General features: G+C 48.1%; 1 pseudogene; it reads right to left on the bottom strand.

Moving 5' to 3' along the window:
• Nucleotides 1-33,496: 33,496 nt before the first annotated feature.
• Nucleotides 33,497-55,782, bottom strand: LOC139604246 (serine/threonine-protein kinase PAK 3-like; annotated as a pseudogene).
• Between the last annotated feature and the right edge of the window lie 16,307 nt (nucleotides 55,783-72,089).

The raw sequence follows: 72,089 nt of genomic DNA, 5'->3' as shown, positions 1-72,089 counted from the left end.
ACCTAGTCTTAAGTGAAAACTGTGTGTAAGGTTTCTTTGTGATGCAAATGGAAATAGAAAAAGGGGTGGAAAACGTTGAAGATTGCAATGCAAGATGTTTTCAATTACCATCTGTATGGCAGATTATCTTTTGTCAAGTGGGCAGTTTGCTTTATCTCTCTCTTTGAGTGACCACATTCACACCTCCCTCGGGAGAGGACATCTGCTGATAACAGACATTCTTTGTCTGCTACTGGGGATGTGAGCTGCTGGCATCTTCCCATTGTCATAACCATGTAATGAGACTTGTAATATATGTTAGAAATAATTCATGCTACCAAAGAATGTATTTTATAAAGATTGTGAAATCCAAACGTGTCTCTGACCACACACGGCCTGAGGGACGGATGTCCATTCAAACTCTAAGATTTCCAGAGACGGCTAGATAAAGTTCGACACTTTAGCGTAAGAATGGACGCTCCCAGCAGGATGATCACCGGTATCTCGAGTCATCAGAAACCGCCTAAGAGCGATCACCGTCCTGCGGATAACATCGATCAAATAGCCAGGGACGCCAGGAACATACATGTGAATACATGGCTTCCCCGGCCTCAATCAACGCTGGCCATCAACCAGGAGACGGCCTTTGTCCAGCTCTGCACAGTGAAAGAACCAACTATGAATGTGAGGAGTTACAAAAGAAATTGGGACTCCTCTGCCTCGGGCACAATAAACTGTACAAAACCTCGTGCTAGAAGCGGCTCTCATGAACGGGGGAGGATTTGATGCGATAGAGGCTGGATCCAGGTTCACCCAGTGCCGATCCCGGGCTCAGCGCTGTCTCTTTGGCTGTGGTGGTTTTGAGGACCATATTTTGGCTGTGCAAAAAGATAAATCTTTTCGCATTTTTGATAATTTGGCTTTCGATTATCATTTATAACAGACTGATGCTGGAAAACAAACAGCTCGAGGCACGTTCCTCAGCAGTCCCGTCCCGTTCATGGCTTGTACATAGACCCCCAGCCAGCAATATCTTGGATAACTTTCTTGTGCACAAAATCAATGTTAATTTAAGACAAAAAAAAATGGTTTTGAAGTTATCCTCACTTGGGAATCCTAAAAGAAATCATTGTAAGTTTGCACATATATATCAATATTATATTTAATTTGACTTTAAGCCCACATTTCATCTGAAGCATATTTTAAAGGCATTGTGTCAATAAAGATAGACTTAAATATATGCTTAAATTCTTTCCTGAAATAGGATTTATGCCACAAATTATGCCTTAGACTATTACATTGCAACAAGTCTCTACTTCTAATGTATTACCAGTTCTGTTGTCTATTATCCTGCTCCCTTTAATCAGTCTGGAGAGAAAGCTTCTGTGGTAATTTCATCTTTTTTTGTAGATGGATGGAAATTAGAACAGAGGCCATAAGCAGCTGTACAGTGGGGAAATCAGGATTCAGATCCAGGAGCATTTCCTCTGGGTTTTTCAGATTTTTTTCACCTCTTGTAATATCTGGTTCCAGCAATTACATAATCATCAAATCATACTGGTCACTTCTGGATGCCCTCATCCTCGTTCCCTTGTTTTTGGATCAACACTGCAACCCTTATATAATGGTGTTTTCCTCTTTTCCTTAATGATGTTTCTGCCCATAGATCTTTACCATAATACCATTGGAGCCTTCCTTGTACTTTGGTTTTAACCAGCCAAGTTATTTACACTGAACTCTTAATGCAAAAAAACAAAAGGAAATTCCACTGCGTGGATGACAACCTTGAAATTAAGGACTGGGAGTAAACAAAGCCTTCAATTGAAAACCTTAGCCATTTCTCCTTAATGCACAATGAATTAAGGGCGCTGGGGAAATGCCATCAATCTAATTAGGAGGCATTAAGTGATCTTCTTCATTAATCAGCTCCTTAGTGATTTTCTATGAAATTAGTATTGAATTTTGTATAAAAGCAGTCTTGTTCTTCCAATTTTTCCCACCTGCCTTCACAGTGAGCAAGATGAACCATTTGCTCACATGCCTGTACATCCAAACATATGTACATGGCTACTTTTTCACTGAGTAAATCAAAACAGAGAGGCAAAAGGAGATGGATCCTGTGGCTGACCCACGTCACAGAAACCATGGCATGAAACAGAGCACATGTCCTTTGCCAAACATAGCCATTGGATTCACAATCTGGAATGGCCTCCAAAGGAAAACAAGTTGGGTTGGAGCAACGCCTTCCCGCAGCTCACCGAGTCAGAGGAGCAGAGGGGGTGAGCTGTGATTATCTGAGAGATTCGTCTGGGTCTGGATTTGGTCTAGGATGGCTCCCCGTGCTGAACCACAGAAAGCATTAGGCACTGGTGAGGCACAAACAAATATGCTCCTATAATTTTAGAAAAAAGAAAATTCTCTATTCATTTCTGAGTAAGGCTTTCACTAGTTCTCCTCTGCTGTTGTCAAGTTTTTAAAGCTTACTTCATTATCTATGTCCACGGAATCTTCTTTCCAAATTGTGCATTCCAAGTCAAGCCAGATCCTTTAGGCAAATGAATGCTGTCACAGATCACTGCAGTTCATGTGCTTATGCACATGGCTAAATACCCCAATAAATCAGATATCAGGATTTGTCAATTCCTTTTTTTAATCTCTCCCTCAAAGTTTCCATAAATTGTCTGTAAAAAGCTACTTCATTTCAGCCAGATCTAGAAACCACAGGATAGAGCTAATCAAAGATTCTGACTAAAGGGCAAAATGCAGTTTCACCAACTTCTTGTATCAGATGATTGTTATTTACCTCTGAATCTTAAAAAAATCTTGTCAGAAAAATATTCAAATTTTTTTTTCTTAATTTGACTCATTGCTTTATGTCATCCACCAATGACATTTTAATAGGAAAACAATAAACCAGGATTTAGCGCTACATGATATATAAAAGTAAAAAACAGATTTCATTATTTAATAAATAAATAAATATGATATATCACATTACGTGATTTAACCCTAGGTTATTTTTTCCCTATACTGCATAGGAATAATCAGTATTCATCCTTTTCTTATCTACATAGGCCTGTGTAGGTTTGCACCAAACTGCAGTTTAATTACATTTAGGCAAATTGCTGTATTTGGACTGGCAGAGAAATTCTGCCATTTGAACATTGGTTTCCATCTAGATTGCAATGAGAGTTTAAAAGAGAGAAAGAAAATTCAGAGAAATATTTTATAGAGATGTCAATGCAATTTTTTAATGCTGAGAAGTTCCAGGATGGAACAGCCATTTGCTAGAGGATTTTAGAAAAAATGGCTTTCCTACTTTGGGAAGGAAGAAAGGAACTGACACCAATTCCCATATACTTGATCGTGTGTTTGTTACAGATTAGATTTTGCAGCATCTGCAAAATGGATTAACTGCCTGAATCCAATTATCTTTCTCAGCAGAAGGAATTGGGGCAATAACATTACAGAAGGGCCCTCCAGCCCAACAGTCCTCACACGATGCATTTTACATAGGAAAAGGTCCACACTGGCTGTCCTTGCGCAGCTGGAAGGAGCAGTCAGCACAACTGCAAATGTGTGAAATCCACAAATGCTGAATGAAAATATTCAACGGGGGCAATCAGCTGGTCAAACCCTGAGATGGAAAACACAGCTCTCAGAACAAAACCAAATTGGTGTTTGGAACAGGCAGGGACTGTGCAGCACATCCCGGGGAGCAGAATGTGTGCCTGAGAGTTGCCTGTTCCTGGGTGTTTCCAGGACCAACACACCAATGTGCACTAACAGCAACACAGTGGAGAGCGCCAGCCCCAGGGCAGCAGAATGGAGCTGGCCCTGAATGCACGGGTGTGCAGTCACCTGTGTGTCTGGGGAGAGGCTGCCCGGCTGCCGCAGCAGGAGCTGCTCCCGCTGCCCGGGGCTGCTCCGGCCCCGCAGGAGCTCTCGGAGCCCCGAGCGGAGCACACGGCATCGAGCCCGAGCTGCTGAGCTCCCATACCTGCTCCTGACGCTCCGGGACGGGCTCGGATCCGCGGGCCGGAAAGAGCTGAGCAGGTGAGACGCCGCTTGGATCCGCGCTTGGGGCACTCGGGACCGCAGGAAAAGTGTCACCGGCAGCTGTCATTTGTTTGGCCATTTGTGTGGTGAGGAACGCATCTGTGTCTGAGCTCAGCCTTATTTGCCTGTGCCATATCTGGGAGCACAAAAACTATTTTTCATGAAGGTAAGAAAATGGTTTGATCGTTACCTTATGTGCACATGATGCTAAATGTAAACACTCCCTATTTTACATACCAGAGGCCTGCCTTAAAGAACCTATGACTTTGCAGATATTATTTCCATAATTTTATATCTTTCAGAGGAAGCAGCACAGTTCATCTGAACTAAGTCCTTCCTTACACTTCAGAGAAAAAACAGGTTGTGTGAGAGCTCTGCTAGCTGGGAATGCATGAATGGAAGAATTTTAGGACACTGCTATGGAAAGTGCAGATGTTTAACCACGATTTAGGGAAAAGAGCTAGTAGGTATGCTCATTTATGAAGGTAAGTACCAAAATCTGAATTTTTCCTGTATTATATTGAGCCCCCAGTATGTTTTGTAATTGCACTTTTCTCTGTATTTTTTCATGCAGATGTCACTGGCAGTGACATGCTCTGTGCTAAGTGCTGGATTGGATGGTTGGCTGGGGAGATGCCTTTAGTTTTATGGCATACAGGGGTCTAGGGAGGGTGTGCGGGTGTCCCTGTGCCCTGGCACCAGCTGAAGTGCAGGAGCACTTCCAGGGCTGCCTCCAGGCACGATGAGCTGGAGTTAAAGCTGTGCCTTCTGCTGAGCAGCTGATACCACCTCTGACCATGAACAGCTGGGCCTGATATCATAAATAGAGCTTTCTTCCTTTCTTACTAAGAGCCAGAGTCTGATGAAATGGGTTCTTCATCCTGCTGTCATCAGTGAAGACAGGGTTCATTTCCAGAAATTTCCCACTTTCTCTGCTTTGTACCTGCCAGCTACATCAGCCATAATGTCCTGCTGCTCAGCTTCCTTGAGAGAAGCTGGCATTTCTTTGGAAAAGGGCTCTTCACTAACAGCTGGACTCACAAGTGGCTCATTGATGTCCCTCTAATTCCCAAGTTGTTTTCCATCTACAGTTGCCTTTTAGGGATAGACCCTGATGCTCCTCTGATTTCTGTGGGATCCTCTTTGCCTACCACTTTCAGGAATGAGCTAGAAGAGGCAAGTCAAGGTTCAAGGGAAGGACTTGTGTTTCCTACTTCATCCTGGGTCATTTAATTTGAAAAGTTTTAGACTTGGATTTTCAACAGTGAATTGTCATTGGCCCAGACTTCAAATTCTCTCAGCACATTCATGTTTTCAACATGAAAATTTTTACGCTCCAAAATAGTATCTTTCACAGAATTTTAGTAAAAAAAGAAATGGGTGAAGAGCCCTCCACTTAATGCTTTTGCTTCATGAAAATTCCATATTGATCCAGAATAAAGTGGATTTATCTGGATACTCCTGGAAACTCCATGCCTTCTTTCTCCCCTTCTGTAGGAGCACTGGCGGGTGGGACGGTCGGGACGGACGGAGACGAGAGATCTCTGCAGCCAGGCCGTGGAACCTGCGGCTCATTGCAAAGGGCCTGGGTGCAGGGCCCTGCTTGGAGCTGCCAGGCACTGCTCGGAGCAGGCCCGAGAGAAGAGAGGGGCAGAGAGGATGAGAGGGGGAGAGAGTAAGAGGGGAAGAGCGTAAGAGAGCGAGGTTCCCGCTACAATACAATAAATCTTCTTCTGTGTTGAATATTCTAATTCTCACTAACCAATCTAGTCCAAGATACAAATCCTATAGCATTTACATCCAGCCTGTAAGAATCATTACATTACCATACTGTGTTACATTTTCAACCCTAAAAACTCCTCTTTGGACCCCTCTGCTGAGCTAGTAGGGTCTGCTCTGAACCTTGGACCTGCCTGCAAGCAGAGGGAATTGTTTCCTCAAAAGGGGATTACCTTCAGTTGGGCCACACCATTGTTTTCCAGTTGTTCACTAACTAAGGTATCTCAAAGCTTGCTTTCATTTCAATCTTGCTTATAGTTTCTATATTCTCAAAATCTTTTGCCAGACAATCATATTTATAAGGCTTTCCTGTTTCATCTTCCCCAATACCCTTCCTTTCCTCAATACAAGGAATACCAACGTGTTTGTTTGAAGATCATGCATTTAGTAATGCAAGTTAGTTAAAATCATCTGATCTGGAATCCCTTCCCCACTTCAAAACCCACACACTTCATTTTTGACTCCAGCTGCAGCAGACCTAGACATCTCTTTCACCTGCTTTCTCTCTTGTAATTGACCAGTCCTTTCTCTCTTTGACTACTGATTTGGTCAAATAAAACTAAAATGCAATGATCCCTTGAAACATGGTGCTCTAGTCAGCATAGTTCCTATTTTCCCATTTATTAGGCAACAAGACTTCATTCTGACAGGTAATAAATACAGACCTTCAGCTTTAAGAGGCAGAGCACATGAATTCCATTCAAATGGGCTCCTTGATATTTACTTTCTCTTCAGAATGACTCATGAACCGTTTCAAGTTTGGATAAGCAATTAATGCATCAGTGACTAACACACAAGGAAGAGATGATTGTGAGCAAGCAAATAATGGCTTGCTTAGCCACACAGCAGGCTCTGCACTTTTGAAAGAGAATTTCATTACATTTTGTGAGTTTTAAAGAAGCAAACGGAGAACAAGAGTCTCTATATGTTTGGAAGTATCATATATAATTCTGCAAGTGTTAATGTGAGAATCTACAGAGTATCCTGCTTAATGATACATGTAGTTGTGCAGTTTTTATATTTGTTCGTGGGTATGTTTGTGTAAATAACCACATGGAAAGGAATTTTTCTTACATCTTGCAGGAATATTTAAATAGGATGAATATTCATGCTCTAAGCTCTGTGGGCTGTGGCAAGAACACTAATGCCTATATAGCAAGGTTTCCTTTTACAAAACTCTTTTTTCCTACTCCTTTCCAACTTGTTCCCTGCTCTCCTTGGGTCAGCAGAGCAGAGCCACTCTGCCTCCACCTGGAATTTGTCTGTCCCTTTCTTCTTCCTGTTCCAAAATCACCCTTAATCCCTGCCTCCCACAGCTCTGCTCACTGACAAATAAGTGCAGCACCAACCAGTTCATGGTCTCCACACCTGTGCATTATTTGCTGCCATTCTGCAGAACCCAGTGGAGATGTGTGGGCTTTGCTACCACTGGTGGATTTCTGTATTTTCACATCTCCACAATTGTCATGGATTTAATGCTGCTTCTGCTCCTGAAGTCTCTCTATGTCCATTTATCTGCTGCTATTGCTCAGGGTCCCCAGTGCTTTTCAGCTGGAGCAGAATTGTTTTAGCAAACACCTGTGTGAATGCTCGTGCAGATACAGTGTAATAGGGGCTTAAGAGAGCTGCATCATACAAAACAACATCAGTGGGCATTTTTAGGAGAATCTGAAGAAGAGGGGATGTAGCTCTTACACACTGGACAACAGCTCCAAGTGCCTGTTGTCACAGAGCAGATCATCCTGTGCTCCTTTGTGCTCGGCCTGAGGTGCCCGTGCTGCTCTCTGGGCTTGTGCAGAGCCAAGGAGATCCCCGTGGAGGCCACTCTACAGCCTCATGCATGCACAAGAACTTTAGGACACATTTAAGCCTCACACACATGCAAAAAACCCAAACCAAACTGAAACACCACAACAAACTCTGAAAAACACCAATCACTTGTTTTTAAAATTTTAAAAGTTTAATAGTAATAAAATGGTTATAAAAATAGTCATACAATTAGAGAAGTAATAATTTGGAAATTTGAATTAGGACAATATGAGACAACAAATACAAAGAGTTACGGACGTCTGGGTACCTTTTTCTGGGCAGCAAAAGCCCAAAAAAGGACACCCGTTAACACAGGATTAACCCTTAAAAGCAACAGCCTGTTGCATATTCATACACTTCATACATGATGCATAAATTCCATTCAAACACAGGATTCTGTCTGGTCATTGTCAACTTCTTCCTCCGAATCCTAACAGCGCCTTCGAGGCAGGAAGAAGTTCGTTTCTTCTGATAAGAGGGCCATAAATTCTTTTTCTCTGAAAGATTCAGGTGTCCTGTGGCTGCTATCTCGCTGCGAGCCCTTCCTTTAAAAAAATTATCCTGCATAGCATCGTTTCTATTTTAACAATTTTTATAACCTAAAACTATATTTAACACAGTACCTAAGAGAATTAATACAGCATTACTTTCTAACACAAGACATATAATATTCATTTTAATATTTGCGAAAAGCCAATCATAAAATACATGCATTTTTCACAAAACCCAAAAACCCATGGAAATTTGTTTACAAGTTATAATCGATTGTCTCGTGTCACCTCCATTCTGTTTTCCAAAGCAGTGTCAGTGTTCAGACAGAAGGACAAAGAGAGGTTTTAGCAGGACTGACCAAGTTTTGGAGGGATGGAGCTGCTCTCCCCCATCAGAGCCTGCTGGCTCTGCCTTTCTGTCGGGATGGGCGGCACAGCCGCGGCCATGGCAGAGCAGCCTCCTGTGCCCCCGCAGTGGGGCTCAGCAGCACTTTAAGCCACTCTCACCCTGCACTGCCCAAGGGCTGCTCTGGCAGCGTCCTCAGCTCTCTCTTGCCCCTTTCCCTCCGTGCTGCCCTGGCAGCTGAAAGCCCGGCTGGCCCAGGGGGCTCTGGGCTCTCAGCCACAGTTGGGTTCTGCTGCTCCAAGCCTGGAGCTGCCACGCTGGGGAAGCCACAGCTGAGAGCTTCCCTGGAGTGCAGCAAACAGAGGGCCTGACACGAGGGGAAAGGGCCCTGAGGTCAGGCCAGAGATGAAGGAAAAGGGAAATGGCAAAGGAGAGAAGAGAAAATTCACAGGGCTTGAGAGCTCAATCTTCCCTGCAAACTTTGCATACAAGTCTGGATTCCCAAAAGATCACTGGTGTCTGAGTTTATTATGAAATTATATGAAATAAAAGAGATTAAAAAGAATATTGATTAGTTGCTTATCGGCTATTCTGAGCACTGATGATTTTGGGATCGGAAGGAAAATGGAGTATGTGACCATGCTATCAAAAAAAGATACATATGCATATAAAAATGTAGCAATCAGAAACACAACATAAAAAACCAAAGAACTAACTAATTCTGGCATTTCCTCATTTTGAAAGTAAGGAATCTGAGCTACAGGTTTCTAAAATCCTTGCAGGTACTTTTATATGTAATACAAGCATACAAGACTTCAGAATGGCATTTTCAAAAGCACTGTGTCTTCACCATGTTCTAACAGTTTTCCAAACAGTTGGAGACAAGAAAATATCAAAGTTCTGGAACCTCTCAAGTCCTTTCATCTCAGTCTAATCCTAAAAGGAAAATCTAAGTTATTGTCTTCTGAATAATAGGTATATTATATTCTATTAGGGAGACATTTGCCTTGTTGGTTATTTTTTTTAATCAGCTGTCCAGTACTGGAAAGAAAACAAGATCTTTCTGGAGGTCTAGAATGGTAGCAGAAAGAAGAATTTAAGAGACTCCATTTAGAGCTTCATTTTTCTTACTGGTTATTTTTTCTGGAATTGCCTAGCTAAAACCAGCCAGAATTGCTCTAATAGACTGGTTTCTTCCAAGAGAGTAAGAAGGAGAGGAAAATACAGGTCAGTCAGCCTTGCCTCCATCCCCTGACAGGTGATGGAGTAACTAATCCTGGAAACCGATCCAAACAAACGGAGAAGAAGTTGATTGGGAGTGATGGTTAAGCTACCTGATGCCCGTGACAGGACAGCCAAACGGATGGATATGGGTGGAGCAATGGATGATGTCTACCCCAGCTTTCCCCAAGCCTTTGAGACAGTCTCCTACAGCATCCTTAAACACAAACTGCCAGAATGCCCAGCGAGGAAGGCTGAAAAATGGATGAGGACTGTCATCAGTGGCACAAAGTAGAGCTGGAGGCAAGTCACGGGTGCTCTGAGCCCCAGGGGCTGATGCTGGGGCAGATGCTCTTTAATGTCTTCATTCATGGCCGGGCTGGAGGAGCAGCTCACCCTCAGCAAGTCTGCAGACAAAACAAAGCTGGCAGGAGCAGCTGAGAGCCCAAATGATTGCGCCATTCAGAGGGACCTCGGCAGGCTAAAGAACCGGCCTGAGGGGAATCTGATGGAGTTCAAGGATGGGAAATGAGAAGTCTGGGACCTGGGCAGGAATAAGCGCAGGCATCAAGAGCTGCAGGAGGCTGACTGTGAGAGAAGCGGCTGTTTTCTCTTCCTTGTCTTGCTGGTTGGGGGTTGTAGCGCAAGGCCAAGGCAGAAGGATGCCTGCAGGCAGAGAAAGAGGGGGTTGGCAGCTGGCCCTGCCGAGCCGAGCGCGGCCAGCCCCGGAGCCGCCCCGCCCGCGCTGTGCCCGCAGCCCCGGCTCTGCCGCGCTCGTCCCCGCCAAGTCCGGCCCGCGCCGGGGCCGCGCTGGGCGCGCGCGGGCCCGAGCGCAGCGCCCCCCTCAGGCCGCGCGCCGCCGGCGCAGCCGCGGCCGTTGCGCTGCGGGCGTTGTGGCCACAGTCGGCGATGGACGCCATGGCGGAGCTGCCGCTGCCCGCCGGGCTCAGCGCCGGCACCTTCCCCGCCAAGCTTTGGCGCCTGGTGAACAGCCCCCGCGTCCGCTCCGTGCGCTGGGACAGCCGCGCCCAGGGGCTGCTCATCGACCGCTGCCTCTTGGAGCGAGAGCTGCTCAGCTCGGGCCACGCCCACAGGGGCCGTGGCCATGGGCCGGCCCCGGTGCCGCACACCTTCAGGGCCACGCAGTTCCGCAGCTTCGTGCGGCAGCTCTACCGCTACGGCTTCCGCAAAGTGCCGGGCTGGGTGGGCTCGGCTGCGCCGGGCGATGCCGGGGCCTGGCTCCATTACTGCAACCCCTGCTTTCGCCGCGACCGCCCCGACCTCCTGCTCCGCATCAAGCGCCGGAGCGCGGCCAACAGGCAGCGGCCGGCGGCGGGCCGGGAGGGCCGCAGGCGCCCGCCCTGCGGCTCCCGGCAGCTCCCCGGGCCGCGGCCGCTGCCGGACGGGCGGCGCGGGCGCGGTCGCTTCCAGCCGCTGCCCAGGGAGCGGCCGCCGCTGCCGGCCGGGCGCCCGCCCAGCGGCTTCCTCCTGCTGCACAGGGAGCGGACGCTGCCGGACGGGCGGGAGCTGCGCAGCCCCCGGCCCGGCCGCCTCCAGCAGCCCCCCGGCGAGCGGCCGCTGCTCGCCCGGCGCCCGCCCTGCGGCTTCCACCTGCTGCACAGGGAGCGGCCGCTGCCGGCCCGGCGGGAGGGGCCGAGCCGCTTCCAGGAGCTCTACGGGGAGCGGCCGCCGCCCGCCGAGCGGGAGGTGCTCGGCATCCCGCCCTGCCACTTCCTCGGGCTCCACGGGGAGCGGCCGCTGCCGCTCGGGCGGGAGGGGCCCCGCAGCCGCTCGCAGGAGCTCTACGGGGAGCAGCTGCCTCCGGCCGAGCGGGAGGTGCTCGGGCTCCAGCCCTGCAGCTTCCAGCAGCTCCACAGGGAGCAGCAGCCCCCAGCCTACGACGCAGGAGGTAGGAAAAGAGCTGTAGCCTTGTTTTTCCGAAAGGTCGTGAAAAGTGACCGTTTCAAGTCGTTTTCCACAAGGCTCTGTCATTCTCGGCCTGAGGCTGTCAAGCCTACTTGCAAGGGGCACCTAGGAGGCCAAAAGATTCTCTGCCTGCTTTGCCTGTGTGCTTCCCGTGATGTTTGATCCACAGCAGCACTAGAGCTCTGTGTCCCACAGCCACGTTGTGGAGCCTGACCAATGTGTTTGGATTCTTGCAGCCAGCCCGGGCACTTCAGGGCCCAGCGCTCCCGCTGGCAGTGCAGCTTGTGCAGCATGGACGGCCTCCAGCTCAGCACAGAACGCGCCTGGGGAGGAGGAATGGCCACCAGCAGATCTAGGCCTTGCTGTAGAGAAAATGATTCGGGAGATCAGGAGGTCCCTGTCTGAAAGATCTCCCTCTGCTCAGGTAATTCCATTGGATGGGGATCAAAGGGGCTGGACTGAGAGCTTTTGAACCTTGTGACACGGCTGAGAAGCAAAGGCTTCTTTAATTGAACTTATTTCGTTATTATTTAGTTATTGAATTATTCTCGGTTAAGAAAGACTTCTAAAAGAGGGGATGAAGAAGAAATGAAGAAGAGGTTTTACTCGCTGGGAAAGAGGAGAAGAGTGTTTGGAGAATTGGCACTGAAGGCCAAGTGTCCCGTGCAGGGAGGGGCATGCCAGAGGTGCCTCTGTCCCAGCTGCAGCAGATGTGGGCTGTGCCTCTTTTGGGTGGGAAGGCCAAGGCAAAGCAAGGGCTGGGCTGCAGCTGCTGCTGCTGTTGTTAGCGTTCAAAAACACACAATCACATAAGCGATTATATGCGGTGCTTTTTATTTAAGAGCTCTGGGAATCGGCGTAGTTTCCACCCAAATCTGATTCCGACCATACATTCGAGGCGAACATGTTTTATACTCTATCGTTATATAACTTTCATGTTAATTATTAAACTTATATTGTTCTATTGTAGGCACAGATTTCAGCTAAACATAGCTTCTCATGGTTCCCCCTTAAATTTCTAACATAGTTTCTCATGATTCTTCTTATGATTATACAATAATTATATTTAGTTACTAAACAATCATCACATCTAACAATTATATCATTTATCATACTGCTTACGCAGGTGCAGTGATCTGAGAAAACACAAAGCCCAACATTTTCAAAGTCTATCTTTAACATTTTCCAGGGCTCCACTATCACTGTGTGAGCCCTGCCGTGCGTGTAGGCGCTCCCAGAGCCGTGGCTGGGGCTGGGCTGCAGCTGCAGCTCTCTGTCCTTTTGCAGATTATGACACGTGTTGGCCAAAGAATGTCTCTCTTTCTGTTGATGTGCTGACCCATTGCCTGCAGTACATTTGTGATTATGACTCAAGGGGGGGAGTGGGATTTTTTGGATTTACCAATACCTTATTCTCAAGCGGCATGACTTTTGTCTTCTGTAAAGTCACACATAGCAGTTTAGAGAAGCATTTTATTCCATAAGAAAAGGAAACATTGCAGGCTCTGAACCATCTTTAGAATCTTTAGTGTTCTGATGGATGAGCTATGGCAGAAGAGATGAATATTCTGAAACTGGTCATAGTGAGAATATCTTTGTGTCCAAAGGTAATTTGCTTCATTGTGGACACTTACTTCCTCAGTGGAATAGAAACACTACTTGGTTGTCTGGCTTTTCCTGTCTTTTGGGTTGTTTTTTTTCCCTACCCTAACGACGTACAGATTTTTGCCACTGATCACCAATGTGATCCTGGCAATACCCAGGGTGCATAAATGTTTGCCTGGATGACACCCGTGGGGCAGCAGCAGAGGGCTCCGAGAAGCAGCACCTTGTGATGGGTTGTGTGAGCGGTTGGCTGCGGGTGCTGAGACTCCCAGGCAGAAATGTGTGCTTTGCCTGTGGGTTTGCAGCACACAGCCCTGGGCAGGGCTGGGAGCGAGCTCTGCCCTTGCTGGCAGCCGTGCTGGCAGCAAGGAGAGCCCCTGGCTTTGTGCTGGCTGATTTCTCACAGCTCTGGGATAAGACAGGCTCAGAGCGTGGGGGCACGTCCCCTCACTTGGTGTCTTCTGGTTTTCTGTGTTCGTGTTTTGTCTCAAAGGTCATTTTGGAAGAGCTTCAGTTTCACCTTGGCCCCCTGAATCCTGAGTTTAAAAGGCTTGTCATGTGAACCGTGGGGGCAGTGTTCCCTCCTCTGTGCTCCATGTCCTTTGGGAGTGGAGAAGGAGAGTTATTGTATCCCTGATATGATTCCAGCAAAATAGCGAATGATCTTTGGGTTCCTTTCTTTCTGTTTTTCTGCTCAGGACAATGTTGGTGCTGCCCCTGATTCTTCAGGAGGGGAGCCTGTGAACAGAGCTGCAGCAGAGGAGGCTTCATCTGGCACCGAGAGCTGCAGGAACAGTTCCCAGGAGCCCCAGGAGCCTGGTAAGGACAGAGCCCACACTGATTTAGAGAGCTGTGAGATGGCTGCCCTGAGCAGGGTTGGTGCTTCCTGGTGCCTTGAGTTCAAATCCTGCACTGGCACAACCTCCCTGAGCCCTGCCCTCCACGCTTCCCCAGAGGCTCTGACACTGAGTCCTCTGCTGTGGCAAGAGAGCAGGGAATAAACCTGACCTTGTGGGAGTTGTGTCACCAAGCCGGGTGTCCCAGTTTTGTGCTGAAGTGGGTGGATAAATTTGCTGCAGGGTGCCAGGGGAGGCCAGGCTGAGCGACTCTTGAAGGAACAGGGGGAAAAAAGAGCAAAAAGTCAGGGTAGAAGTCCAAATCACTGACTAAATGTAATACCAGTCTGCTGGTATTGGTCCTGACCCACAAGAAAAACAAGGAGCACAACATCAAAGGCCAACCAATTGAAAAATCACAGTAACTCCAGTATCAGAAGGAAAAGCTGGAATGCCCCCTGATTAGGGAGGCCTAAGAGGAGAGAGGGAGCACTGTGGATCCATTCCTTAGCCAAGCTGGTGCAGCCTGCAGGCCTCGTAGGGAGCTCTGTCCCTCCCAGCCCTTCCTGCCAGAGCTGATGGTCGAGTTGGAGCAGCTGCTGCTGACTGCAGAGGGCAGTTTGTAGATGCCAGGTAATGGAGCTGGTTCATGACTCAGCTCCCAGCACCTTCAGCTTCAGCCATTTCAGTGAGGGCTGGGGTCTCTCTGTCAGCACAGAGAAAGAACAAGGCTGGGCTTCCTTGTGGCAGCTGGGACTGTCTGTGTTTCAAGCTCTCCTGGGTGCCCATTGCACTGCGGGGGCTGAGACTTTATCAAGATACTTCAGTGTTTTGAAACACACTTTTGAACACTTGGAATGGTCCCTGTTCTTTTAAGGTAGATTGCTTCAAATTGCCAAGTGAGAGTCTGCCTTTCAGGCCAGCTTTGACAGCCCCTGGTCGAAGGACAATTGCTGCCCAAGGGAAAGGTGCAGAAGGGCCAATATTGACTGAGCGTTGCCTTTGCTTCCCAGATGCCATCTGACCAACATCTCCAGGAGGGCTGCCCTGCATAGCAGGAAGAGACAGGGGAGAGCCTGTGACCATCGGGCAGGTAGAATTCCTCTGTTTGTAGATATGTTTATAGATTTCTATGGTTCTATTTATTAGTGGTTATAGTTCAATTTATAGATGATAGTGTTCTATTTATATGAACATATATTGATAGATCTGTATAGTTAAATGTGGATATGTATATAGTTATATAGATATATATATAAATATATAGATAAGTTATATAGATATATATATAAATATAGATATAATTATATAAATTATATATATATATATTTTATTATATATTTACATGTATAGATTTTCAGAGTTAGATTTTTGTATGTGCAGAGTAAAATATTTATATATATATATATATACATATGCATGCAGTTACATTTATGAATGTGTATAGTTATCTAGTAAGAAGAATAGGAATGTAGGAATGTTTAGGTGGAGAGATTGATGGATAGATTGCTGTTTGTGTAGGCCTAGGCTGCATTTTTAGCTCTTTCCCCCCTCGGCTGCCTTTTTCACCTCTTGCTTTTGCCCCGGTGCCCCCTGTGTCCCCTGTCCCTGTGCTGGGTCCGAGCTGGCGGCCGGGCCGGGCGGAGCAGCACTTCCAGCCCCGGCTGTCCCTGGAGCGGTGGGAGCTGCCGCTGGCCCCAGGCACTGTCCCCTGAGGAGCTGCTGAAGGACGGTGAGACAGAGGGGGCTCAGGGGGCGCTGAAGGGACGGTGACCCTGAGCTGCTGCTGGGGCTGAGGGCTGTGGGGCAGCCGAGGGCCATGGTGGCACTGAGGTGACAGGCAAGTGGCACAGGCTGGCAGGGTGGTGGGTCTGAGGGGACGGGATGGGTCAGAAGGGACTGAGGGGGGTGAGAGGACTGGGAGGGGCTGAAGAAACTGAAGGGGGCTGGGGCTTCACCGAGAGCATGGCGGGGCTGAGGGGATGGAGGGGGCCAGCAGGGAGCACAGAGGGCTCCGGGACTGCAGCTCTGCCAGGCCTTGGAAGAAATTCCAGAGCCTCCACTTTTGCCACAGCTGCCATGAAGACCTTGAGGACAGCCGGAGACTGACGGGAGCCAGCAGGGAGGAGCTGAAGGCCAGCAGCAAGAGCAGTGAACGGGGACCTGCTGCTGCCAGCCTGGAGAGAGCCCGGGTGAGGCCACAGGCCCGGGGAGGCAGGTGGGGCTGAGGGTGCCGTGGGCTGTGGCCGTGGGCACTGCCCGGCGGGGCAGGAGCGGGCCCTGCCCGTGCTGGGGCTGCTCAGCGCAGCTGCCCCGGCCGGCACAGGGGCTGTCCTTGGGCAAGGCAGCTGTGCCGGCAGGGCCGGGAGCTGTGCCGGCTCTGCCGGGCTGCCGGGGCTGCGGGACAGTCCCGCCGCGGCTGCGCTCACCACAGCCTGGCCCGCTCGGCTGCTTTCTCTTTCTGACCCCCCTGGGAGGCTCTGACATTTCCTCTTCCCTGATGGAAGTGCAGCTGCTGCCAAGGGAAACGTCCCCATACTCACTCCGTGTTCCCTTTGCTTGCCACGTGTTCCATCTGTTGTCGCTGTCCAGGAGAGCTGCTCTGCACGGGAGGAGGAGACCGAGCAAGAGGCTTTGAAGATGGGGCAGCTGGGGTCCCTCTGCTTCGAGTGCTGTTTAAAGATACACGGACTTGAACGTAGCCACAGTTAATTATATGTGTATTTCCATATGTGTGTTGCTATTTGTATGTGTTTATTTCCATGTGTATATTCTTATATTTATGTATATTTATTTTGTTATCAATGTATGCTATGTGTATATAAATATATTTTTGAAATTACATATATGTGTATAAAGTTTGTTTCCTTCAAGGTTTGAATAGAGGAAAATGAAAATTGTGGTTTTTAGAGTGAAATTTGGGGGTTGGTGCGGCTGGGTTTGCTCCACTATTTGCTGAGGAAAGTAGGGTAAAAGCTTTAAATTCCCAGCAGAAGCTGACTACCAGCCCACACAGAGCTGAATGAAGCCCAGGTGGGCTTGCTGCATGCTGGGCCAAGGGAAAAGCTGGAACAAAGTCCCCTTTTATTGCAGATGGAGTGTGTACTGGTGTCTCCAGGGCTGTCTGTGGTAAGACACGGCAATCCAGCCAGAAACTGTGGATAGGAGAGTTCCAACAGCAACCTGCTTCTCAGGGTGAGGGACGAGGCCAGCCCAAAAGCCTGGAAGGTGCTCTGGGCACTGGAGAAGGCCAGGCTGTCCTTGTGCAGGGATGGCCTTCAAAGGGCACCTCACACCTTGTGCTGCTGACCAAGGGCAGCTGGTGGCCTTCCACAAAATGCTTCTTTTGTCCAGCTCTTGGAAAAGTTCCAGCCAGCAACAATTCCTGCTGCTCACACCAGCCCTTTCCAAGCAGGAGGAATTCCAGCAGCAGCCTGACAGCTTAGTGGCAGGAGAATAAAATAACTGAGCGTTATCAACTCTCTGTCAGAAGCCACATCCTCAGCCCCTCATCTCCTCCAGTTGTCTCAGACGTGGAGGAAGCAGCAGGAAATCTCTGATCCTGGAAGGGAAAGCAGAAGGAGGAGAGGCAGTGGCTGGTCCCTGGGGCCTTGGGAGCAGTGAGAGCCATCCAAAACAGGATCTCTGCCGGGCTGTGGAGATAAGAGTGACCAACCAGCAATGCTCTGTGCGAGACTGGAGCCAGATTACCAGAAGCAGTTACACTGATTATTGACCTCCACAATTAGAAATGCACAACAACCACTTAGGTGACTTCATCTGGCCATGAGCTTTAGCGGCAATGCCAAAATCTCATCAAATATGTTGCTATCCTTTAAACAAGGAAGGAGAGCACAAATACCAACAATTCTCATCAGCCTTCTGGCTTGGAAAGACCATTTAATTTATGCTCCCTTAGCTGTCAGCCTAAACTCTGCTGTGCAAACCTTAGGTCTATGTTGGACCTCATAAACTTCTTGAGCATCAACTTAGGTGCAAACCTGCTACAAAACCCTTCAGGCACCACACTGATTTAGAGTGGCAGGACTTCACTGTTCCAGCAGAGAATTTTATTCACTTGCTCCTGCAAGTCATTTCCAGAGTGGAAGTGAAATCAGTGCCTTGCTATCTGGATGTGATAGGATTTTCCTCCTGTCCCAAGAGACAACAGGGGAAAAGATTTGTTCCTATTATACCATTACATCGAAATCTTTGGTTTGAGAGCAAAAGGAAAACGTTCCTTTAAGAAGTAAGTTCTGCCTGGGCTTTTTGGCATGAGGACAAACTGGGGTGTGCTGGCAGGAGCAGCACTGTCCCTGTGGGTGCAAACCCCCTGAAGGATGAACAGGCTGCTGTCACAGGGGCCACACCTGCAGCATGAAAAGCCACCGTGCCATTAACTCGATGCAAACTAAACACAAGTGACACAGCTCTGCATCCTCAGCAAGGACTTGCCTCTGCAGAGATGTTACTGACAGACTCAGCTCTTGTGTGCAAGTGCTGTTAAATTGTCACACAAATCAACCACCCCTCCCTCTCTTGTCCTTCTTGGCGTCCGGCTGCTGAGCTGCTAGTGAGAAAGAAGAGGCAGAGTCCTTCAGGCAAACGGGGACTTTGCAATGGGCAGAAACTTCCTCCTTTCTTTTGTTTTCAGTGACAACAGAGGGGTTTGTCTTCAGTGCCTGTGTCAGCAGGGAAACTGTGCCTGCCCGTCACACCTAGGATCTGAACAACCTGGATTTTTATTGGTGTAAAACCCACAGTGACCTGGCCTTCTGCAGGAATATGGAGAGAAGAGTCAAAAGGGATTCCTGGAATGTTGCAATAAGCAGATAGTGGTCTTAAACATATATAGATAAAAAGGCATAAAAGCTCATAAAAGCGTATGGAACTGATGTAAACCTAATAAAAAGAAGCATTTTATTGTAGTAAAGAGTGAGGGTTGCAGACCACAGTGTGAGAAATAGCTACTCACTTTTCATAGTTTAGGAAGGTTTATTAAACCTTATCAAAAATACAACAGAAGACTGAATAAAGAAAAAAGGTTACAGCACCGGCAGCAAAAAATTTTCCTTGCCATGTGCTCAGTCCCCTCGCGCTGGAGGCTTTCCCTTTTGAACCCTTTAAGCCCTCCCAAATTCTGTCCATCAACCCCTTCTTCGCTGTCCAGTGGTGGAGATCTCTTCCTCAAATTCTGATTGGGGCTCAGGTGTCGCCATAGTGACAAGCCAGCCCTCCCAGATGTCCCAACCCCAGTTTTCCCTTGATAACCAGGGCATGGGGTGCAGCATAACTATAAATCTATAAAACTTTCCTTAAGTTATATACATGATATTTGTCTATTAATTGTGAGAGTCAATCATCACATTACTCAGATATCTATCACAACAGGAAAGGAAGTTTCTGGTGGGAGGAACACTGGTTTTCAAGGTAGCACCAGCTGTTGAGGTTTGATTTGTTCCCTCTTTCAGATTACAAGGAAGTCATGGTGTTCCAGAGTAGAAGCTGGTGCCAAAAGTTTGAGAACAGGGTGTGATAAGATCACCAGAGTATTTTATCTGTATCCAGGAAGAAGCCCTGCAGAGCTTCTCTTTGGCTTGGACTGAAAGTAGAAGTCCTGTTTTTACCAAGAATTTTGATCTCTTGGTGTTTTGGAGAAAGAAAAAGAAAGCCCCAAACCACCTGAAGTCTGCATTGAGGTGAGGTGTATCACAGAGGGCTGAGGGCTCAGCAAGGCAAGAGACCCTCCTGTAATTTAAACTGTTCGTTCAATAATAACAATAATTTCTCAGGACATGTTGATTTCAGCAGGCACCAGATTCCCTCTTCTTGTTCTGGCCTTTCACATATCACTAAGGAAAGGTGAGGCTGTGTCATTCCCATTTGGATTTTTAATTCTTCAGAAGTCAAAACTGAATTCAAGTCAGGTTCATTAACACTGTAATTTAGATACTTCTAAAATCTTGTAGCCTTTTATATTTGCCTGGAGATTTCAGCTTGTTCCTTGACAAGAAGAAAAGACTACATATGGTACTAATCCTTTTTTGATATGAAACAGTTTTCAACAGAAAACAGGGAAAAATGGCATTGAACACATCATGACTTGGAAGAAAGGTGGCTGCTGCAGCAAATACTTACCAGGACAAAAAGGCCTGAGCTGTCATTCTTTATGTTATTGTGTGTGCATGAAATACTGTTACTAAGCCTCTGTTTTCAAGAGTATAAAACACACAGTGCAATGAGAATCTCTGTTTAATCTCCTCACCAGTACAACTTGTGCTGGATACTGAGCCCTGTTTAATTACTTTAATGCTTTGATCGTTCCTGTCAATGTTCAAAAGCCATTAACCATAGCATTCAGTCTCTGGCAGATATTTGGTCTTGAAGGAAAACTTTTGACTAATTCTTTTCCTCTCTCTTTTAAAACTCACTGGGCTCAGTTAATATCAAGAGCTAGAAAGCCAAAGCCTTTGGGAAAGCACTATTTATTGTAGCAAACATCTGTGTTGTCAGAAAATGTCCTTTAGATCAAATCAGAATTTCCAAGGACTCTATCCTCTCCCTCTCTCCCTTTCTCTTTCCTTTTCCTCTTTTTTGACCTTTCCCTTCCCCTTTCTCATTCCCTCCTCACTCCTATTGTCTCTTCTTTTCACAGAGAGAGGTTTTTATGACCCGTCCCCTTCAAAGGGATTTACCAGCCCTTCATTAACTCTGCCAGATGCTGTTTGAAGGTGTTCTCTGCGTTCTCTGAGAGGCATCTCTGCACCATCCTGCCCCTGCAGATGCCCTTGCTTGGTGGCAGAGGCTGCCACAGCAGTGCCAACAGCAACTGTGCAGCCAGAGCTGCAGAATTTGTCACTGCTGGCCTGAAAGTGCCAGCCCTGGATGGAAATATCAGTAGGAGCTCACGCTCTGCCTTCCCGTGCTGACAAATCCCTGGGATCCCTCCTGCTGGGCTCTGTGGCAGCACTGCCAGGGGAGGCAGAGGATGTGACAAATCCTCAGGGACCCCTCGGGCTGGCTCTGGGCAGCAGCACCTTCCCTTGGCCCATGGTCAGTTCTGCAGGCAGGTGCGGCCCCGCTCCTCAAAACACTCCTTGCTTTTTGGGGGAAATCCCTTCAGCTTCAGTCATTCAAGGCTCTGAAAGGGCCCAAAGACTCAACCCTCTTTTTCTGAAAAAGCAGATGATTGGCAGTTCTTCTGCCCATGGAATTAAAAAGAAATTCTTTTGACCTAAGTAGCCTCCAAGCACATATTTTGTGACGGAATTACTTTGCCACACATGGTGCACTTTCCCTCTTTCACTGCTAACAAGATCACAGTGTTTGATGCAAACAGCCCCAGAGTATTTTCATGAATAGCTCACAAAATTGCTCACAATCAACCTCTGGAGAAAAGCAAAGTGTGTTTTCTAATGTAACCAATTAGTTTGAGTTTTGAATGTTTTGCATTTGCAACTGAGGCCCTGTAAGCAATTCTAATTGTTGTCAGTAGGTGAGGTACTTCTCAACAAAGAAATAAGGTTTACATGGCATTTCCTAATGGATAATGGTCATAAAAAAGAATGGATGTTTGGAGAGTCTGTTAGTACAATGTGGTATGTTCAAGGTGTCACACACACACTACAACATCTCTTCTTTATACTTCTGTTTTATAAATACATAGGCCTAAGAATTTATAACTTTTTTTTGGCTTAAAAGGTCAAAGACTCAGTAGTAAACACCTGTCTCGCCTCCTGGACCTCCGTTCTGGCCATCCAGGGCCATAGGGTGCCACTTCAAAAGGTATTTTCCAGTCAACAGTAGCAGACATAGGCCCCAAGGCACCAACCTGCCCTCTTTGTGTATCATCAACAATAGAAATTAGTGCCTTCCAGTTCCCAAATGTCAAAATGTATGTATTTTTGCATGGAAACTATGATGACTTTTGCTGATGTTTGTAACATTTCACAGGGCCAAAGATGATTAAGATTTCTGAAGTTTTACAAAAGAGAGATGCAAATGTCACAGCAAGCACAGCAAGGATGAAGGTTTAATCAGCCTGAAAAAACCCTCTCTTGCTGAAGTATCCATAGAATCACAGCTTGATGCAGAGTGCACAGGTACCACCTCACCCTGTCCATGGGCCATCCTGGAAATGTCCCAGGATGCAGAGATAATGCTGCCAGCAGCACTGGCTCAAGCACATTGAAGTTAAGCTGTTGCTGTACAGCAGTTTCTTCAGACTGCTCGGTTCCATGGTCCTGGCTGCATTGTTCACAACAGCCACTTCAGTACAGGACCTGGTGTAGTGAAAAGTTCTGGAGTTCTCTTTCCTGTCTCGTAAATTCCTATTTCTCTTCTTCTTTAAGACACTCACAACTTGAGACACCTCAGGAGACAACACTTAACTGCAACCAGTTCCCAAAGTGAGCTTGTAAATTATGCTCTATGTTTACATTATCTACTATTGGGATTTCAAAACTCGAAACTGTTATTTTTTCAGTTAAAAATGCCTGCCAATAAAAAGATGAAACTTGGCCAGTTTTAACTCCAGAGGAGAATACTCTCTGTCCCAGACCACCATCCAAACACACCCTTGCTTGGGTACATACAGCTCTGGTACCTATCTTGAGTGCAGAATTAAAAGATCCAAGACCAGGGGTACAAATACAAGCACTTGTGTAAACAACTAGAAGCAACTAGGAAATTGTTGGGTTGTTTAAATTTTATAGGAAGAATTAACACAGCAGTAGTAGAAATCACCTTTCTACAGAAGCAGCTCTCACAACTAGCACGCTTAAGACTGCACCACAAGTAGTTACTAGGGGTGAAATCCAGTTGTTACATGCCACCAATAGCATGTGGAACTGCTGTAGGAAAATACCACAGACACATTTTCTTCTCTTTTTCTTTCAGTTCCAAAGAGAGTCCTAAAACCTGTCTGGCTCCCTGGGTAGCTGTGTTAACACTAAAAATACTGACCAGCAGAAATGATTGCAATCACACTCTATTAAATGATCAATCGAAATCCAAATTATCAAAAATGAGAAAAGATTTATTTATCTTTTTCTGTGACCAAAATACAGTCCTCAAAACCACCACAGCCAAAGAGACAGCGTCGAGCCCGGGGTGGGCGCTGGGTGAACCTGGATCCCACCTCTATCGCATCGGACCCTGCCCCGTTCATTGCTCATGAGAGCCACTTCTTGCAGGGATGCTTTGTACAGTTTATTATGCCCGAGGCGAAGGAGTCCCAGTTTCTTTTGTAACTCTGCATATTCATAGTTGGTTCTTTCCCTGTGCAGAGCTGGACCATCGCCATTTCCTTGTTGATAGCCAGCGCTGATGGATCGGGGAAGTCGGGTATTCACATGGACCTTTCTGGCGACTTTGGCCATCTTGATCGATGTTATCAACAGGGCAATGATCGCTCTGAGGTGTCTTCCCATGACTGGGATAATGGTGATCATTGTGCTGGGTGCTCTATTCATAAGCTAAGTGCTGATTGTTCTCCTGCTGCCTTCAGGAATTTCGGAATTTGAATAGACATCTGCCTCTCAGGCTGCTTGTGGTAAGAGACTTGTTTGGATTTCACAATCTTGATGAAATACATGCTTTTAGAGCATGAATTATTTCCCAACATATATTACAACACCACTACAATCTTTCACAGAAGAAGGCAATCATACAGATCAGTGTATGGTCAAATTGCCCCCTAATTCTCATAAAGTCCATCTACTCTGGATACCCTTACTTTGTATTTTTGTTTCTTGGTCATCACAGAACTGAGAGCTGCAAGAAAAAGAGAAAGAAATATGAACAGTCCTTGGGTAAGGGAAATACTGGACTGTCAGGAACTAAAAATAGTTGATAGCATCTGTACCAGGCAATTTCTTTTACTCTCCACCAGTTTCCATTTCAGGCATCCTGTTAGCATGACTAAGAATTTTGCAGCTAAATGCAATGGACTGCAATTTGAGAGGCCTACAAGAAAAAAACCTTATCAGACTTTTTTTCCCCTCAAGTGACAGGTGCCAATTACAAGATGAAAGGGCCTACAGAAATTTCAAATTTTCTAATTTTAGAAAAATATAGTATTAGCATCAGATTCCAAGGGGATAGAGACATAGGAGCAGCAAGGAAATGCTCCCAGAAATGGTTCCTAGCCTGAAGAGACAAGCTAGCCACAGGAACAGGAGAGAGCCACTTCTTTTAAAATGTGTGAATTACTGAATGCAAGAGCCATTGGCCCTTTCAGCTTCTCTTTTTAACAAAAAGTAAGCTATTAACTTGTGTTTATGAAGACTTTATTTGGACTTTAATGTTTTTGAGACAGCTTCTGAGCAAAATACAAAAAAACTACATTACATATTAGTAAATGCAGCATTTAGAATAGCAACTAAATAGTCCTATCTCATAGTTCAATGTTCAGTTCTTCATAAATTGTGATCAAGTCCATGAAATGCAGTACCTAATCCAGTTAAATGCCACCTACACCTCAGATTTGCTTGTGTAACTAATATTTTCCACTCCACTCCCTATCCCTTCTCTCCCCACAGTCCTCAAGCCCTCAGCCAGGCACAAGCCAACTTCTCACCTCAACTGCTGTTAGCAATTACCAAGCACCTGTTGGTAATTACCTGAGCACCTGCCCCACCCACAGCAGCTGTAGGTCCCTGGCTGCTGGGAGAACAGGTCTGAAGTGCAGACCCGAACACCACCAACCCCCCACCAAAAAAAAAAAAAAAATTACAACTTTTCTAAATAATTTGAGACTAGTAAAAGATCAGGACATGGAGGGACTTGTTTATCCCCTTTAGGCCAATCAAGAAAAAGTTTATATCCTTGTCTGGAAAGGGAAGACAGGGGTTTTTCTTGAAGCAGAAGCATGTTTTATCAGCCCCCGTCCTCATTTGTCCCTGCTCCCCAGGAGGCCATTCACTAGGCATATATAGAAATATCTATGTCTGAAAACACATCTACATGAGTGCATGACTTGCCCTGGTGCAATTTAAAGCATAGATTTTATTGCACCAAGATGCAGAAATCTGTTCCAGAAGAGGCACATCTTGTGGAGCTGTAAGGACCCTGCCAGCACATCTGCTCCCAAAGCAACAATTCCTGCTCTGCAGTGGCTTAAGCAGGCTGAGATGGAAGTGTTTCTTCATCAATGCACAAACCACAACAAAGCAGTGGTGACAAGCCTTTTTTCCAAGTCTGACTGAAGGTTTGGGAAGCAGGTTTGCCTGCAGAGGGCACACAGAAGCATGACACGTTTGCCTACTGTGCACCTCCAATTTCCACACCATCATATCACTCACTACTCGGTCACTGAGCAAGCTGACAGTGTATGACAGGTTATCCATCCTGCACAGAAAGTCACAGAAAGAAGAAGAGTGGAAGAAAACACGGAAGATGACAATGCAAAAGAAGTTGAAGAAGTGTGGCAAGGATTGAGCATTAAGGGACAGAAATAAGAAGAGACCATACCCTTGAACTGTAAAATCCTGACAGGAAACTGCAAGTGCTTGCATCTATGAGTTCACCACCCGGACTTGCATGCTTCTCCACATTACCATTCTTTCAAAAATTTTGCTTCCTGGACAAGCTGCCAGGTCTCCAGTACCAGTCCTACCTCCCTTCCAGCAGTCTGCATCTGAGCAGAGAGTTGAAAATAGATCAGGGATTACCTGTTACGCTGTAAGCACTCAAGACAGCCAAAGAACTTTGAGGAAAAAGGCCATACTGAGTGCCCAGGACAAAGAGATCTTAAGAAATCTGAAGAAGGAAGTATTGGTTGAGGGTCACAGTTATGTTGAGGTTTAGCCTTTCAAAGGTTTGTTGCTTTTCTACTGAAAACTGCAGGTGAGAAAGCCTAGGCAGAGAAGGGAAGGAGAAGCTGTGTAAACAAACCCATAGCTGTATACAAGGACAGAAGCAGATTTCTTCTTCACCAGGCTGAAGAGAGTGGTTTTATTATTCGAAAAACAAAAGCCAAACTCCCCCAAGTCAAATATATATTCTCCCACTACATTTAGACATTACAACAATAAAAAAGCACTATAAAACTACTGCAGTAAATTAGTCAGTTAGGAACAATAAACAGGGCACAGTTTAATAGTATCCATATCTGTCTTTGGAAAGATGAGCAATTACAATCTGCATCCCAGCTCGTGCTCAGTATTTACTACAATCTCAAATAACAATAAAGTCAAACACAACAGATGACTGCTGTTCCTACCTTCTGCTTTCCAAACAGAGTTTTAAAAGATAGTTTATTGCAAAATCAGTCTCAAGTATGTTCAAGGCCTTGGGAGCTCTCTAAGCTTATTTAACAACAGAAATAAAAACTATATCTTTATAACAAAGTTATAAAGATCACAATTTTAACATCACACATATAGAATCCATTTTAATATTTGTGTAGAGCCAAGATTATAATATTATAATTTGTATATAACACTCTATTTGTAATATTGCTGAAAGAAGGCACACTTTTCTAAATACCTACTGGCTTTGGTAACTGCTAAAGGTAATGTAGATTGGGCTGTACTACTGTTTACTCATCTTTCTGTGGCACAGAAATCTTGGATACTTTAGTGTGTACATCTGTAATTCTGACATTTTCTGAAATGAAAGCTAGAGGAGAAATGGGCTAAATTCAGATCCCTGAAGTTACGTATCAACATTTGCAGACGTAAATCAAATACCCAAGGAAAGCTTTTCTATGGGAAGAATGCCAGAGCAAGTTAAAATATGTATTGATAAGAATAATCAACACAGTAGAAATGAAGAGCATCTGCACCATAGGAGAGAGGGTATAAAATCACACTCTGCATCAAGAGAACATAATTCGTATTTCTTCACAGCCTTCTCCCTTTGCATGCCCCTCTGCAAAGTGCAAGGGGCCCCAAGGACTGAAGGAGACACAGGGAGTCAAATGGAGACACTTGCACCGATCTCACTGGGGGCTCCTGGGGAAGCAGTTTCCTTGGGAATCAAGCCCCTCTCTTCCAAGGACACCTCCCCAAATGTGTACATTTCCTGGGGAACACCATCACACCCTTAAGTGCGTGGTGCAGAGGTTCACGGACATCACAACATAACCAATATGATCCAGTGAAGCTAAAGTTATTATTCCTAAAAAGACTTTTTATAATAAATCTCTACTGTCCACGTGTCTCTAGCTAATACATGATTGGTTTATCCTAGCTGTTCACACGTCTAAAACAGAATGCTGATTGGATCATCTAATTTTTCACGCATCTTGCTTTGGTTGTCTGGCCCACCCATGGCTCACTTTCCCAAGCTTGCTGACAAACTTGCTGAGTCCTGATGACTCTTCTTCTTGTATCTTTTTCAAGAATATACCGACCCCATTTCTGAGTATGTCCATAATTCATTCTTTGTGAACGTGTCCATTGTCCATTATTACAAGCAGGCCGGATTGTGCATCGGCTGAATATGGCCCTTGTCTTGCAAAAACTCCTCCATTCTGTCTCTGAGCCAGCATTCGAGCCGGTTAAACAAAATCCTGCATCTCACGCTGTAAAGAATGTGGAATTAGAGTTGGAATGTGACCCTGAAATAGAAGCAGCTCAGAAACTAAGGTAGAAAAAAGTAATTCCAGAAACTATTGTAGAAGGGCCTTTTCTCTCAAATGATGGAGAGGCTTTTCCTGTAGTAACTAATGCTGCAGGTAGAGTTTGAGAACCTTTCACTTGGAAGATTTTAGAAAAGTTGAGAGTTGCAATTTCACAATTTGGTTGAAAATCCTAACTTGCACAGTCACTTCTGCAGTATATTTTTACATCTAACACATTAATTCCAGCTGATGTGCATACCCTAATAAGACTTATAATGCCACCCCATCAGCAGGTGATGTGTCCTAAAAGCTGGGAGGAAAAGTGTGCTCAGGAAGCACCTAGAGTGCAGGGTGATCCTCTGTATGGTTTAACAGCACAGCAGTTACTTGGCAAGGGGCCCTGGGCTACTGGACTGCCCAGGCTAGGAGCATTGATCAAGTCCTGCAGATGAGCCAACAACTAACATATAATGCTATCCTTGCACTTCCAGATGGGTTACACACCATGTCTTTTACACAAATTCACCAAAGAAGAATGAAGACTTTGATAAATTTTTAGACAAATTGCATGAAGCTATCTCTAATAATTCTGATTTAAATTCAGACACAAAGATACAATTGTATGGACTTTGGGATTATTACTCCATTCCAAATAGCTTTCCCTTCAGTCACAAGAGCCTTCCATCTCTTCCAAAAATTGCCTGCTGAAACTCTTCTGCTCCCTTCCAAATCAGTTCACTACTCCAGCATAACCCTTGAAGCACGGACAGATGACTCTTAGACTAATTATAGTAGAAAAGAAGGGTATTTATTGCAGTGCTGGATACATGTGAACATGTTTCCAAAGACACGTGCAAGGAGTTGCAGACTCCTGCTCGCTATTTCTACAGAAAAGGTTTTACATTAGGTTTCTAAGGACCCATAATACATAATTATTACCTGCCTGTTTTGTATTTTTATCAGCTGAATATCTATTTCAACTGTGCAATTGTACTCCCTTAACTGGGTTGGTGGGATTTTGAAATGAGGGAGTGGTTGTATGGGAGGAAGAAAGCTGTCTTCCTCATGGTGAACTCTTCTCCCATGGCCAGTTGGCAAGACCTTTTGACCTGCTGGTCATGGTCCAAGCCTCTCCTAACTGTTCAATTATTCTCAAGGCAAGGTATTTCTATGGTCTCTGCTCCTTCACAATTGCTTCCTCTATCCCTGTCACTCCTAGCTTTATGTTCCTAATATATTTGGTACTCTTTAACTAAGGGGCATGATTTCTGCTAGCTGTATTACTAACTTAGCTTCTTACCTCATTTTAAAATCTTAACTAAAATATGCAATTTTCTACTATCCCAATTCTATTCCCAGCTGGCCCCTTGACTCATCTGCACTTTTCAATTACCCTAATTACATTTTCAGCTAACCCCTTGACTCACCTCAGGCACATCCCTGACTGCCTCTCTCCCAGCAGCTCAGAGCTGCATTGCACAGCGCTTGCTGTGCACCAGAGAGCACAAAGCAGGCTGGCCTGGGGGGCCTGAATATTTCTGCCAAACACTGTGCATCTCAGCCCTTTGCTCTGGCTCAGTGCAGAACTGCAGGATTGCAGGCGCTTCCTGCCAGAGCTGCGTGAGGCGCTGGCTCCTGCAGATGTGCCCTGCCAAGCTGTCCCTGCCTCATGCTGGCCTCGCTTCCCCTGGCACAAGTGCCGGGCCTGAAGGAGGCTGCCCTGTGCTCCAGCCTGCCGAGCAGCCCGGCTCCCTGCCCCGGTGCCCAGAGTGCTGCACACACTGCTGACCTTTGCCAGGAGTTGCAGGGCAGCCGGCAGAAGAGGAGGAATCCTCAGCCAGCCCAGCGGCCCTCGGCTGCCCTTGGCCTTTCCCTGCTCCTGGGCACACTCCGGACGGCCAATGCCTCCAGGCTGGGCTGTGCCCAGCACGGCTGCGCTTCCCCTCGGGAGCAGCCAGCTGCCACCTGGGCTCTGAGAGCGGAGGATTCGCCCGCTCCCAGGAACAGGCACCCAGGGCCCGGCTCTGCCTCTTGCAGCTCCAAGGGCCTCCTTCCAGCCGGCCTCTGCCGGGGCTCAGGCTGCTCCGGCCTCTGCCGGGGCTCTGCTGGGGCTCCACCCCGGGCAAGGCCGGGCCCGCTCTCACCTCACAGGCGCTGACAGCTCCGCACCACAGGAGACCTTCCCAAGCACCCTCTCTGACCTTTCTGCTTTCTCACTTGAGCAAGGCTCTCCTCCCGCCAAAGACATTGCACCTAGGGATACAAATCCAAGTGGCAGGAACCCCAATGCTCTCCAGTCACAGTTGAAGGCCTGCATCTGCACAAGATGTTTGGGCTGCCTCATTCTTCCTTTGGTTTTGTCTTCAAATGCCATTGTCCTTTCTGCCTCAACTAGAAGTGTCACACATGAACCAAAACGGGCCAGTGTGCTGGCCAAGGGCAGTGTGCTCTGGAGATGATGAATGAAGAATCTTCCCAACTTTCAAAGTACACTGCAAAAAACACCAATCACTTGTTTTAAAATTTTAAAAGTTTAATAGCAATTAAATGGTTATTAAGATAGTAATAAAAGAGTAATAAGAATTCGGACAATCAGAGTTAGAACAGTAAAGGACAATAAAAACAAAGACATACAGACAGTCCTGGTGCCTCCTGGGCAATTATGCCCGGAAAGCACGCAGGCTAACAAAGGATTAGCCCTTAAAAGCAATAGCCTGTTGCATATTCATATATCTCATACATGATGCATAAATTCTTTTCAAACAAAGGGTGTTCTCTGGTTATTGTCAAGTTCTCCCCCTTAATCCAGTTGGCTCCTCAAAGTCGCGAAGGAGGTGGAAGAAAGTTGGTCTTTTCCAATAAGGACGCAAGAATTCTTCTCTTGGGGCTTTAGGTGTCCTGTTGCTGTTATCTCTGGGCAAAGAATTTCTTGATTATTCCATCCCTTTCTTGAGCTAGTTAAAAAAGTATCTTACATCACATAGCTTCTATTTTACATAATGTTATAACCTAAAACTATATTTACCACTGAAATAATTACCAATATTTTTTTATTTGGAGGTACTTAGGAATAAAAAGAGGATGTATCAGCATTGGAAGGAGGATCAAGTCTCTAAGGAAGTATTCAAGAAGGCTGCTGGAGCATGCAGAAAAAAAAATAGGGAGGCCAAAGCTCATTTTGAACTTAGAATGGCAACTTCTGTAAAGGATAATAAAAACTGTTTTTACAAATACCTTAATGCTAGAAGGAAGGGTAAGACCAGCCTTTGTTCTTTATTGGACAAGGGAGGGAACTTAGCATCTGCAGATGAGGAGAAGGCAGAAGTGCTTAATGCCTACTTTGCGTCAGTTTTTAGTGGGAAGATGACTTGCCCTCAAGACACTGGCCCGCCTGGAATGGTTGATGGTGTCAGGGAGCAGAATAGTCCCCCCATTATCCAAGAAGAGGCAGTCAAAGAACCACTGAAATGCTTGGATGTTCATAAATCTATGGGACCAGACGGGATCCACCCCAGGGTAATGAGAGAGCTGGCAAATGAGCTTGCCAAGCCAGTCTCCATCATTTACCAACAGTCCTGGCTCACTGGTGAGGTTCCGGATGACTGGAAGCTGCCCAATGTGACACCCATTCACAACAAGGGTGCAGAGGAGGATCCTGGTAATTATAGGCCAGGCAGCCTGACCTCAGTACCTGGCAAGATAATGGAACAGTTTATATTAAGTGCCATCACACAGAATTTACAGCATGGCCAGGGTATCAGAGCCAGTCAGCATGGCTTTAGGAGGGGTAGGTGATGTTTGACCAACCTGGTCACCTTTTATGACCAGGTAACCCGCCTAGTGGATGCAGGGAAGGCAGTAGATGTTGTTTATTTGGATTTCAGCAAGGCCTTTGGCACTGTCTCCCACAGCACACTCCTAGACAAGCTGGCAGCCCGTGGCTTGGACAGGAGCACTCTTTGCTGGGTTAGGAACTGGCTGGATGGCCGGGCCCAGAGAGTGGTGGTGAATGGTGCTGCATCCAGCTGGCGGCCAGTCACCAGTGGTGTCCCTCAGGGCTCTGTGCTGGGGCCAGTTCTGTTTAATATTTTTATTGATGACATGGATGAGGGCTTAGAGTCTTTCATTAGCAAATTTGCAGATGACACTAAGCTGGGAGCATGTGTCGATCTGTCAGAGGGACGGAGGGCTTTGCAGAGGGACTTGGAATGGTTGGATGGATGGACAGAATCCAATGGGATGAAGTTCAAAAAGTCCAAGTGCCGAGTCCTGCACTTTGGCCACAATAACCCCCTGCAACATTATAGGCTGGGGATGGTGTGGCTGGACAGTGCTCAGGAGGAAAGGGACCTGGGCGTGCTGGTTGACAGTCGGCTGAACATGAGCCAGCAGTGTGCCCTGGTGGCCAAGAAGGCCAATGGCATCCTGGCTAGTATCAGGAATAGTGTGGCCAGCAGGAGCAGGGAGGTCATTCTTCCCCTGTACTCGGCACTGGTGAGGCCACACCTTGAGTATTGCGTCCAGTTCTGGGCCCCTCAGTTTAGGAGGGACGTTGAGATGCTTGAGCGTGTCCAAAGAAGAGCAACGAGGCTGCTGAGGGGCTTGGAACACAAGCCGTATGAAGAACGACTGAGGGAGCTGGGGTTGTTCAGCCTGGAGAAGAGGAGACTCAGAGGTGACCTTATCACTCTCTTCAGCGTCCTGAAGGGTGACTGTGGTGAGCTGGGGGTCGGTCTCTTTCTCTGGGCAACAACAGACAGAACAAGAGGACACAGTCTCAAGCTGCGCCAAGGGAGATACAGGCTAGAATTAAGGAGGAAGTTTTTCACAGAAAGAGTGATCAAATACTGGAATCATCTACCCAGGGAGGTGGTGGAGTCACCATCCCTCGATGTGTTTAAAAAAAGACTGGATGTGGACTTGGTGCCATGATCTAGTTGAGGTGTTAGAACATGGGTTGGACTTGATGATCTTGAAGGTCTCTTCCAACCTAGAAATTCTGTGATTCTGTGAATATAGCCGGACGGGACGTACATGAGCTTGTCTGGCCTTTGCTGCTTGACCAAATAGCAGCAACTGTGGAATTTTACCCCAGAGACACTTTTGGCTGGCTGGATGCTGCAGCTGGGCGCTTGGAGGCAAGTCCAGGCATGCAGGAGTTCAGGTTTACCTTTGGTGGAGAAGCTTTAAGGCGAGGTGAAGGAAAGGAGTTGGTTCTGATGGAGGGTTTCGATCCAGAGCTTTATTCCTGGCCCACAGGCCTCTGAATCCATCAACGGCTCCAGGAGAACTCCCAACCGCATGGTTTGCTCGCCCTTTTAGCCGGGGGAGAGGGCAAGGGAAGGAACACGGGGGACCACCAGCCAGGTACGGGGCGGGGAAGTCTCAAGGGACTGAGGACACCTGGATGGCCCAATGTCCTTCCAGGAGGGGAGGGCATCTTTTGAATTCTGCCAATCACTCGCCGCCCTTCTGGAATGCCAGGATTGACAGACAGCGCTCAGCAGGGGTCAGGGTGTGGAAAGGAGGGATGATTGACACACCTGGCAGGGAATTATCAGGGAGGAACCTGGGGTATCTGAGGCAAACCATGACATCACACCGCAACATACCACACTACTGAAAAAAATACAGTACTACTGACTAAGATAACATAACACATATAGTATATTAATTTTTTTATATATATATATATATGTTCATTTTAATATCTGTGAAGAGCCTATCCTGTAATATGTACTTTTCACAACATCAAAGAAGCCATTTGCACCTTTAATAGACAGCTGACAACTCAGAAGGAAATGCTCACTTGTTCACAGGGTGAGAAAGAAAGGATTCTTCCAGATGAGGTAAAGTTTCAGAAACTTTATTTCTTTACAATCCTACTCTATAATCCTGTAGGGTGGTATTTGCAGAAAAATGGACAGGCACTAAATGAACCAGCCTAACCTCTGGAGCTAACTAAACTAACTAACCTTCTAGAACTAGGTCAGGTTTTTAATAAAGCTGCATTCAACTTTGTGGATAAAAAGGTGAAGCAGAAGAGTTGCTGACAGACAAAGGGGTAGCAACCCAAATAAAATGACCCTTACAGCATCTACCAATTAGATTAAGGAAAAGATGCGTGCTTGCCTCAGGACAAAATAGAGCTACCAGTCAAGAGATGCTGGACAAAGTGCAGCAACCAACCAAACAATGCATGTCTATAGAAACCTATAGGATAGGAACTAATTATAAACTATGTTTAGAAGCACAATAAATGGCTTGTCCTTGATTCACATTGAATTGTGCAGTCTTTTGTCTTTTCTCCACATACTCCTACTCTAAATCCTACTCTACAGTCCTACTCTAAATCCTACTCTAAGATGGCTATGGAGAAAATGGTCCTGATATGATTATAGCACTGTTTGCTTCTCCATCCTCCTCTTCATTGAGATGATGAGTGGTCTCAGGGTGGATGCAGCCTCAGCTGATGTTACAAATGGATGCTGTTCACAAAAAAACCCCCAAACCCAAAAACAAATACAAAAACAAAAAAAAGAAAACAAACAAATTAAAACAAACAAACAAACAAACAAAAAACAAACAACAAAAAGACAAAGAACAGTGAAGAGTGAACCATTACTTTCCAAGCTCAGGGCTTCACAGGCTCAATTGGGATTGCTCTGGGTCCTAAAAAGACCCAGAAAGAGGAGCAATGGCACCATCTGCTACCCAGCAGTCATGTGCAGGACCCTGCCATCACAGGCAAACCTGGCCCAGAATCCCACTCATCCATTTATTCAGGTTTGTTTATCTTGTTGGGATCTTTGCCCTGCCAGTGCTCTAGAAATGGTGCTTTCTGTCCCTGAGTTATCTTCCTTTCAGGAAACTCCAATGACTCACATAGGTCCCTGTCTTTGAAAGACAGGCACTGTGCTAATTCCCACAGGGACAGAAAGCAATGTCTGTCTTTCCATGCCCTGCCCCTCGTGTGCTGGATGGCACCTTCCTTCCCAGCAGGGCCAGCCCAGTGGCACTGGGTCCTGCAGTTCCCTCTCTGCCACACAACCTGGCAGTAACCCTGGCGCAGTTCCCGTCTGCTTGAGCGTGCCAGGCAGCAGATGGGGCTGGGACAAGTCCCTCCCAGCTGTCCCTGTTTGCGTGCCAGAAACCTCCAAGGGTGGGCTGGGGGGCACAAACCAGGGCCCCTCAGAGGCTCACAGTGAGCCCCCACAGCCCCTCCTGCCACAGCCAAATCTCTGACTGCTCAGCTGGGACTGGCTTCCTTGGGTTCCTCCACCACCATTTCATGTCTCTGTACCCTGCATTGCTCTGCTTCAATTCTTTTGCCATTAGATAAAACTGAACACTCCACCAAATTAGAAAAGAGGGCAACAGAAACAGTCAGAGGACAGAGCACCTCTCTGCTCAGGAAATGCGGAGAAGAGGTGGAGTTATTCAGTTTTGTGAAGAATAGGCCCCAGGGAGACTTTATTGCCACTTTCCAAGACTTCAGAGTAGCTTTGAAGAAAGTGGGGGACATCTTTAACAGGGTCGGTTACAATAGGATATGGACAAATATTTTTAAACACAAAGGGCATCTAATCAGAGTAGGTCTAAGGAAGAACTTGTTTACTCGGAGCATGGTGCCACCCTGGCACAGCTTGCCCCAAGAGCTTGTAGGTGCCCCATCCCTGCAACCATTCCAGCTCCGGTGGCAAAAGGGCTCTGAGCAACCTGATCTCTTTAAAGATGTCCCTGCTCATTGCAGGACACTTGCACCACAGGACCTTTACAGGGCCCTGCCAGCCCAGCCCAGTCTAGGATTCCTCACTGTTTTCATTTGAAGAGCACCAAGAGTGGAGGTGAGGAGGAAGGGGGCTCATCTGATGCCTTGGACTTGAGTGGAGGAGGAGCCCGGCCCTCAGACCCTGTTTCACCTGCAGCCCCTTCACATTTTACCTGCAGGAGCTCCTTGGCAGACCAGCGCCGCGCCTCGTCTCTCTGCAGGCAGCAGCTCAGGAAGTCACGCAGGCAAGATGAGAATAGGTTGGGCTGCTGCAGCTTTTGTCTTCCTCCTGTGGCTATCAGGAGTTGAGGCTGGGGAAAAAGGAGACACCAGGCTACACCTGCTTCTTTCCTATCTGTAACTGCTCTCTTGGGTCCCATTGATTAAGCTCCACTCTGCAGTGGCAGTTTCTGCCCTGGCAGAGACCCAGAGATGACTTTCCTTTACCAACCAAAAACCCAAACTCCGATGCAGCCACAGCTTTTCCAACATCCCACAGATCTTGCCTTGGCAGCTGATTTCATTGACTGACCTAGTTAGTGGGAACTACATCACCACAAGCACATTTCCTTCCCTGAAGATTCATACCAGCTTGAGAGGCTTTTTGGAAGAAGGACTTTGCTATACTAACTCTACTATATCCAAGGGTTAGTACATGGAAAAGTATCTCTGCAGTGCTTCTTGGTCCCTTAAGAGCAGCTGCCATAAAACAAAACTAATCAAGCTTTTTGCTTTGTTCTTGAAAACAATGGGAATTGGAAGGAAAGAAAGGAAATCCACCAGGTGTTCCTCAGGTAAGGAAACAAACATTTGGAATCTCATCTTCAACACAGACACATTAAGATGCATGCACAAATGTACTGGGATGAAGATGCCTCCTTGGACACACAGGAGCCACCTGCAGCTCTGTCTCTCAGCAGCCTGAAAATTTCTGCTTTCCTTACATGGAAAAGAAAAACTTTTCATGGTCAAATCAGAAGGAGAGGTTCCATCCCTACGGTCACCCTCTACTCATTTGGCTACTCAAGTCAATGCATTAATGGTAGGCCCATCCCAGAAAGTGCCAGGAAACAAATGGGAGGTTTTGGCAGGCTCTCCACATCACCAGGCTCTGGCTTGGTGACGTGCAGAATGTGGCTTGGGCTAGGAGAGAAACACGATCACTGAGTGTTTCAGCAGCACTGCACAAGAAGCAGAAGAGACTCTGTGGCCTTTACACCCTCATGCGCCAGTTTGAAGCATGTTTCCCAGTGAGAAGAAACTGCACAGTGGGGTAAGTTCCTCTCTAAAAACCGGTGCCTTAGCAACTTTCTTGTGTTTGGGCTTCTTTTCTTCATTTCTGGAAATGTAACACCAGTTCTGAGAGGCTTGCCTTGTGGTTTTAGGGGCATCTTCACAGACAGACAAGTGGGAACAACTTGAAACCCAAAGCAAATGTTGCCTGAGAAGAGCTGGGGAGTGTTTGCCTGTGGTGAGGCTTGAGCTGTCTGGCAATCCCTTTCCATGATGTGCAGAAACATCCAGCTGCTCCCCAGAGCTCAGTCCCTCTGGGCACGCTGGCCTCTGGAAACACCTGACGATCCCAGCCTTTCTCCTGCTCAAGAGCATCTAACCTAAGCTGAGCTCCAGTTTCTTCAGCAAGGCCAAGGATGCTCACTTCCATGCAGCTGACAGTGTCCATGGAGCTCAGCAGGTCTTTCTGATACTCCTCAGGCCAAGGAATTACAGTGTAGATTGGCAAGACATTGGCTGATCGTTATCCAGTGTGGTTCGTGTGGAACCAAGCTCTAACATGCTGACAAGTCAGAGGGACAGAGCTCATTCTGCTTTTGCAAGATGGTATTTAGAAACATAGGACACCAACTTGGAACTATTCAAACCTCAACTTGCAGAATCCATCTCAAATAGACAAAAATATGAATGGCAAGAGGCCTTGGAGTCTCCATAAAAATGCCCACCACTGTAACGATAACTCTGTGCTTGTGGCACTGAAATAGATGGTGACCAAAGAGACTTTGCTATTATCCTCTTTAACCCAAAGGAGAATTTCAAATCCAGAAATGGCAATGCACTCCCCTTGTGTACAAATAATTTATGCGGCTTTCTTTCCTTTTCCCACATCACCAGAGGTGACAAAGAGGGTTTTATCCTGACTCTCAGCTGAGCTCAGCCACTGGCCATGGTGGGGAGCTGGAGTCCTCCCTGTCATTAGAACTGTGCAGGCCAGGGATGGCCCTGCTCCTGTGGTAAAGAAACACAGCACCGGTGTCAACTGCCCACGTTGGATCCCAGCCCAGGCACCTGCCTGCAAGCTCATCAACTTGTTAAAGTACCAAGAAACAGCCAAGGGTTTGGCAAACAATTCTAACTGCAGTCGGAGAAAAACACATCCTAAACTTATCCAGGCCACCCACACACATGACTGAACCATGTACAGATGACTTGAAAGCCTGAAAGTTTCAAAGACACACAGCATTTGGAAAAGATGCTACAGAATGGAAGAGAAGAGCTGTGTTTCAAAAATGAGAAAGCAAGCAGAACTGCTTGGGCATTGCTTTGGTAGTAGGTTTTTTCTCTTTTTCTTTTTTGTTTACTTTTCTTTTTCCTTTTTTTCTTATGTTTTCTATAAAATTGAAACTGGGAAGGTCTAACCTCCATTTCTCAGGATATTTATCACATGTCTACCCTCTCCACTGAAAAATTCTTGTCCTTCAGAAACAGAGTTCCAACATTGTTCAAAAAACAAGTGAGAAATGTCAGGCATGGCTGGAGGCCAAAATGGCAGGTTTCTGAACTGGTTAGGTTTCTGAACTGCCACTTCCCTTTCTGATACAACCAAAGCTACAGCAGATGCTGATGTGTTGCAGGGGCATTTTTAGAAGGAGACCTTGGTGGAAGTGGTTCCAGCAGATGGCAATGGGATTTTGTCCAATGGCACACAGAACATGGGACAGGTGAGAAAGACAGTGGGATCAGTGAGTATTTGCACCTTACCAAGACAGGAGTTGCATTCCAGTGAGGAACTTCTCGTTCCACCATTTCGATGCCCACGATTCCCAAAGACCATATGTCCACTTTGGGGCCATATGGTTGACCTGTCACCACTTCAGGCGCCAGCCACCCAGGAGTGCCGGCCACGCAGCTCCACCTGCCCTGCTCAGGGGTGAGCTGAGCAAAGAGGCCAAAGTCAGCTGTGGAGAAAACAACAAACCATGAAAGCCAGCTCCAATTAGGAAACCAAGCAAAAGAATTCCCCACTCTCAGGCTAAGAATGTGCTGTTGAATCTCCTGGAGAACTGTGCACGCTCGATTTCCTTGGGGCTTTAGCCAAGGGAGTATGGAATTGGCCGCTTCCAAAAAAACCCAGGTTTCTTAATGCTGCTCACAGCAGTGGACTTTATGCCCCTGAAGCTTTAGATTGTAGCTTCCTCTGTCTGGAAGGGACACACACAGAGCAACGCCACTCTTGACTGCTTGTGGTTCCTTATACCTCTGTGCACGTTGCAACTGTGCCTTCAGCTCGCAGCAGGGGTCCCTGCACTGCCACCAGCACCATTTCTGGGGAGCTGGCAGTCACTCCAAGCAGCCCCACACCCACATCCCTGGAACGCTGCACCTGACCAAGAATATACTGACCCAGCTTGACAGAGCCGTCGGTTTTGAGAAGGATGTTGCAGCTCTTCACATCTTGGTGGATGACGCGGTTTGAGTGCAGAAAATGCAGTCCTTGCAGGCACTGAGCGAGAAAACAGAAACAGGAGGGCAAAAATGAGTGATGTGATTTCATCACACAAGAAAGGAAACAAAGAATCTAAAAGATTCCCTCTCCAGGGGAATGGGGAGTAATGGCAGAACAGTAATGGCCACTGAGAGGAAGAGCTTGCTGCTCCAACACTTGCAGAGCAGGACCTTTCTAAGGAAAGGCACGTCAGCTTTTGAAAGAGCAACAGCACCTGCTGTTGTAGGCTGTGCCCTGCAAACCAGCCAGGATGACTCCTGCTGCAGTGGACGTGCTTTTTCCATGCAGAGGACAAAGGAGGGGTTTTGAAAGGAAGGGTCCCTCCCTTTGGTGTGAAGCGGATCACTTTTGGGTGGGAGGCTGCATGACAAAGATTTTCTTGCTGGCCTCAGCACAGGCTTGGAAGTATCCCACCAGTCACTTTCTGGGAGCAAAGAGCATTTTGGCTGCACTACTATCCTTTTCAGCTGAGGACTGTGAGACATGAGTCTTTTTTCTTTGCTGATCATTTCAAATCCTGCCACCAGCACCTTTGCTTTTACAGGCAAGGAATGCAGTGAAGACAGACTCCAGGCAAACATTTAGAGAGGCAAGGTGGAGAACAGCAAATACAAATACAAGAGACAGAGCGAGAATACAACAGCAGGAGATAAGAGTACTGGCACTGAGTACAGGGAGTGCAGGGGCACTGGCAGGCCTTTCACTTGAGATGCTTTTACTTGCCCATAGAATAGCAGCAACACAGAAACAAAGCTTGGCACAGGAAATCACTCCAGCTCTGAGCCCCTGTTTCCCAGACAATCCTGCCCAAGCCCTTGGAAACACGGATGGGATTGCTGACCTCCCGACTGATGGCTGCCATCTCATCTTCAGACAGGTAGGTCTTGCTGATGACATTGCTCAGAGTGCCTCCATCCATGTACTCCATAACCAGCCAGAGTTCCTCACCCACAAGGTAGCTGAAAGAAGGAAACAAGGGCGTGGAGATGAATGTACATGGCTAGGTTGCTGTGTGGAAAAGACGGGTTGATTCTTCTTTTCAGGTCCCTTTGAGACAAAGACAAAATAAAGGAATAGACATTCCCTCTTGGCTGAGCATTGTTTGCCATCTGTGCAGTCTCAAGGAGAAAGGCACAGCTGTGAAAAAGGAGATGTCTTAGATGGGCAGCAAGCAAAATGTGCAGTTTAGTAACAGCCCAGATAAAAAACCTGTCACGCATGGTGTTTCTGGAAAAAAGCACCTAGTCTCCCTGGCATGCATAGCAATGGAAAACAGTGGCAACAATCCAAGGGAAATCCTTGTTAGTTTACCTGGACCTAAGAAGACACTTGAAAAAAATCAAGCTCCAAAACAAAGTGGTGGCTGTGAATATAGAGATCATTGATTTAGTAAGACACGACTCATCCGGGCTTTTGAACAATTTTCAAATACCATGTGCCAGCGAAGAGTCATGCAGACAAAATGCAATCTCTTCCCATCCACTGGAGATGAAAAGAGCAGTTATAATTAGCCAATAATTACAGCTCTATTTTCTGCCAGTGACCAAAGTGGGATTTTACCTTGCATGTTTGCAATATGTGAACAAACATTCATGGGACAAAAGCACAACTCACCTGTCTAAACAATTGACCAGGTTGGGATTCCTATTCACCTTCATGACCATGAGTTCATTGACTTTTAGTTCCTTCTTCCTCAGTCCTTGAAGATGTATTTTCTTTATGGCCACCTAAAATGACATTGAAAATCAGTAACTTGAGTGGTTGGTGGCACGAGACCACAAGGCACATGGAGCGAGTGATTTTGCAATGACACAGCTGAGCTGTGCCAAACTGCCTTGTGATTAGGCACTGCAGTAATTAGGAACTGACGTTCCAACAGCCCATTTCTCTGCTCCCTTGGGAGCCAGTTACAGGACATGTGGGGCCACTGACATTTTGCCTTGACCACTTGGTAACAGCAGTGTCTCAGTTATCACCCACAAAGCTCTGACCACACTCTCTGCTGCTTTGTTTGCGACTCAGAAGAAGCAATCCATGCCTTAAAACTCTGTGGATACATCTTGGGCTATGGGCAGGGCTTAGGGCTTTCAGGGACGCCTTGCAGATCTCTCCCTGTGTGCAGTTCCCAAGTGCAGCAGGTGGCTAAGGAACCACCAGTAACTTTCAGATGTATTTGCTGGCAGCCAGAAATGAGAATTCAGGACTCTGAAGCTGTAGCCCAAAGAGCAGTGAGGTGCTCGAAGGCACCACCTTTGTTTCAGCAATGGAGAGCGAGTGAGCGCGTCCTTCTCTGAAAGGAGCCGCTGCCCTCTGTGCCTTCCTTCCGGCAGCTGAGGAGGACAAAGTCCCAAATGCATTTTGCGGGCTGGCACCAGTCTGTGCTTCTTGTGCCTTTTCAGCACAGCTCTGCCCAAAGCTCCAGCCACAGCTCACACCAGAAGGGAAAGCCCTTGAGTGCAGCAGAGTCTGCAGGTGCTGTTGACAGTTACCTCTCCTCCTGTGGCAGTGTCGAGTGCTTTACAAACATCTCCAAAAGTCCTAGAAACAAAACAGAAGCAGAGAAAGGAGAAGCCATTTAGATCTTGCAGTGAAAGCCAGCCCACGCAGGAGATCTGTGCTGTAAATGCCTAAGACCTGCAGGACACTGGAAGCATGGAGATGTCTTTGACAATGCCTTCTGAGCACACTTAGAAATTCTGATCAGCACTGACAATCTAAGCCCAGTGCCTGAACACATTTGCAGCTTGTCTGACTTCACACTTGATACCTATTCCACCAGCAAAACACCTGATGCATAGTTTGGTAAAATTAACATTGCTTGGACTCACCCACTGCCAATATTTTCCAGTTCAATGTATTTTATAATAGGATTTTCCATCTTCGCCATTCTCCCTGAGGGAAACAAAATGCAAGATGTTCACTTTAAAGCAGAGATCCCAGCTTCTAGGAGATACAAAAGGCAGCCCCAGTGTCTGGGGCTCTGAGCCCTCCCTTTGTGGACAGCTGGCTAACAACAACAGGAACAGGAACTGGAACAACAAGAAAAGAACAGCAGGTCCACAGCACAAGTGGCTGGCACAGAGACTGATTTCTAGCATCCTTTGAAGTGAGAGACCTCTTGACAGCAGACACACAGGGAAGCACAGGGAGATACATTCAGAGACTGAGACCAGAAGAGAACACCTACCAAGGCAAGTAAGTTTGTCATCTAGAAACATTAAGGAGAGCTGGAACTAACAGTGCCTTTGTTTTCTTGGGAATAAACACTGTGAGATTTAGAAAAGGTTTCCTACTTGCTAAGATTAAATGCACCTGGACATCTAGAATCAATTCCTCTGAACAGATGTCAAGTTCAGAACAGGAGGAATTATTGCCAAGTGTTCCCATCTTTTCCAGCTTGCAGCAGTTTGCCAGAAGAATGCCTCTGCATTTGTAAACCAGAGCAGCTCATGCTAGAAGCAATCCCAACGGGGCTTTCAGCATCAGGGCCCTCACCCTTTATGAGCAGGCTGAGCTCAAAGACGCCCTTGCCCGTGCCCCGCGTGAAGAACCACGCCGCTTCTCTCCACCCCGACAGCGCGGATCAGTCGCTCCCATTGCACTCGCCCTCTCGGCACCGCACACGTCCCCATCCTCCCAACTCGGCACGGCGGGCATGGGCACAGAGGACAGCAGTGCTCCTCAGGCGCCCTGTGACACAGAGAGCTGCCCAGAGGAGATGCTGACCCTCTTGTGAGTCCGGGCCGTGCGACGCAGCAGCCGGCCCAGAGAAGGGGCTGCTGCCTCAGGCAGCTCCGCGCTGCAGCAGCCGGGCAGCAGCGGGACCCTCCCAGCTAAGGAAGGCTCCAGCCTCTGCACTCCCACCAGCCCTCAGGGGCAGGGCAGCGACCACAACAAGGCTGGCAAAGCCCAAGCATGAGCACTGACAGGCACTGACTGGAAGAAGCCAGAGTGAGCCTGAGCCCTGTACAAGCTGTTGCCCCCATTCAGGACACAGCAGGATGGGCTTTGAGATCAGCCACACCGAGGCGCAGATCAGTGCCCTTTTTGTCCCAACAGGTGATGGTAGACACAGAATCCACTGGGCTCTCTTCTCAACCCTACCAGATCTTCTCTGAGAGCACAGCACTGGCAGCTGTTAAGGGCAAGAAGCAGATTCATTGGGTTGTGCTGCAGAATCACAAAGGGCTTGATGTGTTCTCCTAGAGACTGATCTCAGCAGAGCTTCTGCCAGTGGCTAGGACTCAAGCAGTCACAGCCTTCTGCTGATCCAGGAACAATCCCTGCTTCTGCTTTCGGCAGAGAGGGAAGCCCAGGCAAACTCCAGCCAGTCTAAGCTGCCCTCAGAGGCAGCAGGAACACCCAGAGCTCTCTCTTGCTGCCTCGGAGCAACGCCAGCACTTCTGTGACACTAAACCGAGGAGAACCCTTTGGTACAGCTATGCTGACACGTGCACACAATACACTGTCCCTCAGATAAGAAAGATACCAGACGTACTCAGTTGCTCCAGGGAGTCACCCGCCATCTCCTGTTGCTGAGCAGCAGCTGGGTCAGCACGGGAGGTGAACCAAGTGCTCAGGCCCCACTTCTTCAGCTGGAGAGCAAAGGCTCCTTGGGACAGCACTGCTGCTTCTGCAGCAGCTTCAGTGTCAGAGTCGGTGTAGGTCTGAGACAAGAAATGAGTTTATGTCAGGAAGGTGTGGCAGAGATTGCCCTGAAATGCAAGAGAGATTGCCATTTGAAATGCAAGCCCTTAGGAAGCTGCTGTCAGCGACATGCAGAGCTCTTCAACTGGATTGCTTTGGATGTCCACTTGTGAAACCAAATGGTCAAAACCAAAGGCTGGTTTTACTCGAGGTCATAGCCAGTTTCTTGTTCTAAAGGATGACTGCAGCAACGACCACTCCACTTCCTCCCAAAGACTCCTTTCCCCCTCCTAGGTCTGCAGATACATTTGCAGCTCCTCATTCTAATGTTCTACCTCCTGCCATGAAATTCTCTTTTTCTGCACCTTCCTCGGGACGTGCTCATCCTGCAGCATCTCTGGAGGGTTCAGTTCCTGGGCCTCATGCCAGCCTCGGGGCTCTTGGTTGCCCATCATTTGCTGGAACTCTCTGCAGGCTGCCAGGTAGGATGGCAACACTTCCACCTCAAGTCAAACAGAACAAAGCAGTCAGAGACTACAGCTTGTCCCCGTCAGCCAGGAGTCATTGACTGGGAAGAAAGTAAAGAAAAGGACAGGAGCAGATTCACAAGGGATACAGACAGCTTGTAGCTCGTATTCCAGATCTATGTGAGTGACCATGTTCACCTGCAAAAACACCTCAAGAAACAAGGTCACCTGGAAGAAGCCAGCAGGAGTTCATTCGGATGAGTGCTGGCTAAATGGCCAAGGGAGTAATGCCACTGTCTAGAGCATCAGCTGAGATTCAGCAGACCAGGAAGTGCCCTTCAGAGCAGCTCTGACAGAGGCCTCATCAGGATGGCCTCAGAGGCATCACCCACCCCCTGCTGCTCTGCACTGGAAAGGCAAGGAGGGCAGAAACCACCCCTTGGGTGACTGCAGTGGCTATTGCTGGTTCACTCACTTGCTTTTCTAGAGCCTTTTGTTCCTGAAGGAGGCGATTAATTTTCTCTTTGATGATTTTAATTTTTTCGTCTAGCCTCTTCTTCCTTGCCTTGATCCTAGCCTCAGTTTCCTGCAGCTGTGCCTGCACCTGTTCATCAATTTTCTGTAAACAACAACGGAAAGGACTCTCTTTCATGAATGGAGTGGCTGCCATTCCTTCATTCACCTGTTTTTGTTGATTGCCCCTCTGCATAGGGAGATTCTTCTCCTCTTGGATGTCTTCATTCCTCCTCTTTGCTGCCATGATGTCACTCTGAGCTTCAGGCAGCTCTGCTTGTGGCTCTGCCTTGATGTTCTGTACACACAAAAGCAGAGCAAGTGACTGAGAGCTGCCATCAAGATCAGCTTTTCCCTCTTTTAGCCTCAAAATCACATTTATTCAGCCCCTTCTTTCTGCTTCCCTCCCCAGCTCTGCTTCCACTGTAACCATCCTGTCCCGGTGCTGGTCTCTGCAGATTCCAAGGCTCTGTCCTTTCAGTGCCTGTGGGACTTCCTGGCCTCCTCAGTCCCAGGAGCTCTGGTTTATGCCCCTCTTCCTGCCCTTCCCTCTGTCCCCTGGCCAGTCAGGCTTACCTGGCCATTCTCCTGTGGCTCTTCCACCTGCTGCCTGAGCTGCTCTTCCTGCTCTCGGGCAGGGAACAGCTCTCCCTGAATCTGGCATGGCATCTCAGATAAGGCAGTCTGCTCCTGCTCTTTCTCTAGAAGCACCTGCACAGAAAGCAAGAGAAGATGGGTTTCACCTTCCCGTACGACCTTTGTGGGCCAAGACTCAAAGACTGCTGGGCTCACATGCTCCCAAAGCACTGTGCTGCTGCTCTGCTGGGTCCTTCTCTGCCCATGGGGAGGCACAGATTCCAAAGTGACCCTGGCCCTACAATCAGGGGCCATCTGGGGCGGAAGCTCCAACAGCCTCTCAGGCAGCTGACAGGGAAGGTGTGGCATTTCTCAAGGGTCTGGTGAGGGCCTCCCTCTGCTTCTGCCATGTCCTCTTTGTCTTTCAGTGGTGACTGACACCCTGCCCTGTCCCACAGCTCCATCCTGGCCCTGCAGGTGGCTTCCTGGGTGAGCTCACTCCTTGTGAGAGACACTTCTGGAGTTCACATTCCCTTCAGGCCTGCACCAGCATTCCTCCTTCCTGACATCTACACTCTTGTTAGAAAATGGGGTCATTCAGGAGATAAGGATGCATGCAAAGATCTCTGATGGAAGTCAGAGAACCTCTATGGCCATCTCAGTATATGGAGGAGGACCAAGGTGTTTCTTCTCCCTCTTTTGTCAACTGAGAATTCTGACCAGCAGTAACAGAGTTTCTCATAAGGCCCCATTAACAAATGCACTTACACAGCCCTGGGGATGCCAGCGAAGGAAACCATGTGTCATGTAATGCATGTATGGGCAAAGTCACCAGACCCCAACTACAGCATGGGATAGTTCCACTCCCTTAGGACATGCAAAAATTTAAAGGATAAAAAGAAGGCTTCAGGTCAGAAAAGGCTGGAGTAGGAAAACATGAGGGGAAAAAACAACCATCTCTGGAGGGGGAAACATCTCTGCCTGCTCAGGATCAGTCAATGGAACTTGTCTCTACTCCTCTCCTGAAGGGATGCCTTTAGGTGAGCTTTGCATCTTCCACTGCTTTGGAGCAGAGCCAGGAAGATTCAAATAGATAGACAGACAGACAGATCTCACTTTTATAATCTCTCTTTACTGTGCTGTGGTATTTACATTCTTTGAACACAGAGAGATATAATTCTCTCTCCTAGGTTTTTTTTAAGGGGAGGTAGTGAGAAACTTAGAGAAGAAGAGAAAACAATTATTATCTCTACTTGCTGTTCTTGTTGTTTAGTACATGTAGAATGTGTTCTAGTGATTGTTTACTGAAAGTGATTTGTTAATTGGATTTTAGTGATAGCTGTTTAGCTTGATTAGCCAATTAGATAAAAGCTGTGTCATGACTGTCTGGAGACAGTCACAAGTTTTTCTTTAGTAGCTTTTTAGTATAGTATCTCTTTAGTATAGTTTTAATATAGTACTAGTGTGATATAACGTAGCTTAAGAAAGCATTTGTTTAACCTTCTAAATCATAGAGTCAAAGCACATTATTCACCACGTGGGGGTCACCCTGAATCAATACTGTCCTTTCTGTCGCTACACACATCAACACTCGGTAGCAGTGCCCCGATCTGCAGCCATCCTGAACTTGCTCTCCTGTTGCTTCAGTAACCCACACTCTTGGGGAATCTGGAGCGTGTGGGTCCTTATGGAATGCAATCAGACCCAGAGCGTTGCACTGGGAACTGCACTCTTTGTGCATCTGTGCTCGGGCAAGTTCTTCTCTTGGACTCGAGCACACTGATGGTGCTAAAGTGGCTGGAATCAGAAATGCAGCCCAGCCCCTCCCAGCTCCTCTAATCTCTGAGCACCAGCTGGAATGCAAGGGCATTGATTTCCTGCTCAATTCCCAAATACAACACACACTGATTCCCTGGGCTGCCAAAAGACACGGGAGCCGTTAACCTGAAAGTGATGTGTTTCTGACAGTGCTGGAAAAGGGCAGGAAAGATTGAGCAAAAGCTCCCTTGCTCCCTGGAGAAGGAGAAATTACACAAGGCTTCTCCTTCTAGCAAACAAACAAACAAATAAACAAACAAAATATGAAAGTGTTACCTACTCCAGTGTCTAAAGCACTTGGATGCAGTGAAGGGATGTTTGGCAGGGAAACAGCCCTTGTGCTGAGCATTGGATCTCTGGATCTAAGGCAGGGATCTATGGAAGTCTGCCTGAAGGTCCCTCATGAGCCCCCATTGTCCAGGCTAAAGCTCCCTCAGCACCTCCTCGCTGGCCTTGTGCTGCACCCCCTTGCCCAGCTCCCCTGTCCTTCTGTGCACGCGCTGCAGCCCCTCAAGGACTTTCTGCTTCCCAGGGCCCACAGCTGCACCCAGCACTGCAGCGGTGGCCGCAGCGCTGCCCAGCACAGGCCACGCTCGCTGCCCTGCTCCTGCTGCCCCCCTGCTGCTGACACGGCCACCGTGCCCTGGCCCTTCTTGGCCCCCTGGCCACACGCTGCCTCATCTTCAGCGGCTCAAGGCCGCCAGCCCTGCGTCCTTTTGGCCCACGCAGCTCCCCAGCCACAAAGGTGCCCATTTCACTTCAGATACAGCAGGCATCATTGCAAGGTGTACATCCTGGTTTTAGCATTACAAGACAGCAGTCAAGGACTTGCAGCTTTGCTCCCACTCCAGGCTCCAATGCAGTTTTCAAAGCAAACTACACAATAGAAGGTATCAACAGACACATGCAGCGTCTGGGTTTTGCCTCAGAAGAAGGGTTCAGAACTACTCACTTTGTTTCTTTTGCCACACTAGACAAGAATGCCCCCCCCAGCTTCATGGACAACACAGTCATCTCCTTGCAGCTTATCAAAGACCAAGAAACAGGCAGACTCAGAGCACCTATCTGCTCTGCTACTGGCTGCTCTGCCTGAAGAGGCAGAAGAGCAACCTGACAACAAAGGCACCAAAATCCCTGACTTCAAGCAGCAGCTCTACATCCCCAGCGTGTCTCTGAAATAGTCCCAAGTAAGCACACCCAAGAAGTTTGTGGGGACAAAGCACCACAAAGAGCTTGTGTGGTCAGATCAGCATTTTTTTGTGCCTGCAGCTACTTGGCCAGTCCGTGCAGGGGGACAGGTCCCTCCACGCCACAGTGTCCCCTGTGTATCTGACAAGGCTGAGCACAGTGTCTTTGACATGCTCCCTGCTCTGGGATCAGGCAGCATTCATGCTCCAGGCTGGCCCCTGTCCAAATGCCAGGAAGCTGCTGCCTAAGCATGACAGATCAAAGCCCATTGTCCAGCTGTCACAGGCTGGGGGCAATCACCAGGTCCTGGCAGGACTCCAGCACTCAGCATCCTCAGCCAGCAACAGCAAGTGCCGGCTGGTCAGAAACTTGCAGCTCTGCCTTGCACCAAAGACAGCAGCACACACAACTGGCACTTACTGGCTCAGAATGGTCAGGCTGTGGTGTGACCACAGCTGGAGGCTGGCGCTCATCCACCTCATTTGCCTCCTCTTTGGCCTCCTCTCCATGAGCAGAGGGAGCCAGAGGAGAGACTGCTGTTGGTTCTGTGATCTGTGGACAAACAGCAGTGTGAAGGACAGAAAGTTACCTATAATTTATAACCTTATTTCTATTCAGCACTTTATTCTATTCAGCTCTATTTCTACAACCAGCTGTACTAAGGACAAATCAGAAACTTTGAGAACAATGGGATTCTAAGTCACTGCAACTGAATTTAAATGGGCTAATTCAACAGAATTGCTAATAGTTCTGAATTAGACATTATGCCCTGGCTACTATCAAGAAGCAACATTCTCTCTGCAAAATGAGCTTTTCATTCCTTGAAAGTTCTGAAATGGAAAATCAGGAAAAAGCCAGCAATGCCTTTGTTATTGCTGCTGCAGACATGGAAATAGATTTTCTTTCAGCCTACCCAGCTGGCCCTCTACACTCTGCGGCCACAGGCCAAGCTCACAGCTTGCTCTACAATTCTTAAGCACCAGGAACATGAAATGTTCCTTTCTCACTCACCTCAGGATCAGCACCTCTGAATACACGGATCATGTGATCTGGAGTGGGCAAGGGAAAATGAACAAGGGCTGTGAGAAAACTGCCTGGGCTGCTGAATCCCACAGAAGAGAAGAAGTCAACCCAAACAGAGAGTATTTTTCTTTATCAACATCCCTCCACGTGACATACTTCTTTCACACAGCCAGCAAGAGATCAGGACAATAATCTTGGTTGTGCCTACACTTCGGCCTGTTTAGCCAGTAAATGAATACAAACGTGATCAAGAAAACGCAAATTGTTCTTCAACACTCCATGCTTCTGTTCTGTTCAACAGATAAAGCAGCTCTTGTTCTCTTGTCTTTCAGGTACTTTTTTAAAAAACAGAAGTTGCATGCACTAATTCCCATTAAGTTGCTGAAAACAGTCACCCAGAAAAGCTTCCCCAAAATCCCCCTGAGCTGTGGCAGTTCTACTGTGAAACAGCACAGCAGCAGCTCCAGGGCTCAGGAGCAGACACTCATGGCTTTAGAGTTTGCACTTCACTGCAAAGGGAATCACTATTTTAGCACTCAGTCAAGGGTCAAAATAGACAGTCAAATCCTTTCAATACAAAATTTAGAATAAAAGAAGCTGTCCCTCAGTTCTGGGGAGAACTACAAAGTCTTTAGAAGGCCTTCTGAGAAGGCCTCCCAGTCTGCATTTTGGAAGTTGTCCTGCTTGATCCAGCAAACTGAGGAAATGACAGACTCTGCTGCCACAGACTCTCCCGTGGAGGGAACGGAAGCCCTGCAGGTTCCCTTGCAAATGCTGCCCCTGTGGCTACAGGCACCCCCTTTTTAGCTGAACGCCCTGACAGGAGCTTTACCAAACCACTGGCATCCTAATGCTCTTTCTCTTTCAAAATCAACCCAGTCACTAAGAAAGAGCAGGAAGACATGCAAAAGCCAGCTTAGCTTACACCCTAACCTAAATAGAGTTGAAACCTCTACTTACTTGCCAGGCTAGTCATGAAATAGGCGGAATAAACAGTGCCATACATGGTGCAAACTGCAGCAGCGAGTTGCTCAATCATTGTAGCACTGTTGTTCAAGTTTACCCCAACACTACAAAAGCCAAGACTCCTGTCAGTGTGCAGCTACACACTGACAAAGGCCACAATCAGGAGGATGCTCCTGATCTCAGCAATCCCTAGGGCTGCTCTGGCACTGAGGCCTTCCGTGCAACAAGGCAACCTTCTGATGTCACCACGACGATGTGGCAACCATGCCCTGATATCACAAAGCAAAGTATGACAAAGCAAAGCATCACAAAGCATGTTAGTCTGTGAATTTATGCAAAGCAGTAACCAACCTCCCCTACAGCAAACACAAAATGGCCTCGGAAGTTCTCCTCTGACACAAAGCAGCACAAACTCCCCCCATGGGCCAAACCCTGTTGTTGAAGGGATCCAAGAAGAACTCCAAGAGTGCCCCAAGCACCTACAGCCTGTACCCCAAGTGAGCATTCAGATGGGACCCAAGCAAAGGAAACCAGACCAAGAAAATGGCCCAAAGCATTGTACAGAACCAGGAGAGAAAGCACTATTGGCGTAGCAGCTGAAGTAATTCCTAACCAATCACCCCATATATCTGCATGTTTATTGGATGTTCCCAGGGCTGCTGTGTATGTACATCTCTTCCCCTGCTCTGCCTTTCTTCCCCTTTGGCAGCAGTGGAACTGGCAGCATGTGCCCGCCAGCAGCAGCTGCTCCAAGCTGGGAACGCGGCTGGCGGTGCTGATTTCCAGAGGCTCCTGTGTCCCAGGGAAGCCAAGGCAGGAGCAGCTGAACGGCGCTGGCGCTGCTGCTGCTCTGTGCCAGAGAGCCCCGGCTGGGCAGGGCACGGTGCCCACTGCGCTGCGGGCTCCTTCTCCTGCCAGAGCTGGGCACACCTGGGAGCAAGGCATGGCAACCTTTGGGCAAACCAAGGGGTTTCTGGGGCTGCACTGCTCTGCACACACCCAGCTCACCTGCAGCACAGAACCTTGGTCCCCCAAAAGGTAAACAAGATGGAAACAGCTGGAAAAGATCTCATTTCAACCATTCTTTATGCTTCAATAGAAATGACCAAAATGAAAGTTACCGAGCAGGGCCCGATCCACACTGCCAGCTCAGTGTGAGAAAAGAGGCATTACTTTATTTCAGTGCTGGGTGCGTGGGGAATCACTTCCCTGAAACATGCACACCCACGTGTGTGTATCCATGGAACTAAGACATTCCTTTCATTACTTTTATTCATTACTTTGCTCAAACTCACAGGCTAAACATTCTCACAAAGTATTTGACATGTTTAAATCACTTCCCCAAAATTACTGACATTTAGAGTAGGGGTCTCTTGAGGGTCTCTGCTGGTCATGTGGTGAACATCCCATTCCTCAAATTCTCCTTCCATGGTTAAGAGCCTTCTTCTCCTTGAATGCATTGCAGCTACCTCCTCAGTAGGCCCACTGTCTTTATTCTCAAGGCTAAGATATCCACTTGCACACATTAACCACTGGTGTGAGGGAAGGTATGACTCAGCACCGCCTGTTAAAGCTTAACAAATTCACCATTTGTTGCAGGTAAACACTTCCCCAACGTCTCTCCTTCCTTCTCTGGGAATCAAACACAAGCATTTTGTGAGCACTGAGCCCAAGGCCGCCTCCAACCCTCCTGTCACCCACCAGCCCTTCTCTCTTCACAAACAGCAGGTCCAGCAGTGCCTTCCCTCACTGGCTCAGTCACCAGCTGTGTCACAAGTTCTCTGTCACACACTCCAGGAACATCCTGGGCTGTTTGCTCTCCGCTGCACTCTGTTGCCAGCAGACATCCCCACCCTGTTCCATAGCCCTTGCAGAACCCTGCACCTGCTATCCCCGGGCACCTGGGAAGGGGAGGCAGTCACGGAAGAGATGCACCAGCTGCACCGGGCAGGAACCAAAACCCTCTCGCGGCACAGCTGCTGGCCTGTGTCTGGCACAGCTCCGGCTGCCCCACTCCTCATGGGCTTTTGGCTGGAAATGCAATTGCACTTTCTGCCTCATGTAGAAATACCAGGGCTGCACAAACAACGGCCAGCAGGCCACATCCCAAAGGCACTGCAGCATGGAGTTGAGAAGGAAGAAGACCCTTCCCCAATTCCTAACCATACCAAAAAATACCACCATAATTGGGACTTTTAATCTTCTGAATGCAGAGTTGATTCACAGGGTGACAAGGGAATCTTCCAATGGAGTTGAAGTTTGGTAGAGTTTTTATTCTGAGTCCTACTCAGACTGTTGATTTGAAAATTTATTTTAAAATATTCTTTAAAAGGCTGTGCAGTCATATGGTTTTGTTCTAATACCAAAATGGCTAGATGAAATGTACTGGCATTTTAATTACATCCAAACTGATTAGTCTGTAAAAGCTTTCCTGCAGAATAGCCACTAAACAAGAAATGAAAATCTGTGGACTGTTGACTTTGCAAAATTCTACTAAATTTATCAGACAATGAGGCATTTTTAGTTAGATCATAGAGCAAATTAATTCCTATGGATAACTTGATTTGGATAAACCTGTTGATTTCAAATTAAAATTGCTAGCATGAACTAAGTGGAAATCTGAATACTCACTTCTATGAGGTCTGAATTATTAGATAGTCATTGTTCACCATAATAACAAAAATTAACATTCTGGCTATTTTTTTTACTTATCGTCAGCTCTTCAACACTCTTTGTAACATCAGAAAGAGAGTTTGTAGCAAGGTGAACCATGGGTTGGTGGAGCATTGCAGAAGGCTCCTGTGTCAGCACTAAATGTTCACATTTACCATGGCATCACTCCTTGCCTTTAATTCCAAGCTACAGCTCAGTTCCTGCAGTATAGATTCACACTTGTAGTCTGTACTTGCAGCTGGTTCTTACTTCCCTGTCCAGAAAAAAATCATACTTGGATCTCAAATCAAAATGAAACAAGGAGAGAGTCAGGTTCTGGATAGGTATAGCAAGAACTAAGAGATTCTTTTTGCAAATATGTTGAAAAGTTGTTTGTAGATACTGCAAAAATGGCAGATTAAAGACTTGCACTCTAACTTGCAAGCTGAGGTTTGCCTGTTATTTCTGGACTGATTTCTTGAGGCCAGACACTGAACCTAATCAGTAAGAAAATCAAAACCACAGGAATAGTTTGGAGAATATTGTAAATTATTCTGTCATGATGCTTTTTGCCTAAAAGTTCTGGCCATCATCCGATTGGAGTAATTAGAGGAGATCGAAGCCATCATTCTGTGCCTGTGCACACAGTTCCTTCCCAGGAGCAATCCATGAAGCAACGCTGACGAATCCACACCAGCAGCTGTTGCCACACAGTCATGAAGCAGAGAATATGTATTTCTGCTACACTTGGACAGCTGAAGATGCCTCTGCTGAGCTAATTTTAGTGACTGCTCACCGCAGATGAGACCTTGTGGTCAGTCTCCAACAAGTCAGGGCAGTTAATATTCTGCCTAAATGAAGTAAGTCTAGCAATACATAGGCCATGGAGCCTGAGGAAAGCCAGCAGCTGTGGGAGATTTAATTTGTTTCCGTATCTTTCTTTTTACTAATTTATTGCAGTCAATTATTTAAAGAATGGAAACTTTTGGCAAACCATTGGCTGGAAGGTTGGTCAATCTTCCATTCATGACTCCTCTGAAAGCATCACCCCAGTGTTTTTATCAGTAACTCTTCCATTATTACGGCTCACACAGCATTTCCTGCAGCTCTTCCTGGAGTCAGGGAAAGGCACCAGGAGAAGGGGGAGAAAGCTGTGTGCAGAGACTGTGTCAGATAAAGAGACATTTGTTTCCTCTTATTGGACTGAATGGCTGCAGGAACCTCGCTAGCACTGCTAGCACTGCTGGCAAGGTGGCCTTTTGCAGGGCTGGGCAGAGTTTGGGGCCCGGGGTCCCTCCTCTCCGTGGGACACCAGGGTAAGCAGCCCCTGTGCCAGCCAGGAGCAGAGGTTCTGTGACTCTGCCCTGGGCACAGGGACCTGCCACTGTCCTGAGCTCCTGCCGCGGGTCCTCTGGGGCAGGTCCTGCTCTGCAGGGATGATGGGTGCAGCTGGGGGGTGGCTGCAATGGGGGGTGGCTTCCAGTGTGCTCTGTTGGTCTGCCACACTGCAGCCAACAGAGCTTCTGGAAGGAGCCTCCTCTTGTGAGCTGCTGGAGCTGGAGCTGGCGCTGGCCACAGAGCCGCTGCTCTCATCCCTGACAGGACCAGAGCACAGCAGCCTCTGGGCCTCCTTGCTGCACAATGACAGTGAGGAGGCCATGGACCAGAGGGTCAGTATGAATGACTCAGTTTCCTGATAAACTGTGCTAAGAAAACCCTGCATCCCTCCTGCCAGATCTAAGACACTCCAAGAAATCTGTTGGCACATTGGGAACTCAGAATTGTTTGCATTTTGAACAATTGTCTTATGAGTGCTTTTGATTGTTTTTGTCATTTTGTGTTGATTCAGTTGATCCTTCAGAGAAGCTTTCCTAATAATATAAAACACAGGGAATTGTGGAGACCCTGGGGGGCATTCCCTGGTCTAGGGAGACACGAGAAGCTTCCCTCAAAAAGCTGTTAGAGCCCATTGGCTCCTTCCCCTGTTCCTGTGTCTGCTCCTGTGTTCCTGAGCCACACCTTCCCTATTCCCTGATTGCCCCCCTTATCTTTGTACTGCCCCGAGATCAGGGTCAGCCCCTAGGCCCCTGTGGAGACAAAGTGAGACCCTCTGTGCGTGGGTGCTGGGACCTGAACATCTCCCTGCACAGCTGAATAAAACATCTGTGGAGATGATGCAAAGGTCCTTTTTGCTTCTTTACCCTGGACTATGCTAGCAGCAATTCAGATTGCTACAGAGGACAAGCTGCAGTACTGGCACCAAGATTTTGGCAACTTGACCATAGGCACTGTGGTAGGTAAGGGACAGGCGTTCGGAAGATTTCGGGCTGTGACGGAAAATTACAGGACTCCTTCTGCCCCTCTCCCCAGAGATAAGGATCACCCTTGGAATGTAGCCAAACATGTAGCCCCCCTAACCTATAGATGCCAGTAACTTTCCACTCCATACTAACCCTAGAAAGTATAGCCAAACCCCTTTCTGATGTAGAGAAACCCCTTAGTCCATAAATGCCCCTGAGACCCCTCAATAAACGCCATTTGCTGTCCACCACATTGGTGTATGTAGCATTGGACCGAGTGACCCTGGGCCTTGGGTCACCGTGCCGGACCTCCCGAACCAGGTCGCCATGCCGTAACGGCAACATCTGGTGCCGAAACCCCGGGAAAATCGCAGCGCCCGGAGTTCGGGATTTCGCCTGGACAGGGGACCGGCGGCTGCACAGCAGGCCTAGTGCAGCGGGGGGGACGCCCCCGGACCAGCGTGGACCATGGAAGCCATAGCGAAGGTCGTAACTCAGATGCATGCTCAATGGGGGACTGATTGTAAGCTAAAAGATTTATGTCTTGCTATACCGAGACTTATTAAGCTGGGGGCGATAGACAGCCCGGTGGATATTCTCCATTCGGAGATGTGGGATACTTGTACGAAGGTTTTAGCTGAGGAGACTATGTCCTCAGGCTCAGGGAAAGCTCTAAAGTCATGGGGCAGAGTCGTGCAGGCTCTGCGGAAAGCTAGAGAAGAGCAGGAGACCTGGAAAGCCGCGCAGGCTTTTCTATTAGCCACGCCACAGTTGGGGGTGGGCGCGGCAACGCAGACCGCGGAGGGCTTCGATCAGATCGGCACCGCGGAACCACGAGCGCCGGATTCCCCCGAGCAGACCGCCTTACCATCAGAGGGGGGGGAACGCGCGCGTGCGTTTTGGCGGGGGTTAACGGAGGAAGCGCGGGAGGCGGCGAAATTGCCGGACCCCGAAGGGGTGGATAAAAGCGCACCCCCTCCGTATGCGTTTGAAAATGGCGCCGAACCGCGTGTTCAGGGTAGAAAGGGAAACACGGCCGGCGGAAATGCAGTCAGCCTGCTTAACAACGCATGCGCGGGCAAGCGGGGGGGCGGGGCGGCCCCCGCGGAGGAGCGTAAGGCCAATCAGAGCGCTCAGTTCACTTTAGGTCCTTATAGGGCAAGGACCTCCCCCAGTAGGAGGCGGGGGGACCCCAGGAGGAGGGAACGGCCCGACCCCCGCAAGAAGGGGCGGGGTCGGAGCCCGAGAAAAAGGCAGAGCAGCCCGGAAACGTCCGGGCAGTCGACTTCCGGCTCGGACTCGGACTCGGACTCGAGCTCTGAGCTCGAGAGGGGATCGGGGAGTTCCAACTCGGATTCGGGTTTTAACAGAAGGAGAGCAGCGGCATACAAGGTCACTAGCCACAGCGCTCCTGCATGGGTGAAGGAGATACCGGAGAAAGATCAAACTCCGCTTACAGACTGGCGGAAAATAAAAATAGCGTGTGCTGAATGGACTCCGTCAGCAAAACTGGTGTTCCCGGTTCGGGTGGGGGGAGCCGGCGGGAATCAAAGGACCTATTCCCCGGTAAACCCGAAAGACGTGCAGGCAATTATTAAAGCAATTGCAGATAGGGGAATTAATTCTGCCATGGTTTCCACACTCATTGACAGCGTTTTTGGAGGGGATGACATGTTACCTTTTGATATTAAGCAGACTTGCAGAATGATCTTTGATGGGGCAGGGATGATCGTTTTTAAGCAGGAATGGGAGGATAACTGTATTAAGCAGCTGGCCCTGGTAACAGGGGCAGACCATCCACTGCACGGCTCCAGCATACAGAGGCTAATGGGCACAGACCCTACAATGATCACCCCTCAGGCACAGGCTGAGGGCTTGCGGGCACATGAGGTTATGACAACAACCCGTGCTGCCCGAGAAGCCATCCGTGTTGCTTCCAAAGTAATAGCCAAACCGTCGCCTTGGTCCACAATAAAGCAGAGTGAGAGTGAAAGCTTCACTCAGTTTGTGGATCGTTTACAGGCTGCCTTGGACTCCTCAACATTACCCTCAGAGGCAAAGGGTCCTGTGCTGGCAGAGTGCCTGCGCCAGCAATGCAACTCAGCCACCAAAGACATTTTAAGATCACTGCCGCAAGGGTCTAATCTAGCTGCCATGATCAGACACGTTGCAAAGGAAGAACACCTAGCTCCCATTCAAGCAGCAGTTCACGCTGCAATAACGAGTGTCATGACATGCTTTAAGTGTGGCCAAGCTGGGCACGTGGCAACAAACTGCCCCCAGTCAGGGCGCCCACCAGCAGCTGCTCCACCACGCCAGGGGAGACCTAGGGGACCATGCTGGGCATGTGGAAAGAAAGGGCATTTAGCTAAGGAATGCAGATCCAGGCATCAGGGAAACGGGAAAGGGAGGGGGCAGCCGGGCCGTATCCAGCCTCCTCCCACCTGGAACATGCAGCGGCCCAGCTACAGCAACCCCCAATGGGGCACACGGCTTTCATGCCCACCACCACCACCCTCTCAGGGAATGACCAACTTTGTCGCCCAGCCAATGGCTCAATCAAACCCATCTGCACCTCAGGAATTCCAAGAACCGCTCCCTGGGGCCGAGGCCCCTGGGTGGCTTTGGCCATGAAAGCATGGGAACGGGACCCATGGGTGGCCTTCGCCGCGAAGGTGGGGAAACACCCACTGATCGTGTGGGCAGTGTGTCGTCTCCACAACAGCTCCGATGACTTGGCCATCTGCCTTCCCTTTTGGGTGGACACAGGGTCAGATGTCACCGTCATCCCAGACATACATTGGCCTCAACCATGGAAGCTAGAAGTAGCCCCCATGGCGGGCGGAGTTGGAGGGCTGTCCCGAGCCCACAAGAGCACCCAACCAGTGGCAATAACCCTCTGCACCGAGAGAGGACCGGGAAGAGCTATCACCCTCACTGCATATGTGATGTCGGACTGCCCACCCTTGCTAGGGAAGGATGCCCTAGCCCTGCTGGATGTTAGGGTGACAAATTTATTCTAAGGGCCACTGTCGCGTACCCGCCATTGCCCATCAAGCTGACTTGGAAATCAGCCGACCCAGTGTGGGTCGAACATTGGCCCTTGTCAACGCCTCGAATGACTGCCCTCATTGAGTTAGTTAGCCGTGAATTACACAAGAATCATATAGAACCCTCCACGAGTCCATGGAACACTCCTATCTTCGTAATACCTAAGCGGTCTGGTGAAGGCTTTCGACTCCTGCACGACTTGCGAGAAGTGAACAAGAGAATCCAGCCTATGGGCCCTGTGCAAACTTCGCTGCCCATGAACTCTGTGATACCGAAAGGACAACCCTGTGCAGTGCTCGACATCAAAGACTGCTTCTTTTCTATTCCCCTGCACGAAGACGACGAGGAGCGTTTCGCCTTCTCCATCGTCTTCCCAAACAGCCAGCGGCCCAACCTACGCTTCCAATGGAGGATGCTTCCACAAGGAATGCTCAACTCCCCAACTATCTGCCAGATCACCGTGGACCGAGCGCTAGCACCAGTCCGGCAGAGCAATCCGACTGTAACCATCGTGCAGTACATGGACGACATCCTGATCGCCGCACCATCCACGAGACAAGTGGACCAGCTGGTGTCTACCATCTCCGAGACCTTAAGGACAAATGGCTTTGAGGTAGCGAGTGCAAAAATAAAAAAGGGACCGTGCGTGACCTTCCTAGGAGTGGGAATCACAAGCTCCTACATAACTCCTCCCCAGATGAAAATCCGCCGAGACATCAAGACGCTCCACGACATGCAACAGCTGGTAGGGTCCTTACAGTGGCTCCGCAACATCGTCCTGATTCCTCCCGAGGTCATGGACCCTCTGAATGACCTCTTGAAAGGGAAGAGCCCATGGGAGCAAAAAACCCTGACACCGGAAGCGGTATGCTCGCTCAACTTCATCGAATGTCAGATGTCAGAGAGCATGCTCACCAGATGGGACTCAAGTGCTCCAGTCGATCTGTATGTCCACTTCACAAAAAAGGGGGGAGTGGGAGCCTTAGCCCAAGGACCCCCCGACAAGGCCCAACCAATACTATGGGTGGTCTTGGGGAAACCGTCGCGTGCCTTTTCCCCGGGAGTTGAGCGCCTCTGCAGCCTCATCATGAAAGGCAGGAAACTCACCCTAAGACATCTGGGCATCGAACCTTCCAGGATAAGCTTGCCTCTCCGCAAACAGCTCTCTGCGCAGTCAACAACAATATCGGAATATCTAGCCATGGCCCTTACAGGCTTTGGAGGAGAGATTCGCTACACGGAAAAACCCCCTTGGACTCGGCTGCTCATGGTCATCGATATCGACCTCCCACCAAAAGTACTTGACCGACCAGCAGGTGGGACCAACCATCTTCACGGACGCATCATCACAGACCTCCACCGCGGCGGCAGCATGGCAGTCAGGAGAACAGTGGCAATGTGTCAAGGCAACCAACCCCACGCTTTCGGTCCAACAGCTTGAAGCAGCAGCTGTAGTGCTAGCGTGCGGACTGTTCCCAGAAGAACACCTTAACATTGTGACTGATTCCATATTTGTGGCCAAGCTCTGCCTAGCCATGTCCGGACCAGGTGTGTCAGTGTCCACAGTGGCAACGATGCTGGAGGAAGCACTCTATTCACGGAAAGGCACCATATCAGTCATCCACGTCAACAGCCACGACCCGATCAAGGGATTCTACCAAATAGGCAACGACAAGGCTGACGCCGCCGCCGCAAAGGGCGTATGGACACTGAAAGAAGCTCGTCAGTTGCACGAATCCCTTCACATTGGAGCTAAAGCGCTTGCGAAAAGGTGCGGGATTTCTACCGTGGACGCAAAGCACGTTGTCGCTACGTGCCCCCACTGCCAGAAGTCACCACTGTGGTCGAGTGGCGTCAACCCCAGAGGCCTCAAAGCCTCAGAAATATGGCAAACAGACTTCACACAATGCCAGCTGTTGAAACCCCGAGCGTGGCTCGCGGTTACCGTAGATACGTACAGCAGCATGATTGTGGCCACACAGCATCTCAAGACTGATTCCAAAGCGACCATCCAACATTGGCTAACGGCCATGGCATGGCTTGGAGTTCCAAAACAGATCAAAACAGATAACGGCCCAAACTTCATCTCAAAGGTAGTCCAAGCATTCGCCTCGAAATGGAACATCGCCTTGGTGCATGGCATCCCATACAATAGCACAGGGCAAGCCATCGTCGAAAGAGCAAACCAGACTCTGAAAACTAAGCTGGAAGTGCTAGCAAAGGCAGAAGGCTTCACCAATGCCATTCCCCCGGGTGACCAGGCGCGCATGCTGGCAACTGCGCTGCTAGCGTTAAATCAATTCCCTAGGGGGGACGAAACAAACAGTCCTGCTCAGAGACACTGGGCCACTCGGGCGCTAGAAGAAGGCCCACGGGTGGTGATCAAAAATGAACTAGGGGAGTGGGAACAGGGTTGGAGATTGGTGCTCACGGGGCGGGGATATGCGGCTGTTAAAAAGGACGGGGACATTAAATGGTGTCCACTCAAATCTATCAAACCAGACCTTCATAGGGAAACTCATGAGAATTGTGAGACTTTGTTTGCAGGACTGGATCATTGGACGTCCCCGAACCTCATATTCCCCACTACTGGAAAAGAGAGAGAGGCCAACGAGCAACCCGACATCACCTGAGAAGCTCGCGCCATCAAAATTAAAGCAGCAACGGTATCTCTGTGTAATCTTGTTTCTAGGGTTAGTAGGCGGAGAACAAGCAGACACAAAACATTACCCTCACCAGCCATTCAGGTGGGTTCTACGCCATCTCTCAGGTGAGGGGGTCATCAAAGAAATTGTTACAGCTGACATCCCATCTTTCGAGTTCAGGTTAAAAGACATTTTTCCCATGCATACAGGGCACCCCAGATTTCAGGAGACAACAGTATTTGGGATGTACTGGTGCCCTGCTTCCAACCCAGGAAAAAGTTATTGTAATTACCCAGGGCATGGATATTGTGGATATTGGGGGTGTGAAACTATTGTGATAAGCAATAGATGGACGCCTCAACAGCCGGATAAGTTCCTGCAAATTAAGTACACTCCACACGGCTGTATCGAACCAAAATATGACGGAGATGGGTATGCGCTTATGCCCGGAGGCTTGAAACAGCACACTTGCACAGGTTATATAATGACAATCCTGCAGCCGACCCATGATGCCTGGGCCACAGGTAAAGTGTGGACAGCATATGCTCATCTCCCTAACCGCAGCATCTGGGCGAACATACAAATTATCAGACTCCCAGCTTCAGTATCCCAATCAGTCGGACCCAACCCGGTTCTAGTAGTAAGTAGACCCAGGGAAGAGATCGCAGCTAACGGTAGTTCTAGCCGCGAAACACAGAGGTCGAAACTAGCCTCCCCATCCGATCTCTTAACCAAACCAACCCTCTCCGGTCCATTCTTAAGCGTCTCTACTGACTTTTGTGTCCAAGTTCTAATTGTCCCCAGAGTCCTGTATCGCCAAGAAGAAGAGGTGTACCGCTTGTTCGAGGAACCCAACCGGCTCTACAAACGAGAGGTGATAACAGGCGTCACCATCGCAATGCTCCTCGGTTTAGGAGCTACCGGCGCTGCCACAGGCATCTCGGCCCTTGCAACACAACATCAGGGACTGGCACAACTGCAGATAACAGTTGATGAGGACTTGCAAAGAATCGAGAAATCCATCTCTTCCCTGGAAAAATCCCTTTCCTCACTCTCAGAGGTTGTCCTCCAAAACAGGAGAGGACTGGACCTCTTATTCATGCAGCAAGGGGGCCTGTGTGCTGCCTTGAAAGAGGAATGCTGCTTTTATGCAGACCACACCGGAGTCGTCAGAGACTCCATGGCCGAACTGAGAAATCGGCTAAACCTAAGGAAAGCAGATAGAGAAGCTCAACAGGGCTGGTTCGAGTCCTGGTTCAATCGATCACCATGGCTCACCACCCTAATTTCTACCCTAATAGGTCCATTGGCAATGCTGCTTTTAGCTATTACCTTCGGGCCATGCCTGCTGAACAAGCTAGTCTCATTCGTTCAGGCCTGCCTAGAACGGGCTAACATCCTGTTCGTGGGACAGCAGCAATTACTGTGAATTCAACAGGGAACACTGCCAGTCACGAGAGACTTGCCTGGCAGAACCTTACTCAGGTTTTCCAAGACCCTTTTCCCTAGTCAGATCTCAACCTCCTACCTCATTTGAGTGCTTCATCTGTGAAAGAGGGGGGGGAAGTGTGGTAGGTAAGGGACAGGCGTTCGGAAGATTTCGGGCTGTGACGGAAAATTACAGGACTCCTTCTGCCCCTCTCCCCAGAGATAAGGATCACCCTTGGAATGTAGCCAAACATGTAGCCCCCCTAACCTATAGATGCCAGTAACTTTCCACTCCATACTAACCCTAGAAAGTATAGCCAAACCCCTTTCTGGTGTAGAGAAACCCCTTAGTCCATAAATGCCCCTGAGACCCCTCAATAAACGCCATTTGCTGTCCACCACATTGGTGTATGTAGCATTGGACCGAGTGACCCTGGGCCTTGGGTCACCGTGCCGGACCTCCCGAACCAGGTCGCCATGCCGTAACGGCAACAAGGCACAGAGGGCGTGCAGGATGCTGCTCTATGAATTCTTTAACCAGCCATCTCTGGTGCTGGCATATTCCCTCCAGCTTCTGGTGCAGCCAGGGCCACCTTTGGTCCAGTAGATGACATTGTTATTTGAAAAATTCGGCCCACACCTTGGGCAGGAGGCCATCCACAGGCTCTGGTCCTGCAGGCCCCTGCTCAGCTGGGGACAGTGTTCCCCGTGGGGAAGATGGAGCAGCCATCTCAGGGTCTTGGGGGCTGTTTTCAGCAAGGTGGCCAGGCTCTCTCCCTGCTGGACTCTAGCAATTGTTTGGGGGAGCTGATGGCAAATTGTATGTAGTCCTGTTCATCCTACTCAGAAAACCTGACAGCTTCTATCATTCTTCTGCAGAGTGGGCACGCTGGATTTCTCTTTGCCCACTGCAGGATGCAGCCCAGGCAGAACTGGTGGTGACAGGGCAGAGAAAAATTCACATCCTTCTTAGTGACCTGGCAGATGGGGCAGCTCCATTCTGTCCCCATGGCCATGTCTGTCTGTCACAGCAGGAGGGAGGAGCTGAGGACCATGAGCTGCTCTCATTTGCAATCTTGCTTGGCGAGAGCCCAAGCTCAGCCAGAGGGCTCCAGGCTCTGTCAGTGCCCAAACATAAGCAGAAAGGGATGTTGTATCACAATCCATTCCTTGGTGAAGGAGGTCCATAGCAGCCTCAAGAGGCACCTCAGACACTCAACAGTCAAGGCAGTGACATATGGACAGGACACAGATGGCAGTTCATGGCTGGGAGAGCATTCGTAGACATATCCAAGGACAAATTTCCCAGGAACGCTCCACAGCTCTGGGATCTGCCCATCAGCTCTGTCAGAGGCTTCAGCAGAACAACCAAAGTCCTAAAAAGCAGCTTCCAGACACTTTTCCTACCATCCTGCCTGAGTAGCTGGGTTGCTTGCTGCAAAACACTCTTTTTCTCCTCTTCCCCAATGCCTGTGGACACTTGCAGCCAAAATAAAAAGCTCCTGGCCCTCTGTGTGATGTGATAATACAGTTTTTATATTTCCATGCTGGGATGAAAGAAAGCTGTGCTGTGGGTCAGGAAAGGCCAGGACCCACTTGGCCTTCCTGCAGGCTGAGGTGGTCCCAGCAGACATCCTGCTGCTTTTTTGGGGAATGTGTGAGGTGGAGTGGAGGGGGTGACAGAGAGGCCGAGATTGTAGAGTGGAAACTCAGCTCCAGAGTGGCAGTGCAGACTCTCCCTGCTGAATGCCTGCTGGGGCTGACAAAGAAGGAAAATGCCCCAATAACAGCCCGGTGGCACTGTGTCTCAGGGACAGGTACAGGGAGGTGACAAGAAACAGCAGCATGGCCCGGTCTCACAGCTTCTAGGAAGCAGTGACAGAGGGGCCTCATGGGCCAGAGATTTCAGAAAGGCTGTCTTCTTAAATGGCCACTCTGAAACCCCTCTCTTTGCCTCTTGGGTTTGTGAATGCTTTTGACAGCCACAGCATCCTGGGGCAACGCATTCCACGATTTCATTAAATACTCCTTGAAAAGCTCCTCCCATTGTTCAACTGAGCTGCCAGCCTGGTCATTTCAGAGGCTGCTGCCTTGGTGGAGAGAAAAATCAATCTTCTGCCTTTCAGGGAGCTGAAGGAGAAGGGACTCTTCAGCATCCAACACCTGGCTGGGTCCCATTCAGAGGTCCTGCTTTGTAGACTTCGTGAGGTTTGCTTGGCACTTACCAGCGAGGTGAGAACATTGCTCTGAATTGTCCCCCATACTTGATACACAGTGAGTAGAGTAGGGATGAGCTTGTTCATCTCCATGTGTGCTCAGGGTCTGCCTTCGTTTCTGGTTTTAGACCTGAGATTTCCAATGTCTCTCAGCTATCTGCAGGATCTGTGGGCACATGCAGCTGTATTTACTGGCAGGTCGGGTATCTGACACTCATCTTTGAGTGTGGTGCCTTTATAATGCAATGTGCAAATGCAGAAACTGAGACACTAATGCTGTTATTTGCCAGAGTCCCAATCTCTGCCCAAGTTGTAATTCAACACTGCGAATGAGTCTGTAGAGCTGAGCCTGTGTTTTCTGTTTCCTGGCTGAGTGCTTCAACTGCTGGTGTTGCTTTTTTGCTTTTTTGAACAGGAGCACCTGACTCTTTTATCTTTATCACTTGTGCCTTTATGATTTGAAAGCAGCTCTTGCTTTAATTTTCCAGTAAAAGGGCCTAAAATCAAAGCTGTGGACATTTTAGAAGAGTCAAGTAGAACACTTAATGAAATTTTTATTTTAGGCCTGCAGTGAGCAGGTCTGAGGCCAGAAATTGGTGCCAGAGTAAGTGCCTTTCTGTGCTTGTGCTCTCCTGCTCTCCCTGTACTTGTATGTTCCTCTGGACACAGTGGGATGTGTTGTCATTTCCTGGGACTTCTGTTGAAGGCAACTGGTTTTCTTTCCAAGGTGATTCTTATGTTTCCCCTCATGATTTCCCCAGGTGACCAACCTCCGTTCCAAGGTGTCCTACTCTGCCATTGTCACTCTGGGAGAGCTCTTTGTGACCTTGAAGAAGGACATGGACTCTGAGGTGGATGAGGTTGCTCGGGTCCTTCTCCAGATGGTGTCCAACTCCCCAGAATTTGTTCGGAAAGCAGCCAGTCAGACCCTGGGGATCATGGTGGAGAATGTGACTCCTGCACGAGCAATGACTGCTCTCATGGACATGGGAGTCAAGTAGGTTCTTCTTCTTTTAGTGATGTTCTTCACCTTCGTGTGCGTGGGAGGGAGAAGGGATGAGACAGAGAATGGGAATGGTGGGAGGGAAGGGTCCTGTATCCTGCATCTTCTGTGAACTCAGTGACTTGATTCTCTGACCAACCTCACTTCTTTCCTCTTGTCACCTATTTCTGCCCTCCTGCAGCCTATCAGTTCTCAGAATCACAGAACTGTAGAATATGGGGAGTTGGAAGGGGCCCATCAGGACCATTGAGTCCAGCTCCTGGCCTCGCCCAGAACAGCCCAAGGGTCACACCAAGTGCCTGAGATTGTTGTCCAAATGCTTCTTCAACCCTGCCAGGCTTGGTGCTGTGACCACTGCCCTGGGGAGCCTGTTCCAGTGCCCAGCCACCCTCTGGGTGAAAAACCCTTTTTCCTGATACCCAAAGAAAAGCTCCTCTGACTCAGCTTCCTGCTGCTTCCTGGAGTTCTCCCAGCCTGTCAGATTTTCCTAGATGTGGTGATCAGTGGGGAAGTGAAAGTGCCTGCAAAGGCCAAGGATAGAGCCTTGTGCTTTTGTGGGAAGAGGGACAATTGCAATTGCAGCTGTGAGCAGTGTTTGGTATTTCACAGCACTAACCACAGAGGCCCTGGGAAAACCATGGCTCCTCATGATGCCATTAACTTGAGAAATGAGGAGGGTCCTTGCTGGGGCGTGGAGCACATGGGGGACAATCTGCTGGGTGTGGCCCAGCCTGCACAGCAGGTGCAGCTCCTGCCAAAGGAGCCTTGTATGACTGTCCTGGCCTTAGAGCTCTACTTTCTATTCAAACTGATGTTTCATGTTAGCCTTGAGATGATGAATCACTTTACAGGCACCTTCACAGGCTGACTGCCATGGGACAGTTGAAGCAAATGCTGCCTTAAATGTTGGTGCTGGGCCTGATAGTTCCCAAGAGACACTCTCTAGAACAGGACAACCTGGCTAAACTGCCTGCCACCCTTTCCTCAGCTTTGGAATAGGGTAAAACATTCAGATGGATCCATTGCCAAGCCCCACAGAAGAAACAGGCTGCATTGCTGGATATTCTGCAACTTCATGGCCCACAATGTGTTTTCCCTGCATTTGTTGTTTTCCAAAGTTCTGCAGATTTGGGGATAAATGGGTGGAAAGAGCCTCAATCCTGCTGCAGCTCTGTGTACTGGGTGCCCTCTGATGGTCAGCATCAATTGTCCTTAATCTCTAAATTATTCACATGTCATCTATTTCTTGAATCTTTCTCCAAGTAAATACTGTGAAAGAAATTGAGTATCAGACAGTGCAGGGAGACTGAATTTCTCCCTCTTCCGTGCAGGCAGGCCTTGTGTGCAATGCTAACTTTGTGTTTACCTGAGGACAGAACCTTCTGCAGGTGTCTGAAGGTGCAGGGAGAGCCCAGGCTCCTTCCCCCAGCACGGGCAGGGAGCAGGCTCTGGCCAAGGCCTGTGCTGCTGCTGCTCCTGGTCCCTGTGGCCCAGGGTTTGCTCTCTCCTCCCCAGCAGCCGCCCCGCCCCGGTGCGGCAGTGTGCGGCCCAACTCCTCCTGTCCCTGATGCAGACAATTGGAGTCACCAAGCTCGCAGGCACAGCCTGGGCTGAGAGGCTGGCACACGTGGCAGGGAAGCTTGCTCAGGACTGTACCAAGGACACAAGGTAATGATCTTCATTTCACCTCCTAAAACAGGAAAACCCTTTTGTGTCTGGCTATAAAGGTGAAACCACACAAGAGTGGAAACTAAAGGGAATATGAAATTACCTCATGGTGTGAATAAGGGTCACAGAATCATGGAATATGCTGAGTTGGAAGGGACTCATCAGGGTCATGGAGTCCATCCCCTGGCCATGTGCAGTGACCCCAAGAGTCACTCCATGTGCTTGAGAGCATTGTCCAAACACTTCCTGAGCTCTGTCAGCCTTGGTGCTGTGACCACTGCTCTGGGCTGCCTGGGCAAATGGCTGTACTGGGAAACCTGAGGCTGGCCAGCAAAAAGGAGCATTGCCAACTTTTTCCTGTGGCTTGAAGGATTCTTTACTGAGATCAAAAGAGCTCAGATCAGCCAGTCCAACAGTCTTGTTTGGCCTTAGGTGCACAACACAAAGCCAAAGTGTTGGCTAATGTTCATCACTGAAGGATCCCAAACATCCATTTCTCATTAACTTCAGACTTTCCTAGAAATATTTCAGGGGTCTTTAGCCAACATATTCAGTCTTTCTAAACTTGTTCTGCAGATTTCTGGAATGCTGTTATCTGTGGCTCAGTGAGCTCCACATTTCTTCTTGAAGAAAACTGTGGTTTCCTAGTGGCAAAATCAACCCAAACCACAAAATCTCCTTCCTTTGGTGATGAAATTCCCATGAATAGCTGCCAAGAACACCAGAGCAACTAGCTGCCCCTGTGCATACACATAGTATAGAATAATCAAGAGGATGCATGAGGTGTTTTGTCCTGGCTTCCCTGCCAGTTAAAGAAAGGCAAATTATTGTGCAATGGCAGCAAGACACTGCTAATAGGCTCTGACAACAAAGCAGATGTGTTTTGCTTGTTCCTTGGGATCCTTTGATGCACAAAAGCACACCCCTAGTTTCAGAGTGAAATGGTATTTTTCTGTTGCCCCACATTCTCCTCCTGCCTCTTGTGTTCAGCTGACAGCACTGTGCAGTGTCAAGTGAGGTAAATCTCCCTCTTTGCTGAGTAGGTAATGCCTTCTCATGCAGGGATTACACCTGATGAGTTTAAGGTATCAGCCTCTTCTGTTAACACTCTTCCTGTGTTTGTTCCCTTTTTTTTCATTTCCTTCCTGCCTTCCTTCCTTAGGCATTATGGACAGGAGATGGTGAAGATGTTGCTCACTCATCAACAATTTAAAATGCTTCTGGAACAATCTCTTTCCCCCCGTGACCTGGAAGATATTCTGACAAGAATTAAGAAGAAAGTAAGTGCTTGGCAGGAGAAATGTCTCCTTTGTGCAAGTATTGCCACTGCTAATATGAGATCAAACATACCCAATCTGTCTTTAGCTCATTCCTCTTCTGCTGAATCATTTTGCTCCTGGGAATGAGCTGTTGATCCTCAGCCTGTTCATCAGCAGGCCACAAAGGAACTGATATTATTAGGGACAAAGTGGGGTTTTGAATATTTTCAATATTGGTCACAAAGAGGGAAGGGAAAGAGGAGAAAATGGGTTTACATTTAAGAGTAACCCCCACCATGCTCTCCCTACTCTGCCCCCTGTAAAGCAATTAAGTGAGAATTGTGCTTCTGAACATAACAGAGTCTTTGCAAAGGACACTGGAAGTAGTAGCACCAAGAAAATTTCCAAATTTACAAAAGATGTCCAAGTCAATCCTAGTTACTACAATGACTGTCTGTCTTTGGGAATGCTGCCCTGCTGTCAAGCCCTGTGGAGCTGGAAGGAACTTGGTGAATTCAGCAGCATCCAGTGGAAAATCCTTTGTTTGTTTGATGGGGGGGATTTTATTTTTTTTTATCAACATTTCAGAAGGGAGCCTGCCTTTGAGCAGGCACAGGGAGAGTGAGTGTTGAACCAAATCAACTTCCAACACAATGGGCCAACCCCCAAAGAGTCCAGTTTGTTCTGCTGCTTCCTTCACAAACACTCGTTGCCTGCCACTTTGCATTATTCCCATTTATGCTCAAGACTAAGGAATTTGGGATTTTAGACTGCTGCTCAGTCTGGTAGCACCCATAACCTGCCTTGGGCTGTTGAAAACAAAGAGTTGGCATCACTCAATCTCTGCTCTGTTTCCATCTGTAAGTTAGGAAATGTTTCCCTAAGCCTTGGTAGCAGTGATCCTGGTTCTAACTTGTGTTTTCAAGAGGGAATTTCCTGTTTTATATTCTAAAGATGGATGGGGTTTCTCTATGTCTTTGTAGGGCATGGCAAACCAGAAGGCTGAAGGCCCATCTGTCAAGGAGCCGGTGAAGGAGAGGAACGGTGGCTCAAAGAAGCCCCAGGCCACATTGTCTTCTAGCAAACGGTACTGAGCACTTTTGTCAGATGAGACAAAGCACATGACAAGCTTTACATGTCTCTTCCTCAGGAAAATCTTCCTGGAAGACATGACCAGTGCCACAGATTGTTTCCTTTCCCTACAAATGCTCTAGGATAAAAAATGTCGACTTCTGCATTGTGCTGAACACAACTTCTCTGGAGGGGTTTCCACAAAAATGGAGAGACAAAAAGACACCCATTGGTTGCAGCTCAGACGATGCAGTGCAGTGGCAAGGGCAGTGTTGTGGAGGCTGGGAGAGGGCCAAGTTTCTGCTGCCTGACTTGGGACAAGTAAATTCAACCAGAGCTTTTTTTCCATCTGAGTGGAGTCTTTTTCAGATGGGTGTTTTGATGAGAAATCTCAGTCTGGATGCAAGATGCCATTCCACAAAGATGCAGTTCTCATCCATGTGGTTTGGCCTGGCTGAATCATAGTTTTCTTACCCTCAAACAGTACCAAGTTTGAGTAGTAAGGAGCAAGGCAATTTCTGAGCAACTTCAGTCAACAGGTGTCTGAATGTGCACTTTTTGTCTTGATATTCCTGTCCTTCATGTAACTTGCTTGATGGACAGCATGTTTGGTTTATTTCCCCCTGTGCTGCAATCAGCATTTAAGACAGGAATTTGCTCCTTGCTGTCTCTTCATGCCACTGGCAGAGCTACTTGTACCTGTTCTCCTCTGATAGCAGAGGGGATTTCTTTAGCTCTGTCCTGCTCAGCAGTGGCAGGAAAGTGACCACATGCCTCAGTAGCACAGCTAGCATCTTCCTGTGCTCGTGGAAGAGACAGGTTGATCAGGAGAATTGTTCCCAGTGGGAACAAGTTAAGCTGTGCATCTAGTCTCTAGGGAAGCAAATGAAATGTGAGTGTAGTTCTGGCATGTCAGGCTTCTGTTTTTATCTCTGTTACTGATTTTCTGAATCCTTCAAATATGGCCCTGTTTATCTGTTCAGATGCATCTGAGCTGCTTTTCCAGATTGTCATGCCTGGTTGTAGAGACACTTCTCCAGAGTGATGCGTTTCCTTATTGTAAGACACACACGTCCCATATGAGGAGGCATTTAAACTTGGAAGTAGTGTCTCTCTTTCTCCACAAAGCAATGTGACCTGTGTGCCCTGGCAGCCATCTGAAGATAGATCAGATGCATCTCATCCTTGGTTTTCCTGAGTGAGCAGTGCTGAGAATGTCACTTGCAGATTGTCTGCCATAATGATTGTCATGAGGTCCACGTTGTTCTTCAGAGCCTGATGATTTTCCAGCTTGAAATCACATAATTGGGAAAGCTGCTCAAGATGTTTTGCTCACAATTAACTGAAGGTATTGTCTGTGGCTGCAGCTCTCTCCATAGAGAGGAGCAGGCACAACTTTCCCAGGCATTGTCCTGGGGAAGGCTGTGAGAAGATCAGAGAAAAGAATGAGAAACAATTCTTATCTGCACTTGCTGCGCCTCTTGTTCTGAACATGTGGAATGTGTTATGGAGATTTGTTTACCAAAGGGTAGTTTCTTAATTGGCCACTTAATTAGTCAATTGGATTCAATTGACTAATCTGGTCTGTCTGTATCTGACTGTCTGTAAGGGTGATGAGTTTCAGTACAGTATAGTATAGTATAGTATAGTATAGTATAGTATAGTATAGTATAGTATAGTATAGTATAGTATAGTATAGTATAGTACAGTATAATAAAGTGATTGATCAGCCTCAGCCTTCTGGAATCATGGAGGCAATGCTAATTATTTCCTCGACAGGGATGCCCTGCTATGATAATTATCACCACCAGGTCCTCATTTGGTTTTATTTTCCAGGGTGAAATCTCCCTCTGATGGGCACCTCCTACACCGTGCAAAAGCCCAGGTTACGTCACCTCCAGCTGTGGAAGAAACGGAGCTGCTCCAGAAGCTTTACCATCTCCTGGAAGCCAAGGGGTTTCAGACAAGGATGGAAGGAGTGGAACTCCTCCAAGACCTGTGCAGAACAAACCCCCAGCTCATCTCCACTAACATTGTCCAAGTATGTAGGGTATCTTCACTGCTCCTTTCCTTTAGCTCCTTTCCTAAGCCTGTAGCAGCAAAGTTAATTCAGTGTGTCTTGGCACTCTGTCCTGGCTGTTTGGGACATGCTGGTCCCTCTTACCCAGACAAATGTAATTCAGGTCCAGGCTTCAGGACAAGTTATTTCAGTCCAGCTGTATTTGTCTGGCAGGTGCCTATTGATGCTGTTCATCAGATGATGGCAGAATTTTCTGCTGGTGTAACTGCTGCTTTCTCCTACTCCCAGTTGGGTTAAGGGAAGGGACTCCAGCCCCTGAAAGCATGGCAATTGTTCTCTAGACCAAAAATGGGTTTGCATAGGGAAGAGAGGTATCAGGCTTGGTTGATTTAAACCCAGTTGTTTTTTTTTAAAGAATACTTCTGTAAACTCCATCTTGTCTTACACAGG

Source organism: Agelaius tricolor, unplaced genomic scaffold (genome assembly GCF_023055355.1).
Source record: "Agelaius tricolor isolate 1412-34295 unplaced genomic scaffold, bAgeTri1.0.p SCAF_48, whole genome shotgun sequence".
NCBI lineage: Eukaryota > Metazoa > Chordata > Aves > Passeriformes > Icteridae > Agelaius > Agelaius tricolor.
This window is presented reverse-complemented; position numbering and strand designations above follow the sequence as displayed.